The sequence below is a fragment of the Hypanus sabinus genome, unplaced genomic scaffold (assembly GCF_030144855.1).
Source record: "Hypanus sabinus isolate sHypSab1 unplaced genomic scaffold, sHypSab1.hap1 H_1, whole genome shotgun sequence".
Taxonomy (NCBI): Eukaryota; Metazoa; Chordata; class Chondrichthyes; order Myliobatiformes; family Dasyatidae; genus Hypanus; species Hypanus sabinus.
This window is the reverse complement of record NW_026779040.1, coordinates 294,750-366,838: the sequence shown is the minus strand read 5'-3', so window position 1 is coordinate 366,838 and position 72,089 is coordinate 294,750. Positions and strand designations below refer to the sequence as shown.

General features: G+C 43.8%; 1 protein-coding gene across 1 annotated transcript; it reads left to right on the top strand.

The window, feature by feature from the left end:
• Positions 1-25,289: 25,289 nt before the first annotated feature.
• Positions 25,290-53,185, top strand: LOC132386041 (NACHT, LRR and PYD domains-containing protein 12-like). The gene is made up of 10 exons (XM_059958331.1): positions 25,290-25,860; positions 33,110-33,281; positions 33,369-33,434; positions 43,505-45,251; positions 45,870-45,956; positions 46,963-47,133; positions 48,298-48,468; positions 49,442-49,612; positions 52,712-52,879; positions 53,051-53,185. Exons 1-10 carry the CDS (start codon positions 25,699-25,701, stop codon positions 53,136-53,138), a joined length of 3,003 nt encoding a protein of 1,000 aa, XP_059814314.1. The 5' UTR covers positions 25,290-25,698; the 3' UTR covers positions 53,139-53,185.
• Positions 53,186-72,089: the final 18,904 nt, after the last annotated feature.

The window sequence follows — 72,089 nt, the reverse complement described above, 5'->3', positions numbered from 1 at the left end:
AATTCAGATCAGATGCAATGTTCCGTCAGTGCCAGGCGATTCATACACATTGGTGGTAGGAAAGTTCAGGATCAGATCGCAAATATCATCACGCAAATAGAGCGATATATATTAAGTTTTTGTAGCAGTACAAAGCAATACATGACAATAGTGAGAAAAAAAACTGAATTTCAGTAACGGAATATATAAAGAAAATTAAATGTAATGTCAAAATATGAAATTTAATAAAAATTAGTAAGATAGCTTTCATGGGTTCTATTTCCATCCAGACATCGGGTGGTAGAGGGGAAGAGGCTGTTCCTCAACCTTTGAGTGTATGCCTTTAGGCTTCTGTTTCTCCTTCCTGATGCCAGCATGAAAATAGTGTATTACCTGGGTGGTGACAAAATGAGGGATGCCGTCTTTCTGAGCTACTGCTCCTTTGAAGATGGCCTCTGTGCAGATGATTCCAATCACTTGATGGTGAATGTACCACCTTCATTTAAATAGTCCCGGCATCCATTTACTTACTTTCAGCCACAACCGTCAAGGGCAAACAGATCTGTTTGCATCTCCCTATTTCCTCATATGTCAGCACTGGCTTAATACCTCCATCTACGCCTACAAGTCTCAGCACAAAGGCCATCTATAAATTTGCTGATGACACAATGATTGTTGACAGATTCTGAAATTGTGATGAGATGGCACACAGGAGCAAAAAGGTACCAGCTAGTTTAGTGGTGTCACCGCAAAGAAATTGCACACTCTCTTAACAAGTCCAAGGAGCTGATTGCCCTCCTCAGAAAGAGTAAGGTGATGTAACACTCACAGAAGGATCAGAAGAGAAGAGGGTGAACATTGACAAAATCCTGGATGTTTAGTATCTCTAAGGAACTAACCAGGACTCAACATATGGATGCACCAATAATGAAAGAAAGAGAGCAGCTCTATTTCATTAGGAGCCTGAGGAGATTTGTTATGTCACCAAAAACAATCACAAATTGCAGAACGTTTCAACTGCCTGTATCAGCATCTGTTTTCTCATGTGGGTGGGGGGGTTACGGCACAGGGTCAAATTAAATGCTGAGATTTGTAAGTATAGGCACCTCTGTCATGGATACAAGCCTTTGTAGTATCCACCACGTCATCTTCAAGGATCGGTGTCACAGAAAGGTGGTGTCTGTCATTAAGGAACTCCACCACTTAAGCGACGCTGCCTTGTCATTGCTACTATCGGGAAAGTTGTACAGAAGCCTAGGGGCACACACTTAAATTCAGGGACAGCTTCTTCCACTTGCCCATCCGATTTCCAAAATCAATTGGAAATTGAAGCCAGCAACACCACCTCACTATTATTTTGTTATTTCTAATTTGCACTACATACTAAATTTATCTTGTGTGTGTGTGTGTGTGTGTGTGTGTGTGTGTGTGTGTGTGTGTGTGTGTGTGTGTGTGAGAGTGAGTGTGTGTGTGTGCATGTGCGTGTGTATTCTTACTGAAATTCACTATTTTCTTTTTTTTTCTCTCTATTATCAATTGGAAATTGAAGGACATGGGGAAATCCCATGTAATCCACGGGGAGACCTTGTGGAGACTGCTTACAGACTAGAACTGGAATTCAACTTCGAGCTCCAGAACACCCCGAGTGTCGTACTGACCGTTGTGCTGTCATTGCATGGTGAGTCGGTGAAATATTTGAAGATGAGTCTGATAGATTATTGACCAATAAGGGCTTCAACTATGAAGCAGAGAGGTGGGAAAATCATAACTAACTGGCGTGCCCTACTTGCTGGGCCAAATGTATCTACTACATTTGTTCTTTTAGGCCACAATTTCAATGTTTCAAGGTCATTTTTGAATAACTTCATATCTTTGTCATTCGCATAGTTATTTAAATTGCAGTAAATAGCTCACAAGACCTATAGCCTCCCAGATGACCATAAATGCACAAGGTGCAAAGTGCTACTGCTCCTCAGAGAATGTGTTAATGACCTGGAGCTGCAGCTCGATGATATTCGGTCATACAGAAGACTGAGGAAATAATAGGTAGGAGCTACAGGGAGGTAAAGACTGAAGTAGTGATTGGCGATTTCATAGTTCAGAGTACAGGGACAAGATACTGTGACAGTGATAAAGAAATCCAGATGGTACTGTATGTTGCTTCCCAGGTGCCAGGGTTAGGATGCCTCAGATGAGCTCCAATGCATCCCAAGGGGCACCGTGAGCAGCCAGATATCATGGCACATATTGGCGACAATGACGTGGTTGAGCCCACTGGGGGATCAGCTATTCCGCATTGGATGTTGTGCAAAGAGCCAGAGTTGATTAGAGAACTTAAGGGTCAGTCATCAAAATATGATGGAATTCACCCTGTAATTTGAGAAGGGAAAACTAAAGTTGAATGTATCAGTCTTACAGTGGATTAAAGGGAATTACGGAGTCCTGAGAGAGGAAGTGACCAAAGCTGAGGTGCTAGTGAGGCCAGAACTAGGAAGATTAAGGTGTTTAATTCCTAGCTAAGGAATGACTGTAGGAGGAAGGGTATTAGATTTTTGCATTATAATCCAGGGAAGATAGGACAGAACAGAGAACATGCACAGAGAACTAATATCCTAGCGTGATGGTTTGTTCATGATGCACAGGGGCTTAAACTAGAATTGCAGGGGAATGGGAGCCGAAGTCCCAGAACAGTTCGTACAGAGTTTGTGGAAGCAGATGTTAGTAAGACCTCAGGCAAAGACAGGAAACAAAAGGTTGATCGTGGTGCAATTAGTGTCCTGTGTTGTCTATACTTCAATGCAGGAGGTATTGTGCTGATGATGAGACAGATGCCTTAAAAACGGAGTCACTGAGTAGTCAGGAGAGGTTGTTGATGGGCCAAAATGGCAAACAACGGGATGAGTTGCAAAGTAAAAGATGGATAAAATCGAAAAAGTTGAATACAGATCTGAAGGTGTATTTCAATGTATGCAATACATGGTATAAGGTAGATGAACTAGGTGCACAGTTGAAGTTTGGCAGGTATGATAGAAACATAGAAAACCTACTGCACAATACAGGCTTTTCGGCCCACAAACTTATGCCAAACATGTCCCTACTTCAGAAATTACTAGGCTTACACACAGCTCTCTGTTTTTCAAAGCTGCATGTACATATCCAAATGTCTCTTAACAGATCCTATCATATCCGCCTCCACCACCATTGCTGGCATTGCATTCCATGCACTCACCACTCTCTGCATAAATAACTTACCCCTAACTTCACCTGTGTACCTAATCCCAAGCACCATAAACCTGTGTCCTCTGAAATGGCAACCATTTCAGCCCTGGGAAAAAGCCTCTGACTATCCACATGATCAATGTCTTTTGTCATCTTATACACCTCTATCAGGTCACCTCTCATCCTCCACTGCTCCAAGGAGAAAGGCTGAGTTCATTCACCCCATTCTCTTCAGGCATGCCTCCAATCGAGGCAACATCCTTGTAAATCTCCTCTGCACCATTTCTATGGCTTCCGCATCCTTCCTGTAGTGAGGCGACCAGAACTGAGCACAGTACTCCAACTGGAGTCTGAGCTGGGCCCTATATAGCTGCAACATTACCTCTTGGCTCCTAAAATTCAATTCCACGATTAATGAAGGTCAATATACCGTATGCCTTCTTAACCACAGAGCCAACCTGCAGAGCTGCTTTGAGTGTCCTATGAACTTGCACCCCAAGATCCTTCTGATTCTTAACACTGCCAAGATTCTTACCTTTAGTACTATATTCTGCCATCATCTTTGACCTACCAAAATGAAACACCTCACACTTATCTGGGTTGAACTCCATCTGCCACTTCTCAACCCTGTTTTGCATCCTATCAATGTCTCGCTGTAACTTCCACACTATCCACGACACATCCAATTGCTGTAGCATCAGCAAACTTACTAACCATCCCACCACTTCCTCATCCAGGTCATTTATAAAAATCATGAAGAGCAAGTGTCCCAGAACAGAACCCCGAGGTACTCCAGTGGTCACTGAATCATTGCTGAAAGGAGATTACTGCTGTGAACTTAATGTCCAAGGATACACAGTGTGATCTAATCCACACTGAAATTTGAGAAGGAGAAGCTGCAGTCAGATGTTATCAGTATTATATTTCAGTGAAGCGAAGTATGAGACAGGAGTTGGCCAGAATTGATTGGGAAACAAAACACTGGCAGGGATGACGACAGAACAGCAATGGCTGGAATTTCTGGAAGCAATTCAGAAAGCACAGAATATATACATCCCAATGAGGATATAATGATATAATGATATAATATTAAATAGGATACAAAACGCTTCTTCAGATATACTATTTCAAGTGTAAAAGAGAGGCGAGGGTGGACATCTGACTGCTGGAAAAAACAATGCAGAAAAGGTAATAATGGGGGACAACTACATACTGCATGAATTGAATAAATATTTTGCAATGGTCTGCATGGCAGGAGACTCTATCAGTATGGTGGACAAGATAGTGCACACCCAAGAAGTCTGAGAGATGTAAAAGAAAAGATCGTTGAAGCATTAGTAATGATCTTCCAAGAATCACTAATTTCTAGAGTGTTTCTGGAAGAGTTCAGAATTGCAAATGTCACTCCACTCCTCACGAAGGAATGGAGGCATAAGAAAGAAAACCTAGGTTAGTTAGCCTGACCTCAGTGGTTGGGAAGATGCTGGAGTGGAATATTAAGGACGAATTCTCGGATTACTTGGAATCTAGTTTGTTGTCAGCATGGTTTCCTCAAGGGAAAATCTTGCCTGACAAATCTGTTAAAATTCTTTCAATAAACAAGCATGTTAGACAAAGGAGAGTCAGTTGATGTTGTGTAATTGGATTTTCAGAAGGTCTTTGACAAGCTTCCAAAACTGAGGTTGCTTAACAAGTTACGAAAACATGTTATATGACCATATAACCATAAAACAATTACAGCATAGAAACAAGCCATCTCAGCCCTTCTAGTCCGTGCCAAACGCTTACTCTCAGCTAGTCCCACCGACCTGCACTCACCCCATAACCCTGCATTCCTTTCCTGTCCGGATACCTATCTAAGTTTGCTTCAAATGACAATAATGATCCTGCCTCTACCACTTCTACTGGAAGCTCATTCCACACAGTTACCACTCTCTAGGTAAAGAAATTCCCCTTCATGTTACCCCTAAACTTTTGCCCCCTAGCTCTCAACTCATGTCCTCTTGTTTGAATCTCCCCTACTCTCAGTGGAAAAAGCCTATCAATGTCAACTGTATCTATCCCCCTCATAAATTAAAATACCTCTATCAAGTCCCCCCTCAACCTTCTACGCTCCAAAGAATAAAGACCTAACTTGTTCAACCTTTCTCTGTAACTTAGGTGCTGAAACCCAGGGAACATTCTAGTAAATCTCCTCTGTACTCTCTCTATTTGCATGACATCAAACACGAAAGGTTCCAGCATAGATAAAGCAATGGCTGATTTGCAGGTTGCAAAGAGTGGAAGTGAGCCACTTTTGGCTCTTTTCCAATGAGTAGTGGTGTTGCACGTGGGTCTGTGTTGGGACTGATTATATTTACATTGTGTGTCATATATCTAATCTATATGATTTAGATGATGGAATTAATGTTTGTGTTGCAAAGTTTGGAGACGATATGAAGCTAGCTGGAGGGGCAGATAGTTATCAGGAAGTAGAGAGGCTGTGAATGACTTAGACAGATTTGGAGAACGGACAAAGAAATTACATACGAAATACAATGCCAAGATGGTCAAACAATGGTCACGCAACTTGGTTGAAGAAATGACAGGGTTGAATATTTTCTAAATGGAGAGAAAGTACAAACAAAAACTGTGCGCGAAAGGGACTTCAGAGTCCTTGTGCATGATTCTCTAAAGGACTTCAGTAAGGCCTTTGACAAGTCCCACATGGGAGGTTAGTTTGGAAGATTCAGTCGCTAGGTATACATGGAGAAATAATAAATTGGATTAGACATTGGCTCAATGGGAGAAGCCAGAGAGTGGTAGTGGAGGATTGCTACTCTGAGTGGAGAACTGTGACTAGTGGTGTGCCACAGGGATCAGTGCTGGGTCCATTATCATTTGGCATCTATATCAATGATCTGGATGATAATGTGGTAAATTGAATCTGCAAATTTACTGTTGATACAAAGATTGGAATTGTTGTGGACATTGAGGAAGGTTTTCAAAGCTTCCAGAGGGATCTGGACCAGATGGAAAGATGGGCTGAAAAATGACAGATGGAGGTTAATACAGACAAGTGTGAGGTATTGCATTTAGGAAGGACAAATCAAGGTGGAACACTGAGGAGTGCAGTAAAACAGAGGGATCTAGGAATACAGACACACAATTCCCTAAAAGTGGCATCACAGGTAAATAGGGCAGTAAAGAGAGTTCTTGGTACATTGGCCTTTATAAATCAATGTATTGAGTATAAGAGTTGGAATGTAATGGTGAGATTATATAAGGCATTGGTAAGGCCGAATTTGGAGTATTGTTTGCAGTTTTGGTCACCGAGTTACAGGAAGGATATGAATAAGGTTGAAAGAGTGCAGAGAAGGTTTACAAGGATGTTGCCGGGACTTGAAAAACTGAGTTACAGAGAAAGGTTGGATAGGTTAGGACTTTATTCCCTAGAGCGTAGAAGAATGAGGGGAGACTTGATAGAGGTATATAAAATTACGATGGGTACAGATAGAGTGAATGCAAGCAGGCTTTTTTTCACTGAGGCTGGGGGAGAAAAAAAAACAGGACATGGTTTAAGGGTGAAGGGGAAAAGTTTAAAGGGAACATGGGGGGGGGCGGTGGCTTCTTCACACACCAAGTGGTGGGAGTGTGGAATGAGCTGTCAGATAAAGTTGCAAATGCGGACAATCTTTAAGAAAAACTTGGACAGGTACATGGATGAGAGGGGTATGGAGGGATATGGGCCAGGTGCAGGTCAGTGGAACTAGGCAGAACAATAGTTCGGCACAGCCAGGAAGGGCCAAAAGGCCTGTTTCTGTGCTCTTATGTTCTATGGTTCTGTGATAAATTGCACTTCTTTTCTGTGGAGAGGAAATCAAATTTTACAGAGTAAGTTGGCACTCCTTTAAAGAGAAGTCGAATAGAAAAGCAAGAGTATAATGTTGAGAGTTTATAACGCACAGGTGAGGCCTCAATTGGAGTATTGTGAGCTGGTTTGGGCCCCTTACCTTCAAAGGTATGTGCTAAAGCTTGAGAAGGTTCAAGGCATTCGTTAGTCGATTACATTTCAAAGGAGCGAAAATGACCAAACGATTTTGATGGGCATTACTGAGGCAAACTGCGGCTGCATTTTACTGTGTTTATGCGAGTAACCAGTTTGTTAATTTACTTAGAGGCTACCATAAGCCGCAAGATGGAGCAGCGTGATCTATTTCAAATGTCAGTTGCAGATAAGCAATTTATTGCTATAAGTAACCTCCGCCCTAAACAACCGGACAAGGATTTCCTGTTGAGTTAGTTATTGTGTCTCGTTAGCACTTGTCCGAGCAGCGTGAAGAAGAAGGGTAGATTTTCATACTGCATAAGCGGTTGTTTTTTTTTCTAATATAATTTCGTCCGCGAGTTACCTGGCGACGAATGAAAGGTTGTCGGGCTCTAATGCAGAGTCCATTTTGAGTAGAGCTGCTTTCAGTTTGATGTTCTTCTGGCGTTCAAAGTGCGGGCTCATTTGAACAGTACGCTTCATTGAGGGAAGACAAGTAGCAACAAAGGCAAGTTTTTTTTTTCTTGTTTCATGTTTTGCCTGACTTATTAATGGAAATAACATCAGCCGGTGGAGCGATAGGTTCCGCCTGCTGAGGACGGGATATCGGACAGCAATCTGCTTTCGTTCTCTATTCCGCCTTCAGAAGGGGAGCCAAGCTGAAGCGTCTCTCAGACCGCGGGGGTCGTTCGGAGCAGTAGCGTGACTCACGTAATAGCAGGAGGAAGGGAAAGGGCGGCGGACACGGAGTGGCCACTTTATTAGGTGCACCTGTACACCTGGTTAATGCAAATATCGAATCAGCCGATCACGCAGTCGCAGCTCAATGCGCAAAAGCACGCAGAGCTGGCGAATAGAGTTATTCGTTGTCCGGACCAAACAACAGAATGAGGATGAAATGTGACCTCAGTGACCTTGACCACGGACTGATAACTGGTGTCGCGCGAGCTGGTTTGAGTATCTCGGAAGCAGCCGGTCTCCTGGCAATTTTCACGCACAGATGTCTCGAGAGTTTACAGAGAATAAAGCGAAAATTAAAGCAGCACCCGCGGAGCGGTTCTGTGGGTGAAAACGCCTTGTTAACGGGAGAGGTCAGCCGGAGAATGTTCAAAGTGTTTCATCTTGATTTTTTTAAAAAAGGCGACAATAACTAAAAAAAAAACACGCCTTGCAAAAGTAGAGTGCCGAGGAGCATCTCCGAATGGCACGGCGTTTCGAACGTTAAAGTGGTTGAGTTACAACAACAGGACACGACGAACGGGCACACCGTGATCACTTTATTAGTACAGACTACCTAATAAATTGGCCACTGAGTGCACACTGTAGTTGCAAAGAAGCCGGTTCAGCAAAGATCAGATCAGCTGGAACGGTGCCCGGCAGGACAGAGAGTGCGTTGGTGCAGTAGCGTTCCGTGGGTTACTCCCTCTCAAACAAGTGTGCCGTGATGAATAGCTCTGGGCGGGGGTGGGGTGGGTCTGCGGCCTTTCTATAAGGCTAGCCGCTAGCGGAATCAAGATCGTTCAATGTTATCTCAGTAATGTGTGTTTTACAGTCTGTCAGGGCAAAGTCTGCCCGTGCAAGGTTTTTGGAATCACTTCCGTTAGGGGCAGGGACAGGCGTTCCTGTGGCTGTAAGCGGACGCACTGGACGGTCTGTTCCGCCCCTCGTGCCGAAACTGAGAACATCCTGCAGCCAGTGATCGTGTCCCTTCCCCGCAACAGTGAAATAGGAAGGAGGAGGGTTGAATCCTGTGAATCCTATATAATGTATTTAGTAAGTCAAACCAAAAGCAAACTCCCAGAAGTTTAATCTCAGCATTTCAGCTGCAGGGAGAGAAGTAGAATAGACCAGGTAAATAAGATGCGGAAAAGCCACTGAGGCGGGGTTCGGGATGGAATAATTAAGTGACTGGATGATGTGGCTCTCTCGGGGAAGATAGATTATATTTCATGTTGAGAAAGTTTGCACCCGACGTGAAAGGGGACCGATATCCCAGCACTAAGATTTGTTTGTGCTACTCCGGTGAGTTTATACGAATGCTTTCTCTCATAAACTTCCGATCTAAAGTGATGGTAAGACCATAAGATATAGGAGCAGAATTAGGCCATTTGGCCCTTCGAGTCTTCTCTGCCATTTCATCATAGCTAATCCAATTTCTTAGCCCCAGTCTCCTGCCTTCTCCTCGTATGGCTGCAAGCCCTGACCAATGAAGAATCATTCATCCTCTGCCTTAACTATACATAAAGCCTTGGCCTCTACGGCTGTCCAGGGCAAATAATTCCACAGATTCGCTACCCTCTGGCTACAGAAAGTACTCCTCATCTCACACTTTATGCGAAATATTCTCTCCACATCCACTCTATCAAGAACTTTCGCCATTGGATGTGTTCCAATGAGGTCATCCCTCACCAGTAAATGCAGTCTCAGAGCCATCAAACACTCTTGTTTGACAAGCTATTCAATCCTGAGATTATTTTATAGACAATAGACAATAGGTGCAGAAGTAGGCCATTTGGCCCTTCTAGCCAGCACCACCATTCACTGTGATCATGGCTGATCATACACAATCAGTACCCCGTTCCTGCCCTCTCCCCATATACCTTGACCCCACTATCTATAAGAGCTCTATCTAACACTCTCTTGAATGCACCCAGAGACTTGGCCTCCACTGCCTTCTGGGACAGAGCATTCCACATATCCACCACCCTCTGGGTGAAAAAGTTTTTCCGCAGCTCAGTTCTAAATGGCCCACCCCTTATTCTTAAACTGTGGCCTTTAGTTCTGAACTCACCCATCAGCGGGAACATGCTTCCTGCCTCCAGCATGTCCAATCCTTTAATAATCTTATATTTCTCAATCAGAACCCCTCTCATCCTTTTAAATTCCAGTGTATACAAGCCCAGTCGCTCCAATCTTTCAACATATGACTGTCCCACCATTCTGGGAATTAACCTTGTGAACCTACGCTGCACTCCCGCAATAGCAAGAATGTCCTTCCTTAAATTTGGAGACAAAAACTGCACACAATACTCCAGGTGGGGTCTCACCAGGTCCCTGTACAGCTGCAGAAGGACCGCTTTACTCCTGTACTCAATTGCTCTTGTTATAAAGGCCGGCATACCATTAGCTGTCTTCACTGCCTGTTGTACCTGCATGCTTGCTTTCATTGACTGATGTACAAGAACACCTCGATCTCATTGTGCTTCCCCTTTTCCTAACTTGACTCCATTTAGACAGTAATCTGCCTTCCTGTTCTTGCCACCAAAGTGGATAACCTCTCATTTATCCACATTAAACTGCATCTGCCATACATTTGCCCACTCACCCAACCTGTCCAATTCACCCTGCATTCTCATAACATCTTCCTGACATTTCACACTGCCCCCCAGCTTTGTGTCATCAGCAAATTTGCTAATGTTACTTTTAATCCCTTCATCTAAATCATTAATGTATATTGTAAACAGCTGCGGTCCCAGCACTGAACCTTGCGGTACCCCACTTGTCAAAGCCTGCCATTCCGAAAGGGACCCATTAATCGCTATTCTTTGTTTCCTGTTAGCCAGCCAATTTTCAATCCATGTCAGTACTCTGCCCCCAATACCATGTGCCCTAATTTTGCCCACTAATCTCCTATGTGGGACTTTATCAAAAGCTTTCTGGAAGTCCAGGTACACTACATCCACTGGCTGTCCCTTGTCCATTTTTATAGTTACATCCTCAAAAAACTCCAGAAGATTAGTCAAGCATGATTTTCCCTTCATAAATCCATGCTGACTCGAACTGATCCTTCTACTGCTATCCAAATGAGTCGTAATTTCTTCTTTTATAATTGACTCCAGCATCTTTCCCACCACTGACGTCAGGCTAACCGCTCTATAATTTCCTGTTTTCTCTCTCCCTCCTTTCTTGAAAAGTCGGAGAACATTCACCCTCCAGTCAGCAGGAACTGTTCCTGAATCTATGGAACATTGGGAAGTGATTACCAATGCGTCCACGATTTCTAGAGCCAAATCTAGAGATTTCACGATTTTCACGAACTTGCTTTGAAACCTCTGCAGTTTCAGCACACCACAGACTCAACCTGCTAATATAGGGAATTCTGCACAGGGACTATCGATTCTCATTGCTCCCTGATTTCTTCATTTTCTCTCCATTTAGAAAGTATTCAATCAGTCAATTTATTTTACCAAAGAGCAGAACCATTAAGCTTCTGACACTGCATCCTATATCTCGCATTCTCCTAATCTGTCCTGCTGTCGCCTCTCAACTTCCTCAAAGTTAGCTAGTATCTAGATAGACGGTGATTGATTAGTAATAGTCAGTGTGGCTTTTTGCATGGCTGGTCATGTTTAACCAATCTTATAAAGTATTTTAGTGAAGTTAGTGGGAAATTTGATGAAGGCAAGGCAATGGTTCTTGTCTACTTGTAACTCAGATTGAAGATTGGACAAGAAGTCTTGGTTGCTTAACGTTCAAGGTGAGGCTAGATATTGGCTTTGTGGAGAATTGAGTGAGTGGGAGTAGAAAGTTGCCTCTCTGGCTGGAGGCCTGTGACTAGTGAAGTGCCGCAGGACCTGGTGCTGGGTCCGCTGTTGTTATCCATCAATACCAATGATCTGGATGTTAATGCAGCTAAATCGATTGGCAGATGTACGGATGAAACCAAAATTGGGGTCATAGCCAACAACAAGGAAGACTATCGAAGATTGTAGCGGGAATGGACCAGCTGGCAAAAGGGCTGCTAAAATAACAGATAGAATTTAATGCAGGAAAATGTGAGGGGTTGCATTGTTGATGGACCATCCAGGCTAAGGAACTGAGGACTGGGTACAACACAGGATCTGAGAACACAGGTGATTGATTGTAACTGGCATCACAGGCAGATAGCCTCGGATAAAAAAAGCTTAGTCATATTAGCCTTCACATAACAAATGAATGACTACAGCTGTTGTGATGTAATATTGACATTGGGTTAAAAAAATTGGTAAGGGATAATTTGGAGTATTTTGTGCAGCTCTGGTGATATGCCTAAAGGGTAAATGTAAATATGATTGAAAGAATACAGACGACATTTACTAAGATGTTGCTGGAACTGGTGGGGATGAGTTAGAAAGAAAGATTAAATAGGTTTGAACTTTATTCCCACAAATGTAGAAGACTGGGGGAATGTTTGATCGAGGTTTTACAAAGTTATGAGGATTAAAAATAGAATAAATGAAAGAATGTTGTTTTTATTCCACTCTGAGTGTTACTACAGATTCATATCATGGTTAAATGTGAATGATTAAATAATTAAGGGGAACATGAGGGGAAATGTCTTCACTTCGAGGGTGGTGAGCATATGGAAAGAGCTGCCTGTGCAAATATCAATCATATAACCATATAACAATTATAGTACAGAAATAGGCCATCTCGGGCCTTCTAGTCCCTGCCAAACGCTTAACTCCCTAGTCCAACCAACCTGCTCTCAGCCCATAACCCTCCATCCCTTTCCTATGCATATACCTATCCAATTTTTGATGACAATATCAAACCTGCCTCTACCACTTCTACTGGAATCTCATTCCACACAGCTCCCACCCTTTGAGTAAAGAAGTTCCCCCTCATGTTTGAATCTCCCCTACTCTCAATGGAAAAAGCCATTTCACTTCAACTCTGTCTATCCCCCTCATAATAATAAATACCTCTATCAAGATCCCCTCAACCTTTGACGCTCCAAAGAATAAAGACCTAACTTGTTCCAACTTTCTCTGTAACTTAGGTGCTGAAACCAAGGTAACATTCTAGTAAATCTCCTCTGTACTCTCTCTATCTTGTTGACATCTTTCCTATAATTTGGTGACCAGAACTGTACACAATACTCCAAATTTGGCCTCACCAATGCCTTGTACAATTTTAACATTACATCCCAACTCCTATTCTCAATCAACAACACACAGAAAATGCTGGTAGAACAGAGCAGGCTAGGCAGCATCTATAAAGAGAAGCGCTGTAAACGTTTCAGGCCGAGACCCTTCGTCATGACTCTGATTTATAAAGGCCAGAGCAAAAATAGCAAAATAGCAAAAGCTTTCTTTTGGTTGCAATTCTCTGCTATAGTTTTCTATAACTCAGAAATGGAAACATATATTGGCTATCTACCCTTCAATACCTGACGCATTTTTTTTTTACAATTTTATCATTGCAATTGCTCATCTTCATCGCTCCGGGTAAATCAAACCTTGCTTACAACTACAACAAATCTTTCCTTACAATTATGATTAATCCCATTCAAGTAATATCCTTATGAGTATCTTTTGCACTTTCTTTAGGTATTCATGTCTTGCGAATAGCACAGCTGTCAGAAATGCTGCCTTACCAGTGTTTTGTATCCATGTAACATGGCTTCATAATTTCACAATTACCTTAGCTAAGAACATGAGAAATAGGTGCAGCAGTGGGCCATCCGGACCATCGAGCCTGCCATGCCGTTCAATGAGAATATAGCGGACCTGTCCATAAACTTAGCTCAAACTACTTGCCTTTTCCCCATAATTCCTAAGTCCCCTACTATCTAATTGTATCAAATATATTTAGTGAAGAATCCTCAACTGCATCCCTGGGCAGAAAATTCCACAGATTCACCACTCACTGGGAAAAACTTTTTCTCCTCATCTCCATACTAAATCTTCTCCCCTGAATCTTGAGGTAATGTCCGTGTCTAGTCTCACCTACCAATGGAAACAACATTTCTACTTATACCTTATCTGGCTCTTGCAAAATTCTGTATGTTTCTATAAGATCCCCTCTCATTCTTCTGAATTCCAGAGAGTATCGTTCCAGGCAACTCAATCTCTCCTCATAGCTTAACCCCTTCATCTCTGGATCAACCTAGTTAACCTCCTCTGCACTGCCTCCAAACCCAGTACATCCCTCCTCAAGTAAGGAAACCAGGAATGCACACAGTACTCCAGGTACGACCTCATTCATACCCTGTAGAGTTGTCGCATGACCTCCCTGTTCCTGAATTCAATCCCTCTAGCAATGAAGGTCAACATTCCATTTTTCTTCTTAAGAACCTGCAAGCCAACTTTTTGTGATTCATGAACAAGCACTACCAAGTCCATCTGCACAACAGCATGCTGCAATCTTTCACCACTTAAATGATAATCTGCTCTACTATTATTCCTTCAAAAAATGGATGATCTTGCATTTACCAACGTTGTATTTCATCTGCCAGACCTTGGTCCGCTCACTTAACCTATCTATATCCCTCCGCAGACTCTCCACATCCTATGTACAATTTCCTTTTCCACTCAGTTTAGTGTCATCAACAAATTTTGCTATGCTACACTCAGTCCCCTCTTCCAAATCATCAGTGTAAGTGGTAAACAGCTGTGGGTGTAGCACCAACCCCTGCGACACCCCACTCAGCACTGACTGTCAACTGGAGAAACACCCATTTATACCAACCCTCTGCCTTCTCTCGGTTAACAAATCCACTGTCCATGCCTAAATACTTCCTCCAACTCCATGCATCCATATCTTATTTATAAGTTTCTTGTGTAGCACGTTATCGAACGACTTCTGGAAATTCAAGTAAACAACATCCACCTGTTCCCCTCTATCCACTGCACCCATTATGTCCTCAAAGAATTCCGGTAAGTTTGTCAAACAGGACCTGCCCTTTCTGAATCCATGCTTTGTCTGTCTAATGGAACCGCTCGTTTCTAAGTGCTTTGTTATTTCATCCTTAGTGACGGTCTCAGGCATTTTTCCAACCACAGATGTTAAGCTAACTGGCCTATAGTTGCTCATCTTTTGTCTACATCCTTTTTTTAAAATGTGGCGTGGCATTAGCTGTCTTCCAATCCACCGGGACCTGCCCAGAGTCTAGAGAGTTTTGGTAAATGATTACCAACGTATCTACTATAACCTCGGCCAATTCCCTCAGCACCCTGGAATGCTTCCCATCAGGACCAGGGGGCTTATCTATCTATAGGCCCTCTAGTTTGCTCATCGCTATCTCTTAAGTGACAGTGATATTATCGAGGTCCTCACCTCCCATTTTGCCCATAACATAAATCCTTGGCATATTAGACATGTCTTCCACCGTGAAGAGTGACACAATATTGTCGTTCAATGTCTCAGCCATTTCCTTATCACCCAATATCAATTTCCTGTTGTCGTCATGTATGTTAACTTTAGCCACCCTCTTCCTCTTTCTATATTTATAAAAACGTTTGCTATTTTTTTATATATTTTGTGCTAATTTACTTTCATACTCTATCTTCCCTTTCCTTATTTCTTGCTAAGTTGTTCCTTGTTGCTTTTTAAAGTTTTTCCAATCCTCCAGTCTCCACTACTCTTTGCGATGTTGTACACATGAGCTTTTAATTTGATACAATCTTTTATTTCCTTAGTTATCCAAGGCTGGCTCATCCCACACATTCTGTCCTTACTTTTGACTGCAATATACTTTTGTTGAGAACTGTGACAATTTTTTGTAAGGTATTCCATTGTTCCTCAACTGTCCTACCAAATAGTCTGTGCTCCCAATCCACATTAGCCAACTGCTCCCTCATCCCATTGTAGTCTCCCTTGTTCAAGCACAATATACTAGTTTTAGATCTAACTACTTCATCCTCCATCTGTATGCGAATTTCAATCATACTATGACCACTATTTCCAAGAGGATCCCTGACTACAAGATCGTTAGTCTTGCCTGTCTCATTGCACAGGACTAGATCTAAGATAGCATTTTCCCTTGAGAGTTCACTAACATGCTGCTCAAGAAAGCCATCATGGATGCATTCTATTAAGTCCTCCTCAGGACTTCCTTGATCAACCTGATTCACCCAATCAATGCGGAAGTTAAAATCCCCCATTGCATCTGTTGTTCCATTCTTACACTCCTCAGTTATTTCTTGGTTAATCGCCTAGCCACTGCCATATTTTTATTAGGTGGTTTATAGAAAACTCCCATCAGTGATTTTTTTTTCCCTTTACTATTCATAATCTCTACCCAGATTGACATAAAAGTCTGCTCTGATTTTATATTATCCCTCAGAATTGCCCTGATCTCATCCTTTATTAAGAGCGCCACCCCACCTCCTTTTCCTTCCTGCCTATCTTTCCGTATTAACTGATACCCTTGGATATTTACTTCCCAGACATCTCCACCTTGCAACCAGATTTCTTTAATGTCCACTAAATTATATGCCTTGGTACTGATTTGTGCCACAAGTTCACTAACCTTGTTTCTAATACTATGTGCATTTAGATAAAGAGCCCTTATACTCATTGTCCTTTTAGAATCGAGTGACCCATGCGATTTTTGTTTTATTTCTTTTATGCACTCTGCTCTTACTTTTCTCTTCACTCACTCTAGCTTTGGTCTCTGCATCACATCCCACTTCTTCTCTGTGTGGGTTCCAATCCCCCTGCCGAAAACCTCCCCAACAGCACTAGCAAATAATCTCCCTTGGACATTGATCCCGGCCCAGCCCAGATGTACACTTCGGAGGGTACTGGTCCAACCTCCCCAAGAAGCAGTTCCAATGCCCAGATGCTACTCATTTCAGGTGCTGACTAAGCAAGTCACACTCATTAGCCTTCGTACACCACTACGACAATACAAATAGAGATGCTGTTTTCCTTTGATGCACACAGACGAATTGCTATGCACGTTAGTGCTGTGATTTATTGGTTTCCTAGACAGTGGATGACGTTATCAGTTGCATCATAATCGACTGTGTAGGTGACACAAAATTAGCAGCTTATTCAACGGTAAGGATGATTATCAGAGATTACAATGGAATAGTGAACAACTGGCAAAGTTGGACGAGGAATGAGAGATGGAGCTTAAGTGGCAGAAGTGTGAGCTGTTGCATTTTAATAACATGAGCATAGACAGGACTCAGATGTTAATTTCTCAGAACCTAAGCAATACTATAGACCAGTGGGAACTCTGGGTACTGGTGCATGTTGCATTAACAATGGAGACACCAGTTGATTGGATGTTGAAGATGTGGTTTAAAAGTTATCCTACAATGATGATCAATACAAGGGTTTGGAAGTCATATTACAGCTGGACGAGACGTTGGTGAGATGCCATTATGGTCGACAGGCTACACTAGAAAAGGGAGGCTGGATGGCTAGATATCCAACGAGATACTAGATACCAACAGATACTATACCCTTGAGGATACATCAATTTATGGCCTCATTTCATGAAGTGAGAGAGAAGGTGAACGATTTGTTTTTGTTTTTAAACATGGGAATCTTGAATGAGAAGGCAAAGGCTTAAGCAGAATGGTTTGGCTAAACATACAATCTGATGAACATATTTTCACATACAATGGCATTGGATATATCGAAAGAGCTGCTAGAGCATCTGGTAGAGGTCTGTGTAAATACATGCAGAAATGTGTGCAGGAATAGCGGCCAAAACCAGTATAATCGGAGTATTCCAGGAAAACATCTGTGGTCGATCTAGGGGAGCTGGGCCAAAAGGCCGGATGCCCTCTGTGACCTTCAGACTCTTTTGGTTGAATCAGCAGGCTGCGATTGATGCAAAATATCAAATTGATATAATTTATTTTTTTCTTCATCGAGTACCTGAAGGATATGCTTCACAGTGGCATTTTCTGCTAACACCAAAATTCTTCATGATCTCTGACGCCAGTGTGGCCAGCTTTGGGAAGTTTGCCCTTCAAACCATGATGACTTCAGTTTCATCTGCGCCTTACATAGAAACACAAAAAAAAACCTAGAGCACAAGACAGGCCCATCGGCCCACAAAGCTGTGCCAAACATGTCTTTACCTTAGAAATTACCTAGGTTTACCCATAGCCCTTGATGCTTCTAAGCTCTATGTACCTATCCTGGAGTCTCTTTAAAAAGTCCACCAAGGAAAGCTTGGATAAGTAAATGTTGGGGTGTGTGGAGGGCAGGTGATGGTGGTTGGAACTAGGGCAGAATAATGGTTCAGCAAGAACACAATAGCCAAAAGAACCTTTTACTGTTCTGTGGAGCTCTATAACTCTATTACAGGCACAGCCATTTGAAGCTTCTTTTTATTTACCTCTGCGCCGCGGGAGGATCTTACTGGATGTAGAGTTATTCTCTTTACATTTTGGACTGGTTTTGAAGTAGGTGGGTTAGCAGAACTTCTCAAAGTGGCAGGTGGAAGGTATTCTGAATAGTGTGGTTGCAAGGTGAAGAAAGATATGGAAGGTGAAGGGACTTGCTTTTTTATGAAAGACGTAGATTTTTTTTTCTCTATTGTGATTTTTGACAGGGAGAAGTAGATGTGGACATTGTTACGGTAAAACAGTTGAGATAAACCGGGGGGGAAAGTAAGGGCGAAGTACTTTTATCAGTGTAAAGCTTGTGTCTTGTTTTATATTTACTATTAATTTGATGTTAACTTTTCAGTTTAATTTTTAGACACAGAATAGCGTGTCCCTGGACGGCGTTGCAAAGTGACATTTGAGTGCCTTTGAGCGATCCCCATGAAGATGCAAAGATTGTAGGGAAGTGAAAGCTCCATTGAATGTTTTTATAATAACTGCCTTAGTTAATTTGGCACAGCATCGTGGGCAGAATGACCTGTTCCTCCGCTCTGCTTAGAAATTGGATAAAAGCAATCCCATTGGGGCTGATTTTCCAATCAGCTAAATTAACTTGAATATGGTTAATCGTGTTGCCTTCTTCCTTGCTCAATTTAAAGCAGAATATGCATAACTAGATACAATTTTAATGTACATCTCAATGTCTCTCAGTCAGACATGATAGGGTGAAAGTGCTCTTTTTTTAATGTTTTGATCCATGCCAAAGAAAAGAAATCCAATTCCGATAGCACAGTTGCACATCTCGAGAAGTTTGGAATACTAAGGAACCACGTGGAAAATGCTGGAAACTCAGCAGGATAGGCATCATTCATGGAGAAGAGTAGTCAGTCAACGTTTCAGTCTGAGACCCTTCGTCAGGACGCATGGAAAAGAAATAACAGTCGATGTTTCGAGTGGAAATCTGATAAAGGGTCGTGGTCCGAAACGTCAGCCGGTTACTCTTCATGTGTCCTGATGAAGGGTCTCGACGTGAAAGGCCGATGTTCACTCTTTTCCATTTGAGCTGCCTGGCCTGCTGAGTTCGTGTCTGTTGCTTTGGATTTCCAACATCTGCAGATTTTCCCGCAGCTATTCACCAGGTGGCGCCAGAGAGTAGCAGAGCAGAACTGCGGCACGTACATCTGTGTATTATCGGTTCAACTCCAGTTGTGGCTGCGGGGCTTAATCGCCCCTAGCGCTCCCTGACTTGAATCTAAAGTTTGTTGTGTGGCTTGAAGTTGGAAAGGATAAGACATTGATATAATACATCCATCAGTTTAGATTTGTTCCCCAATTGTTTTTGCCTCTGAATACAGCAGGCTTTCTTCTGTTGTCCATCGGAATCCGATGACGATGTCCCCTCCTTTAACGGTGAGATCTTTGATGACTACACAGTCCTATCCTGGACCCACAAGCTCTACTGCAGGTGGGACATGTATATGTGTTAGTGCTGGTGGTAGTGGTGGTAGTGATGGCAACCACGGCTGTATTCCTCTTGGTGTGTGGGTGGTGTATTTGCTCCCAGGGTGTGTGTGTGAAGCATCCAGTGCAGTAGTGTAGCAGTGTTGTAGTTAGTGCATGCTGCATGCTGCGTGCTGCATCGTGCTCTCTGCTTGCTACTCTCTGCTTACAGCTATTGCCGCTGGCTAGCCTTCTCAACAGAGGGTGAAAAGAGGAGCCGAGTGTGTAAGCCTCCTCCTGCCAGTACAGAGCCTCTCCACCACCAAGACTCCTGCAGCGCCCCCTCGCGGCCACGCATGGAAACTGTGTACCTTACGGTCCCTGGCTAAACTACAGGGGATCTCAAAGCAGCAGTGGGCCCCAGAGACGTGGCGTGCAGGCCCACCACTGTGTGGATACGCCTTGGCATCCGTCAGCCACTGTCCCAGCTATGGGTAAATAGCCCCACTGCCTTGCGGTAAGTCTGTTGAGAGAAGACTAAGGGACAGAAAAGCAATGCGCTGGCGGCGCACAATAGGCAGGCCTTAACAAACCATGGGCCCTGCAGCCTCCTGCAGCCAAGATGCGGGACCGGTCTCCACCTCTGAACACCAATCTTTCTTTACCTACTCACCTACCTTCCCACACACTCGCCCCTAATGCGTGGAACAGGACTTTCCGAACCAACATGCCATGCCATACTTAGTTCAATTAATTCAGTTACCGTTTTGGACTGTGGGAGGAATTACACACGCTTATCGGAAGAACGGTAGAGACATTCTGACAGAGAACGCTGGAACGGAACTTCATCTTACGACGCCCTGGGCTGTAACAGCGGTGCGCTCATCGCTCTGCTGCAAAGGCCAAACGTGTCTTTGGAAGCTGAACAACATTGGCATTTTGTGATATACTGGCTTTTGATCTCAACTGTTAACTCCAGTTCTAAATATAATGGGCGACTGAAACTGGGAGTGTCTGAACAGCAAGGAGAAAGCTCTTCTCATTTCTATTTGAAATACGGAAGAAAATATTGCACTTTTTGCATTCTCTGCAGATGAGAATAGTGGGATCCACGTTATTGTAATATTCAAAATTAGAGAAAAATAAGTATGTGCAATTTGGAGGAATTGTGATTTCTGGTTAACTGAAATACAGGAAGAGTTGAAGCCAGCACAGATCTCCCATGAGTAGATTCAACGGAGGGGCATTTTTCCAGGTACTATTGATCAATTTCATTTCCAAGGTTCTTATACCCACTTGCCAGCTATCCACATTAAGTGTTTGGTTTATTATATTAATGGTTACTACTTAGTCTTTATTTAGTGCAATTAGTTACTGTGCATCTTATTTGCGTATTAATTTTATTGCAAAACCTCAAATTCTGTTTCTTTTTTTTCTTTCATCCTGCAGGAGATACGCCGAACATTCAACTTGATTTCCTGCTCCAGAATCCCAGGAATTCTGAGTCAGAGTGACTCTGCTGTAAGTCAGAATGGATGCTTTCTATGCCGGAGGCGAAGTTACGGAGATGAGGAGACACTTGAAGCGATTTTGGCCCTTTGGCTCTTCAGCAGATGGGACTGCGTCACCAAAGCGAAGCTGGCATTCCGGATTAGGCTCGGTTGTAGAAGGAGCGGAGAACCATCAGAATCAGGGAAGCGTTCCAGGGAAATTAAATGAGGTTCAGGGAAAAATGCCAAATCAATGTTCGCCATCTATCGGAGACTCATTCCAACTGGCAACCTCAGGAGATGACCAAGAACCAGGTGAGTGAAGAGGATTAGTATACGTGGGATGAGGAAGCAAAAAAGGAAGGAATGTTAGTCGGTGTGGGAGTTTCGGGATGTCACTTAAATAAATGGCAAAAGTGAACTAAACTGGTGGGCGAGTGTCATAGCATAGCAGGGATGAAATTGTTCCGTAGGAACATGTGTTAGTAGGATGATGTGAGAATAATCAAATACATAAGATTTTTGCACAATGCTGTCGTGATTGCACTGTTAAAACTTCTGAAGCAATTTTATTTATCACACTGTACTGCTACCACAAATTTCATGACATAAGAGAGTGATGATAAACTAAGTTCTGATATGTTTCTCTGTTGCGGTATGGGCCTCTACAGTGGGAAGTGGGCGGGGTGCGGGGAATCATAGCTGGAGAAATGGGAAGGGAGTGGGAAGAACGGAGGGACGTTCTGTACTGATCAATAATTGAATCATGTTACCTTGTCCGGTGTTTCAGCGCACGCGCAAGAAACCCCGCCCTGGCGCACCTTCACTGTCACTGTGCCAAACCACAGGAGGGGAGGAAAGAGAGAATGAGCAGGTTGTTAGTGTATTTGACTATGCTCTTTGCATGATGGGGGCAGCGACATGTGCAGAGTGCAATAATTGGAGTGGATTATTGTTCTCATTATGGGGAATTGTGTGGCTATGATGTGTACTGGATGGGTGGGATTAGCAATTGCAATTTTCAGCTTGGGGTGACGGAGATAGTGAATTGATGATATGAAGATTGGTGGAGGGGCAGGTAGAGTTGGGGTAACAGGTAGGATGCAGAAGGACTTGGACGGGTTTGGGGAATGGTCAAGAGAGTGGCAAATGAAATCCGATGTTGGACAATGCGTCGCCATGCACTTTGGTAGTAGAAATAAATGTGCGGCCCATTTTTTGAACAGGAAGAAAATCTAACAATCTGAGGTGCAAAGGGACTTGGGAGTCCTTGTGCAGAACACCCGAAAGGGTAACTTGCAGATTGACGTGGTGGCGAGGAAGGCAAATGCTATGTTGGTATTCATTTCAAGAAGTCTAGAATACAAGAGTGGGGATGTGATGCTGAGGCTTTATAAGGCACTACTGAGGCCTCACCTTGAAGGTTGTGAACAGTTTCGGGGCTCTCATTTTAGAAAAGATGTGCTGGCATTGGAGCGGGCCCAGAGGAGGTTCACAAGGATGATCCGAGGAATGGAAGTGTTATCACACGAGGAATGTTTGATGGCTCTGGGTCTGTATTCTCTGGAATTCAGAAGGATGGTGGGGGCGGGGGGGGAGCTCATTGAAATCTTTTGAATGTTGAAAGGCCTGGACAGAGTAGATGTGGAGAGGGTACTTCCTATGGTGGGGCAGTCTAGGACAAGAGGGCACTGCATCTTTCAAAGCAGAGTATTTTGAACAGGCAAAGGGTGGTGAATTTTTGGAACTAGTTGCTAGATGCAGCTGTGCAGGCCAAGTCGTTGGGTGTCTTTAAAACAGAGAGTGATGTTTTTGATTGGACACAGCAACAAAGGTTACAGGGAGAAGGCCAGGAACCAGGTTTGATTAGGAGAAAAGAAACGGGATCAGCCATGATTGAATGGTGGAGTAGAATCAATGTTCAAGATGGCCTAATCCAGCTCCTATGTTTTATGATCTTATGGTGCTATGAATGGCCTAGAGGACACGGTTTAAAGTGACAGTGCAGTGGGTGGTATTGAATGTAGTACCAGCGCTGCTAAAGGTGGCAAGCCGAGGCGACTGTGTAGCTTGGACAATGTAGCACCTACCCAACCTGAAAATCTGAAAGTGCAGATACACGGAGTGTCTTGCCTACGCCTTCTCTCATGGGTCAATGGAGAGTGGCTTTTGGTTCAACACAGCAAATGAAATTGAGAATCATTTTATCGCCCCAAGGTTAGATAATAGAGCAGGAGAATATGATCGACTAATATCAATTCCTATATCTATAACAATGACTGGGACGATAAAGTGGTAAATTGGATCCTCAAATTTACTGATGATGCTAAGGTTGGATGTGTAGTGGACAATGAGGAAGGTTTTCAAAACTTGCTGGAAAAATGGGCTGAAAAATGGCAGGTGGAGTTCAGTACAAACAAGTGTGAGGTATTGCACTTTAGAAAGACAAACCAAGGTAGAACTTACAAGGTAAATGGTAGGGCACCGAGGAGTGCAGTAGAACAGAGGGATCTGGGAATACAGATACAAAATTCCCTAAAAGTGGCATCACAGGTCGATAGGTTCATAAAGAGAGTGTCTGACACATTGGCCTTTATAAATTAAAGTACTGAGTATATGAGTTGGAATATTATGATGAGATTGTATGAGGCATTGGTGAGGCCGAATTTTGAGTATTGCGTGCAGTTTTTGTCACAAAATTACAGGAAGGATATTAATAAGTTTGAAAGAGTGCAGAGAAGATTTACAAGGATAATGCTGGGACTTGAGAAACCGAGTTACAGATAAAGGTTGAATAAGTTAGGACTTTATTCCCTGGAGTGTAGAGGAGTGAGGGGAGATTTGATAGTGTATAAAATTATGATGGGTATAGATACAGTGAATGCAAGCCGGCTTTTTCCACTGAGGCTAGGGGAGAAAAAAAAGAGGACATGGGTTAAGGGTGAAGGGGAAAAGTTTAAAGGGAACATTGGTGGGGGGGGCTTCTTCACACAGAGAGTGGTGGGATTGTGGAATTAGCTGCCATATGAAGTGGTAAATGCAGGTTCACTTCTAACAATTAAGAAAAACTTGGACAGGTACACGGATGAGATGTGTATGGAGGAATATGGTGCAGGTCAGTGGGACGAGGGAAAAAATTGTTTCAGTACAGCCAAGAAGGGCCAAAGGGCCTGTTTCTATGCTGTAGGGCCCTAATCCACACCACTAGGATGGAAACAGAGAAACCTTGTACCCACACAATGTAAGGACCTAACAGCTGATAGTAGTGGTTAACATGCAGTCATATCCTTTCTTTCCAATTAATTCCGGTGTTGCATGACAGCCTAGCCGTGGTGGGGGGGGGGGGGGGGAGGGGAGAGGAGAGAGAGCGAGAGGGGCTGTGTGTTTAGGCAAACTTTAAAGGGAGTTTAAAAACAGGCACTTTGATCACTTCTGTTACAATGTCTGGTTCTTGGGACTATAGGCCAGCAGCAGTTTTTTCACTAACTGTTCACCTCTCAGGTTCACTTCATCCAACCTTCATCTTTCGCTCTATAGTTTTAGAAACCGCAGCCATGTAACCAAGCATTTGCTGTCTACCCATGTATGCCTATGGAAATGTTATATAACTTCATCAGTCACTTACCAATCTCCAGCGCTCCGACTGGAGCAGGTCTAGCTATTCCAATGTTTCCTTACATGCAGGTACTCCCAACCCAGGTGATATATTTGTGAATTTTTCATTTGCGCTTTCTTTTGCTAATTCACGTCCTTCCATTCCAGTGGCAGCTAAGTATGCATGCAAAACTTTGTACCTTTGCAACATGGCTACACCATTTCACAGTTCCCGCAGTTAAATTCTAGACACCATTATTGGCAGCTGCCGACCAAAGCGTCTCACACTTATCAGCTGTCTTCGCCCATAGCTGCGACGCCATGGAATACAAACGCCACCTCTTCCTGCCCTCTGACTAACTTCACCTTCATCCACAACAATCTCTGTCTCCGGTCACGTTACACGACACTCTCCGCATACTCATGCTGCAGTGCGAGCTTTAGCTTTACACTCTCACAAGCTCAGACCCCTCACATTGAACGTCCCCCTTCACAGCGGTGCATCGGAGGATCTGTAATATTCCTCGTCCACTCGTCACACTCTGGGTAAACTGCCCCGGGAAGTGTGCAGATGTGGCAGGTCGACTGCATTCCCACAATGTGCTGGTCGTCGCCCGTGAGAATCACGATGCGATAACGTCTGTTCATCGGGAGCAGTGGAGTCCCGTGCATGTAGAGGGGTGTAAACATTGTGCTTGGAACGGGATTGAGAACTTCCCAGGAGCGGAACTGACTGTCGATTTGGAGCGATCTTGCAAGTTATATTGAGATTCCCTAGCGAGCGTTGTGTTTGGTGCGGGACAGTCTGTCTCATTTACTCTATGGCCGACGATCTTTTCGTCAGGGTAGTGTTATGCAATGGTAGTCATCACCTCTATTTTTGCCTATAGATCCAATGCCTTCAATTTCGGAGTTCCTGTCAAACCTGGACGACGAACTTATGATCCAGTTAACGCATTTCTTTCTGGACCGGCTGGAACCAGCCGCTGAAAAAGGATTAGAAGCACTCAGCCTGATGCTGAAACAGGAGAGGCGGATCAGTGCAGATGAACACTGGGTGAGTGGGAGGCGAGGCTTTATTTCTGCCTCTTCTAAGATCACTAGACCGATGGTCTCGGTTATCTCACGTGCCTAGTAAAGAGGCAACTGCGTGGATGCCCATAGACTTCCACACGTTTGGTCCATTCGCTTCAAGATTTGACACATTCTGCATTCAAAGAGGCTAGTCCATACACCACTGAGATAACATATGCCCACTTCAGCTGCTATCGCCTTCCTGACTGCCTGAACCAGTCTGGTTATTCTCCTATCAGTTTGTCTTCTTTTTTTTGTCCACAAAATTGCTGCTCACTGGATTTTCTACTTGTTTGTTGTTGTTTTTAGCACAATTCCTGTTAACTCTGGAGACAATTATGCATGAAAATCGCGGGAGATCAGCAGTTTCTGCGATACTCAAGCCACCTCGTCGAGCACCAACAATGATTCCATGGTCAAAGTCACTTAGATCACATTTCGTCTCTGTTCTGATCTTTGACCATAAAAACACCTGAGCCTCTTGACTATGTCTGGATGCATATTGCACTCAGTTGCTGACACGTGATTGGCGGAGTAGATCTTCCAGTAGCAAGAAGGTGCACGGGTATACCTAATATACACTGGGTGTACATTTCACCCTGTCTTTGCTGGTTCACCAGTCCGCGGAGGACATTGCGCAGCGGTAATACCGGTGTAGTGACAGCAACAGTGCCTGGGTGCTGGAGCGCAATGCTGCAGTTGTAATAGCTTTTTGATGAGGCTGCACCAGTAGTATTCTGTATAGTTTTGCTCTCCCTGTTATAAGAAAGAAAAAATTCAATTGGAAAATGTGTAGAGAACAATAGCGAAAATGTTGCCTGTTCAGCAGGAGCATCATATCCTATTTATGCTCTGCAAGGCGTTCAAAACAAGTGTTATCAAAGTAAGAGAACATGGGTTAAGCATGAAACTTTAAACGAATCAAGCATATCTTCATTTCTGAGTGATTGATATCTAAAACCGACTGTCAGACAATAGGATCAAATCAGATACAATTAGTACACCCAATAGACATGGCTCGTGTGCAAAATGGGAATAGTGCCGGCGGTGTGCCAAAACTGTTTTGCGTGGGCCAACCAGTCAGGAGAGTTCACTTGTCTGTGTTTTGACATCTGTCCGAGGATAAACCATCATCACCAGCTGCAGTTATATTCTACATTCTGCTACACATGCACATTTTTGTGCAGGATTTAAGGCAGTCAAATACCGTTCTCAGCTATTCATTAAAAAAAAGAAGCTGCTGACATATCATGCTGCAGGTGTAGATAATGTAGATTATCAAGCATAAGAGCACCATTGTAACAGAAGCAATTCTGTGCCTTGTTGCCCTGCCCAAATTACTTTCTTGTTGAAGCAGCAGAACAGTCCATCCTTTCTGAACCAGAGTTTTGAAGTGTGTTGTCATGCGCTCTAGTTACTTCTTCCCAGAAACAGTGAGGTTACTTCTCGCAATACTAGACTATGTGGTTAATACAAACAAATAATAAAACAAGACAATAAAAAGATGAATGATTTCAAGATATAAATGCCAGAAAAAAATCCAGAAACAATCGCAAACACTTCATAATCCAGAACAGTTACTTAATAGATACAGCCTTTGCATGTGCACAGAACATACAAAATAACAGTGAAAAACACTAGAAATATGCTGCACTAAAAGACATCCAAAGACTATGGAACATGAATAGGGTACACATTAGCCTAATAGTAATCTCCGAGAGATATCATCCCAAAATTACTACACAATATCATTACACAGTTACGCCTACGCAGCAATACTTATGTAAACTTCCAGAAAGCCACAATATTGCAGGGTACCAGTACAGTCCGAAAGCTCCTATGAGTTGTTTAGCTATGGGTGTACCTCAGCTTTTACCAGAAATTGAGAGAAATCATAAAAAGTAAGCAATAACTAATATTGAGAATAAAATTGTAGTGATTTTCAGAATAACCCATATGCAAGAACACACCAGATGACTAAGGATGCTGTAGGTTGAGGAAATGGAACAGAGCTTATAAGGTCTAATACAATACAAGTAGGTCAAATCATAGCAACATGGGAGATTACGTGACGACGTGTCCCTCACAGGTACAGCCTGTGACAGTGGATCATTTGGGAAGGGAACCCCATATTGATGGGAAGATTTCCATGGAGGGTCATGTTCTTCCAGGGGTAACGTTTTTTCTTCTCTCGTGATAATTCCTTCATTTGTCTGCCTGGTGTTTCCATTTAAGTTTAGTGGTGTGAATTTCTATTCAAAATTGCGTACATTTCTATAGTGCCCCCAATCCTGTTTCAGCTGATGAAAATCTATCCTAAGAAATTTTTCATGAATATTGTGAAATTGATTTACGCCTGTAATTTCTCTTCCTCCTTCTGTCCTCGATAGTGTTGTTATTGTTGTGGTCAAGTTTACGTAGCGTTTTCTAAAATGTGTCATTTCATTTTTTTCTCTTGTGTTATAAATTCTCCAGGCTGGTTTTGGCAGAGTTACTTAAACCTTGAAGTAAATTCTGTTGAAAGTTTATCGTTTGTCATATTATGATCCATTTTCTTTGCTTTTGGTACTGATATGTTTCATATTCATCCATCAGTTGTACTGTACCCTGCTGATCTGTGTCATATTCCACTGTCTCCGTTAGGCTTTCCTTTGTGTTTAATATCTAGATATCATTCATTTGCAGAAGATCTGTCCATACACAATTCATTTGGTTGTCTATGATTTGATAACATATTTTTATCCTATTTAGTAAACCAGAGAGTAGGTTCAAAGCTGGACATAACCATAATAGATTTAGAGAGCCATCCTGGAAAAATGCTTTTGTTGCTCTTTTTTTGATAGATAAAGGGATTATCGCACACCACTACATTATCAGGGGGAATTTTGCACATATATGTTGTGTTTTATATATATATATATAAAAAACTTGTATTACCTATGATTGTGGGACAGAATCAAACGCTTCTTGGTAGTTAATATAAAAACATTAATATTTTCTTTTTCTTTTTTATTGTCCGCGATTTAGAATTGCAGAATTTATTATCAGCTGTTCTTTGCTTCTAAACCCTTACGGCATCCTTTCTGCTCTTCTGTTTCTAAATGGGTGGTGATTAGCTGTGAGATCATAAATAGCTTGTTCTACAAGTGATAGGACAAGGCTTTGATAGGCCATTTTTGATTTATCTAAGAGTAATAGACATGGTCTGCCTTCTGTCAAAAATTCGGGCACATAGTTGATATGTATTAATAGGTAAGGATGACGGTATTTAAATTTTATAATAATAATTATGAATATTATCATTGCCTGTACTTTTCCAGCAGTGTGTATTTTTGTATATAATTGCTCTTATGATATCCATTGTGACTTCAGGTATTTGCCTGTCTTTACTAGTATGAATTTGTTCTTTTTTAGCCCAGGTACAGTTTACTTTTTGACTGTGTGTCACCTTATTTCATCAAATACTAGACCAATAGTTCATTATCTCTCGATTTGATAAGAAGTCTGTGCTAGGGTTAGTGATGTTTTGCTACATTGAATTTAGGTTTATTATCCAATATAAACCATTCTCTTTGTTTCTAAACCTATAATTGTGCTTCTTTTATCTGATGCATTTCATTTATGCACATGGTCTGGCTTTGTATTCATAAATTATGCAATGTTTGTGTTAAATTGATCACATCTTCCATGGACCTTATATATTATGAATATTTTCTTAGCAATCTTCTTAGCTTTCTTCCACGGGTATTCTGTTCTCCCATTTCAGTCCTCTCACTTCATTCCTCAGTTTTGGGTTTCTGTTGAGAGCCTCTGTTTTGGAGCTACACTGCTGTTCATGCTATGCACTGTGATATTGTGTGTACTTCTTCACGTGTTGCAAGTTTTCCTTAATGTTGTGATAACATAATGTTATTGAGAATCTAAAAAACTTATGCTAATTGAACTGATAGTATAATTGAACTGATAATTGATCTTTTGGTACTAAGGTCTGACTGTCGGATCAGATCCCACATATTCTGTTAGAATAGCTTCAATGTTTGGATGATTTAGCCTACAATCTTATCTTCATCATCAGCAATCTGTGGAGGCACTTTAACTGTGGTGTTGCTGTTTCCATAAAGTTGTGGAGCAGTTGTGAAGTAATTCTATTTTCCTTCAGTGGGTGGCTTCTTCATTACTTTCTTGGACGGCATTGTTGTGGGGCTTCAAGATTGTTCCTTTTTAGCTCCTCTGCCACTAAATGTTTTATTTGGTTTGCATGTTGAAAGGGATTAAGCTATTTTTGTTTTGAGCACTCTACATTCGTCTGCTATTCATTGTGTGTTTACTTCCATAAAGCAATGCTGTGCTATAAACGATAGTTGAAATTGGTCCCTATCTAAGACCAGAATTCATAGAAGCAGAATTAGGCAATTCAGCCCATCGAGACTGCTCCGCCATTTCATCATTGCTCATCCCAGATCCCTCTGTACATGCCTTCTCGCCATATCTTTCGATGCCCTGACTGGAGAGGAGACGATCAACTTGCCTTAGACCACGGACATGGCAGAGTGTTCCACAGATTTACTACTCTCTAGCTAAAAAAACAATTATTCCTTACTTTTGTTCTGAAGGGTTGCTCCTCAGTTTTGAGGCTGTGTCCTCCAGTTTTGGAAACTCTCCTCTACAGGAAAGATCCTCTTCATATCCACCCGATCTAGTTCTTTCAATGAGATCCTCACGCGTGATTCCATGTTCCAGTCAGTACAGGCCCAAAGCTGCCAAACGCTCCGCATCTGTTAACTCCTTCATTCCCGGGATCGTCTTCCTGATCCTCCTTTGTGCTCTCTCCAATGACGGCACATGCTTACTGAGATATGGAGCCCCAGCCTGTTGACAATACTCTAAGTGTGGACTAGTTACTTACAAAGTCTCAGCATTTCCTTAATGTTTTTAAATTCTATAAATCAAACCATGACATTTCAATCGGTTTCAATAGGGGTATTTAATGTCAAAGAAATGTATACAATATACGAGGGGTGATTGATAAGTTCGTGGCCTATGGTAGAAGGAGGCAATTTTAGAAAACCCGGCCCACTTATTTCTCCCACATTTACACACTTAGTCTAGCTGTCATGGAACATCCGGATCCCTTCTTTGCAGAAGTCAAATCTGCAAATAAGATTTGAAGATCCCTTCTACAAATAAGGGATCTGTATGCTACACGACCGCTGTACTAAGTATGCACATGTAGGAGAGCAATATGTTGAAAAAAATAAATGTGCTAGGTATTCTAAAAGTGACCCCTTCTACGTTGGAGCATGAGCATATCAGTCACCTGATTGTATCATCCTGAAATTGTATCGCTTCGCAAACACTCACAAAAACAGAGTTCCCAAAATAATGAAAGACAACAAAAGCCCGCGCCCCCCACCAGCAACCCCTCCCACGCGCAACCAGCAAGGCAACAACCACCCTGCTCCTCCATCAGCACAAAAGCATCGGCGTCCCCCACCAGCCACTCAAGCCTGCAGTAAAACATCATTAAAGACTTGCAGGATTTTGAGCAGATGAGCTTGATGAGTACAGTTTGAGCGGTGGATTTTGAGGTCAGGGGACTATTTGTTCACCCAGTATTCGACCTAACATAGGCTCCCTCCCCTCCACCTCCCCCCTCCCTTCGGCCTCTCCCGCTCCCTCCTCCCTCTCCCTCTCTCTCTCCCCCCACCGCTCTTATTAAGGGAAAAAAAGAGATGTCTCCATTTACAGCAAGAGGGGAGACCTAACAAAACAATTCGCTGATTTATGTTGTTATAAGTCTCTTATGTCGCTGCATCCGACATCCCTTGTTCTCCCAAAGCGCGTCAGTGAGACGCAGCCAGCCTTGAATCAGCCCGTCTCCAGATCCACAGAAATCCAGAAACTTGAAGTTGCACTAGTTTTGTAGGCCGTATCCTTGGCATATCGAAAAGCGGCCATTCGTGAGGCCCTGAGAAAGGCCCACTAACGCAAAGAACCAAAATCAGAGTGTAACTCCAGGTCAGTTTCTTCAACAACTAAGAGGAAAAAAAACGATATTTCCAAAGGAAAACAGATGCCAGTTAGCATCTTCATCACTCAGCTCTGCCTCTTCTTTACTACACTCACCCTGTAAATTAACCTTCTGTGAGTCTTGCATGAGAACTCCGAACTCCCTCAGCATCTCTGAAGATTTTACCTTCGCTCCATATAAAAAATAGTCCGCACTGTTGTTCCTTTTATCAAAATGCATTATTATACATTCCCCAACAGTGCATTTCACCTGCCAATTTTTGCCCATTCTTCCAATTTGTCTAAGTCCTGCTGCAATCGCATTGCTTCCTCAGCACTGCCTACTCTTCCACCTATCACCGAATCATCCGTAAGCTTTGCAACAAATCATCAAATCCACTATCTCAACCATTGACAAACAATGTAAAATGCAGTGGCCCAAATACTGACTCCTGAAGGACACCAGTCGTCACCGCCAGCCAATCACAGAAAGCCACATTTGCCTCCCTGCCTCTTGCCTGTCTGCCATTCCACTATCCACACCAGTAACACCATAGAACTGTATATTGTTATGCATAGGAGGAGCGGAAGTAGGCCATTCGGCCCATTGAGTCTGCTCCGCCATTCAGTCATGGGTTGATCCACTTCATTCAGTCATTCCAACTCTCCTGCTTTCACCCCATACCCTTTGATGCCCTGGCTAATCAAGAGCCTATCTATCTCTGTCTTAAATGCACCCAATGCTTTGGCCTGCACAGCCACTCATGGCAACATTTATTATTGCAGGTGCCGGCAGAGCAGTTAGCACTCATAAATGAATCACGTAAAGCATGAAAATATGATCAAGTTCTTCAGTTATTGTTCAGAGTCAAACATCATCATGGGGAGAAAAATGTGATCTAAGTGATTTTGACAGTGGAATAATTGTCGGTGTCATTGAATCATCTCAGAAACTACTAATCTCCTGGGACGTTCATGAATTATGGTCTCTAGATTTTGTAGAGAATGGTGCAGGGAAGAAAAAGAGCAGCTATTAGTAGACAGTAAAAAGAATGAAAAGGTTTTGATCGTGAGAGGGGACAGAATCACCGGACTGATTCCAGCTGACAGGAAGTCGACATTAACTTTGAAGACATAGAGAATGAACAAAAATAAGTAAATAGGTAAATAATATGTCATAGGTTGAGTCCACCTCGCAACAAACGTATTGCTGTCTTTTGCAGAGAGTCACTGAGCATGCAAAGAACGGTAACCGAACAGGCGGTTCCAAACTCTTGCTCAGTCTAGTGATGGACAAAGGCTCCAGTGCCCAGAGGGTGATGTGGGAAGCATTTCTGAAAATACGAAATGAGTCGCCAAAGCTGGACAAAATCCTAAATGAGCTCCAGAAAATCGGTAAACAAAACATCAAATTCTAACTCGATTGCAGATTTAACAATATTAGTCACATCTGAATTTACGAAAGTTTGTTCCTTTAAACAGGTTCCGATGTATTTGAGTTCATGAGCAACAGCCAAGATTTACAAGAATTTCCCTGTCATCTGCAAGGTAAGAGATAAGTTATTGAATAAATGAATTGTTTTCATTAGAATGTATTCTTTCTGAAAGAGGAAACGGCTGGGAAAATATATTTGCTATCATCGGATATTGACATTAATCACACATTACCCCTGATATGGTTCAAGTTTCTGCATTACCTCCAACATTTGGAAATGATGCAATCATTTATCTAGCATATTGCGAACCACTAGCCATCTGCAGTAAAGTCGAAATGATCAGTGAAAGCCCACATGTTCTTGTTGGGTTCACTGTAAAAGCCTATGCATCCCTGCCAGAAGGATAGCGGGACCTTTGTTGTTCCCACATTTGTTCTCAGCAGTAGAGGTGGGAAAAAAAGAACACAATGAAATATATAAGTAGAGTTTCTGTTGTGGAACAGACAATTCTCTGGATATCAAACATATTAAGCATCCAGATACTTCAGTAATCATGTTCACCACATGGATGTGAATTCCAAGTCTCCTGCTTTAGTTCGAGCGCAAACCATTCTTGGGTCCATTAATATGGTCAGACTCCGTATTAAAGGAGGCAAGATACGAGATGGCAGGGTCCTAGGCCAGTATCTTCAGCCTCTCTAGCCACAGTCGGGTGGGTTCCCAGAGGACGTCTATTTAATAAGAGGACAATAGGCAATCCTGGGAACTATAGAACAGGGAACCACATGTCGGTTGCAGGGAAATTGTTGAAGAAATGTCTCCAAAGATAGAATATATGAGCATTTAAAAATCTATTTATGGAGATACAGCATGGTTTTGTGCAGGGCAGGTCATGTCTTACCAACTTCATTCAGTTTTTTCATAGTTTCACAAGAGAAATTGATAAAGGAAGGGCTGTGTATGTTGTCTAAATGGATTTTCGAAGGCTTTTTGACAAAATCCCATGTGATTCTTATCACTGTTGCGAAGCAGAGGTCTTGGTGTCCACTTCCATAGTTGATGGTTGACAATGTGGTTAAGAAGGCTTCTGGAGTGGGAGCTTTTATTAGACAAGGCATTCAGTTCAAAACTCAATGGGTTATGCTGCAACCTTATGAAACTCTGGTTTATCCATATTTGCATCTTTGCACGGATTCTGGTCACCCATTTAAAGGAAGGAGATGATGAAGGTGAGACTTACCACAATGCTGTCTGGTTTGGAGGGTATGCACTGGAGGAAATCGGATTGTTTTCTCTGAACCACCGGAGGTTGAGTCAAGAGTTTACAAGATAGAGATAGAGTTTACAAGATTATGAGTGACACAGATAAACAACGAGAATCTGATTCCCAGGTTTTAGGTGAGATGGGGTAGGTTCAAGAGGATGTGACATGTATGATTATTTTACTCGCAGAGATTTAGTTGCTTGCAATGCATTGTCGGGTATGGTGCTAGAGGCAAATTCAGATTCAGTTTATTGTTATTTATAAACCACAAATACAATGCAGTTAAAAAATGAGACAATGTTCTCTGGAATGATATCATGAAAAAGCACAAAACAGACAACACGAGAAAAACCACAAAGCATTTGGTAATCCCCAATCCAGAGTCCGGAGAGGCTGCTGCGTATCGATATTGTGCTACCATCTTAGCACAATCCCCGGAAAGGAACTACAAACCCATCAGACAAAACTAAAGTTACAAGACCTACACAAAACCATATAGTGACATATAGTTACAGTTAACATATAGTTTCAACAGTGCAGACAATAGCATAATTGATAAAAGACTACCTGACAAAGACCAAATAATTATAGCACATAGTTTCAACAGTGCAAAGCAATACCATAGTCTGATAAAGAGCAATCCATGGAACGGTTTAAAAGAAAGTCTCAAAGTCCCGACAGCCCATCATCTCACGCAGACGGTAGAAGGAAGAAAAACTCTTCCTGCCATGAATCTCCAGTGCCACAGCTTGCCGATACAGCACTTTGGGAGCCCCGGCCATAGTAAACTCCAAGTCCGTCTGAAAACTTCAAGCCTCCAACAAGCCCTCCGACACCAAGCACCGAGCACCATCTCTGCCGAGTGCTTCAACTCAGGCACCGGCACCTGCTGCCAGGCAACAGGCAAAGCTGAGGATTTGGCTTTGAAATACCTTTCATGTTTTAAGAAATGTGTTTATTGGCAAATTAATGTAAGGAAGATGGAGGGATATGGACATGCTGTAGGCACACCTCTCTCTCCAATGATACTCAAACAACTACATCGACCTGAACTGAACTGAACTCTGCATCATATCATAAGACTGTATCCATTTACCCTTGGCTCCGTAAGAGCCTAGTTTTGGTTCCTATTCCCACACTTCAGTATATAACATTGCTAACCTGTTTCATATATTTTCATTTTAAAATTACTGTATTGCTTAGTTTACTAATAAACACTATTAGTTTATGATAATAACAGACTCCAAAGTTTTTTTCCAGTTCTGCTGGTTCTTAACCTGGTCACGGGGTAGGAAACAAAATTGGGGGCTCGCCCGTGATCCTAACTAACTATGTGTGGGGGCTGTTTTTAATTGATTGGGGTGAATTCCCTTAAGTCATTTGGTTTTGTGGAAAAACAGCAGAAATGGACGTTGATACATATTTGGCGGAGCCAACCTCGGAGGCATTAGAGGATGCCAGGAATTTGGAGCCACTGAGTATTACGAGAAGGTTAAAATTTTTGAAGGTGATGCCGACAGCGAGGAAGTCAGAAATGCAGAGAGCCATAGCCGAGTATTATGTATCCAAGGAGGTGTTTCTTGTAGAGGAGTTGGAGTTGTTTCCTGAAAGTAAACCTATCGGGGTTGAGACCCAGATTCAGAATGAAAGATTTAGGCTGAAGGCTGAGGAGAAGAAAAGTGCACAAGTTTGAGTTACAAGTAAAAAAAAACTGGAGGTAGAAATACAGAGGGAAGAAGCGGAATAACAGAGTGAAGAAAGAGAAACAGAGAGGTGGTTTGAGCTGACAATGATAAAGGCATTGCAGGAAGGGGGCAAGTGATAGACCCGGTCAGGGGGTTCAAGGTCAGTCAGATTCAGATTCAGTTTATTGGCATTTAAAAACCACAAATGCAATGCAGTTAAATAATGAGACAATGCTCCTCCAGAATGATATCACAAAAGCACATGACAAAACAGACTACACCAGAAAATCCACATAACTTTTGGTAATCCCCAATCCAGAGTCCAGAGAGGCTGTTGCATACTAATATTGTGCTACCATCTTAGCGCATTCTCCAGAAAGGAGCTCCAAATCCACCAGACAAAAGAAGACCAAAAACAAAGTCAGAAGATTAAGTTTGTACCCCCATTTGAGGAAACGGATGTCGATAGGTATTTTCTGTGTTTTGAGAAAGTCGCTATGAATCAGAACTGGCCGAAGGAGAAGTGGGCTGTTTTGTTACAAGGTGTACTTAAGGGGAAGGCTTAGCAAGCTTATTCAGTGTCGTCCATGGAAGACGCAAACGATTATGCTGAAGTAAAAAGGGCTATACTTAAGATTTACGAGTTGGTTCTGGAGGCATACAGACAAAGGTTCCAGAATTTGAGGAAGCCATGGGACCACACATATCTAGAGTTTTCCCGTGGAGATGCAAATGTACTTTGATCACTGGTGCTCCTCAAAAGAAGCCCGAGAGGTTATTAACAAACTGAAATGGTTAATGCTAATTGAGCAGTTTAAAAGTTGTGTCCCTGAGGGTATGAGGACATATTTAGATGAGAAAGTGGCAGAAACCCTGTCCAGATCTGCCAAGTTAGCAGACAAGTATGCCTTAACCCATCAGGTAAAATTTCAGTCAAGCCAGAGCTACCAGTAGAGATAAGAGAGAGCCTGCCGGCTAAGTCAGAGAGTAAGCCGGGGACTAGCAGGAAAGGTAAGGAGGATGAGAAGCAGTCTGGAGGGAAGTTCCCCAGTTTAACGTGTCTTAACTGTGGGAAAGCCGGTCATATAGCATCTAGGAGTTTGCTCCCAAAAGGGATAAAGGAAAAGGAAAGGCAACAACCCCAACTGCCTTTATGGAACTGGTTAACAGACCGCCAATGAAGGAGGGGTAAGACCAAGTTCAGGAAGGACACGAGAGGTTTATTTCGAACAGGTTGGTATCTGTAAAGGAGGGATCAACCCCAGTTCCATTGAGAATCTGGAGAGACACTGGGGCTTGTCAATCATTAATCTCAAGGAAGGTGTTGGAATTCAGTGCTGAGACAGAGACTGGTGAAGTAAATGTGATAAAAGTCATTAGAAAAGGGATTGAGGCCATACCTTTGCACAATATATTTCCGAAATGTGACTTAGTATCCAGACCAGTTACAATAGGGATGTGGTCTTGAATTACCAATGGACGATGTGGAGGTTTTACTCGCTAGTGACTTTGCAGGTGAGGATGGGTATCAGCAGTTCAGCTAGCGAGCAAGCCTGCAGCTGCTGAAGAACTGCCCATAGATTCTGAAGTTTATCCCGCTTGAGCAGTAACCAGAAGCATGTCGAAAAAGTGCTGAGACAAATATTGATTTACCTGAGACATTTTTACCGTCCATGTACCAACAGGATTTAGAAGATAGTAAGGATGAGGAGAGTAAGGGGGGACAAGGCAGATATATAATTGTCAAGGAAAGAATTTGTGAAGGAACAGAGCAAAGATGCAGAAATTGTGGCTTTAAAAGAGACAGCTCACTCTGAGGAGGAAATTAAGAATGAGCCAATGGGATACTACATGAAGGATGGAATGTTAATGAGAAAGTGGAGACTGGCTACAGTACCCACAGATGAGGATTGAGTGATTGTACACCAAGTGGTGGTTCCAAAAGTTTATAGGGATGAAATTCTGAACCTGGCCCACACGATACACCTAGGTGAACTTTTTGGAATAAAGAAAACGGTATATAGGGTTATGAGGGAATTCTACTGGCCTAATATGAGGAGAGATATTGTTGATTATCGTAGAAGGTGTGACACGTGCAAGGTGGTTGGAAAGCCGAATCAGGCCATCCCCAGGGCACCCCTTCGACCGATACCCACTTTCGGGGAATCATTTTCCCCGAGTCATTGTGGACCGTGTGGGACATTTGCCAAAGAAGGCGGCTGGTCGTCAGTATGTGCTGGCCATTATGTGTGCTTCCTCTAGATTCCCAGAGGCCATGACTCATGGGAGTATAAAAGCCCACATTGTGGGAAGGCACTTGTCAAGTTTTTCACCATGGTAGCGTTGCCTAAAGAGATTCCATCAGATCAGGGGAGTACCTTCACATCCCACACATTCCAACAGATGGTTTCTGAGCTGGGAGTTAAACAAATTGAGTCCTCCGCACAACACCCTGTGTCTCAAGGGGCTTTGGAGTGGTTCCACTCGACTTTAAAAACCATGGTTAAATCCTACTGGCAGGAGAATATTAGAGACTGGGATGATGGATTACCTCTCTTGCTTTTTGCTGTGAGGGACACGATTCAGGATTCCTTGGGGTTTGGCCCATTTGAGCTCATTTCCAGTCACAGGCCCAAGGGACCTCTGACCCTACTTAGGGAGCAATGGTCTAACCCGGAGGTGCATGTCAATGTGATTGACTATGTTTTGAAATTTCACAAGAGGCTTGGTGAGATATGCAACCTTGCAAAGAAAAATCTGCAAGACTCCCAAGTCAAAGTGAAGCATTGGTATGATAAAAGAGCACAAGAACAAGTGTTTAAGGTAGGTGATAAGGTCCTGGTTTTGCTTCCCTTAATTCCCAACCCCCTCCAGGCAAGGTTCCAGTGTCCATACGAGGTAATTAAGAAGATTGACTCTTTAAATTATTTTATTATAACTCCTGATAGATGCAAGCCTAATCAATTAGTTCACGTGAACGTGCACAAACCTTATCATGACTCTAAGACAGTACCAGTCAGTGCTGTCATAAAAACAAATGAAGTTGTGGGATCTGATAATGAGGGGCAAGAGCATTTTGATAAGATAAACATAGTGCCCATCAGACTGGAGAACTCTGTTATTTTGACCAACTTCACCGATAAGATCCATCATTTGGTGTCTGCACATAGAATGTAGCTGATAAAATTGATTAACCGGCATACAGATTTATCTCCAGATGTCCCAAGGAGATGCACGATCACAGAACATGATGTCATCGTAACATCAACCCAGCCCATTAAGCAATACCCCTATAGAATTAATATAGAAAAGCGCGAACTGGTGGAAAGGGAAATTGAACATGTGCTAGCTGCAGGTATTATTAGGCAATCTACTTCAGACTGGGTGTCTCCATGTGTGATTGTTCTGAAATCTGATGGTAATGTAAAATTCTGTACTGATTACAGGAAAGTAAATGCCATCACAAAAACCGATGCTTATTCTATCCCGAGAGTAGATGGTTGCATCGATAGAGTGGGAAAGGCTAGGTATATCACGAAGATTGACTTACTGAAAGGATATTGGTGTGTTCCTTTGGCGACAGAGCTAGAGAAATCTCAGCATTTGTGACACGATCAGGGATGTATGACTATAATTTTTTTTGCCTTTTGGAATGAAAAATGCTCCAGGGACATTCCAAAGGATGATTGACTCAGTAGTTAGAGGTTTGGAAAACACAGGGGCTTGTATCAATGACTGTGGTCTGGAGTGACACATGGGAGGAGCACATTGTGGCTGTGGAAAAGCTGCTTAAATGACTGTCTGAAGCCAATCTAATAGTGAACCTCGCCAAAAGTGAGTTTGGCCACGCTACTGTCATGTATCTGGGGTATGTGGTAGGTCAGTGGCAGCTGGCTCCGGTACAAACTAAGGTGCAGGCTATTTCTGAAGTCCCCATTCTGACTGACAAGAAAGCTCTGAGAAGCTTTCTAGGAATGGTAGGGTATTACTGGAAGTTTTGTAAAAACTTTGCAGATATCGCTCTTCCTCTTACCAAGGTCCTGAGAAAGAGTGAGAAATTTGTATGGAGTGACCCTTGCCAGGAAGCCTTTGAGGGGCTGAAAACTATATTGTGTTACCATCCTGGGCTAAAAGCACCACACTTTTCAAAACCCTTCTCTCTCGCAACGGGTGTTAGTGACGAGACTGCCGGGGCAGTGTTGCTACAGAAAGATGGGGACAAAATTGAACACCCAGTGGCTTATTTCTCCAGGAAATTTAATGTACAACAGAAGAACTATTCCACTGTGGAGAAAGAATTACTCTCACTGATTCCGGCTTTACAGCATTTTGATTTTTGTACTGCACAGAAGCCACTGATAGTCTGCACTGACCATAACCCACTGGTGTTTCTGACAAATCTAAAAGATAAGAATAGAAGTTTGCTGAATTGGAGTCTGATATTACAAGGATATGACCTCAAAATAAAACGTATAAAAGGTACTGACTATGTAATTGCTGATTTATCTAGACATTAGATTTGAAATTATATCTGTTTTACTTTGTTAGTTGATGACTAACTATGTATTGTATTAGACTCTAATGTACATTTACATTTAAATTTTTACTCCAGTAAAAATTTCCTGAAAGTGGTGGGGGTGTGATGGGCAAAAAGAGTTTGAGATGGGGTCCATACTTGACCCTATTGAGAGAGAGAGAGAGAGAGAGAGAGGATTTGATGTATGGTTCTTCGACTGATTATTTACCTTTGCTCCAAGGACACTTTAGCCTGTTTGTTAACATTCCTGCAAAGACAGTAGGGAGGAGCCAGTTGATGGACAGCCAGTGTCCTGCATGTAGAGATGAAAAGTATGGCTGCTCAGACACACAGACACTTCACGGGACACTGAAAGAGCTTTGTGCACCCACGTGAAGGTAGGGGTTTGGAGGTCCGATTCAGGGAAATCGATTGGTGGCTCACAGTGTGTAAAAGTGCGACCGGTGGGGAACTGTTTGTGCGTCCACCCTCACCTGGGTGGGAGGTCCACCACTGAAGAATGGTCATACGTAGTATCGTCATAGATGGTAACCACAACAGGAAGACAACAGGAAGATCGACGGCATTGGCATCACCTCTCATCATCATCATCATCTCTCTCTCTCTCTCTCTCTCTCTCTCTCCCCCTCTCTCCCTCTCTCCCTCTCTCCCTCTCTCTCCCTCTCTCTCCCTCTCTCTCCCTCTCTCTCCCTCTCTCTCCCTCTCTCTCCCCCTCTCTCCCCCTCTCTCCCCCTCTCTCCCCCTCTCTCCCCCTCCCCCTCTCTCCCCCTCTCTCCCCCTCTCTCCCCCTCTCTCCCCCTCTCTCCCCCTCTCTCCCCCTCTCTCCCCCTCTCTCCCCCTCTCTCCCCCTCTCCCCCTCTCCCCCTCTCCCCCTCTCCCTCTCTCCCTCTCTCCCTCTCTCCCTCTCTCCCTCTCTCCCTCTCTCCCTCTCTCCCTCTCTCCCTCTCTCCCTCTCTCCCTCCGCCTCTCTCCCTACGGCATCATATCGTAAGACTGTATCTATTTACCCCCAGCTCTGAAAGAGTCTAGTTTTGCTTCCTGTTTCACCACTTCAGTATATATCATTGCTAACCTGATTCATATATTTTCATTTAATAGTGCTGTATTGTTAGTTTACGACAATACCAGACTCCAAGGAGTTTTCCATTTCTGCTGGTTCTTAACCCGGTCATGGGGTATGTGACAATATATATATATATATATATATACATACACACACACACACACACACACACACACACACACACACACACATATATATATATATATGAGATACCTTAACCAGTAAATTATTAACTAATTTCATTTTATTTCATTATTAATTTCATGTGTATACTTGAATTTAATTGCTGAGTGACAGTGCATTATCAGAACACAGATAAATCTAATCAGAGTACACAAAGCAACAAATAGATCAGAAGGAAACCTAGTTAATTCAGCTCCTCATTGAATATTAGCACATGAAGAGAAACTGATGTGCTTCCTCTGAGGCCATTCCCACTGCCCAGTTTTGCGTGTGCACCATAGCTCGCAGTCCATGTTGCCCACATTCAAGATCCGTACTGCCTGTAAGGAGTTTGTATGTTCTCCCTGTGACCACATGGTTCCCTTTGGTTGTTCCGGTTCACTCCAATGATATACCATTTGGTAGGTTAATTGTTCACTTTACTTTGTCCCGTTATTGAGCTCACACTAAATTGGGGGAATTGCTGGGCAGAGAGGGTTGGTGTTCTGGGCAGGACTATTCCGCCTTGCATCCTCAATAAATGAGCTACAAATAAAAAGTTGCAGATTTTTTTTCATGCTCCCAACTCCATTATCAGAGCCCATGCACAACCTTCTTTCACGATCAGATTCCAATAATGGCGGCAGCTAAGTTCCTGGGTGGTGAGGACCATTGATGATCTGCGGTGCGTAATAACATTCATCATTGAGGATCCACACCACGCAGCGCATGTTGTCTTCTCATCATTACCATCAGGAAAGAGGTGTAGAAGCCTGAAGGCACATAATCAGGATTAGATTCTTGCCCTCTGCCAGCTGTCTACTCCTCTTGCACTACTTTTTTTCAACTTAACTATTTAATCGACATATCAACAGTAACTCCAATTCAGTCCTTTTTTCTCCAGGTTTACTTATAATGAATTTCATTCTACTGCTGCAGGAAATTTAACAAATTGCACTACATTTGCCCAAGATGGTCAACCTGATTGTTATTCACTCTTTGCCTCCAGCTCTCACCTCCGAGCCTCCACACTTCCCTCCTCTATCTAACTATCACCACCTCCCCCATCTGAATCTACCTCCGCTTGCAAGTTATTGCTCCACGCTCCCCCATGTGTCCTTTATACCGAGTACCTCCCATCTGTTTTGTTTGAAATTTACATTGTTGGTCTGAACACACTCGCCCCTTGTCAATTTCCCTTCGCAAACTCAACGTGATTGCACGAGTTCCTGCATCTTATTGAAGTTTGTTCCCGATTTCCGCCTCTACGATTCCTCCATCTTGTGCTGGCGACCCAATCAATAAAATTCAACATAAGGGCGAGATGTTCCCCTTGGTCTATTGCCGCAATCGAGTTGCGCACTGTCCCTGTACCCAACAAACGTCCCGCAACTGTGCATGACATTGAAGTGAAACTCTGGGATTAATCACGGAAATAAATAAACATTCCGTCTGTTCTTTCTGTTTTCAGAAGTTCACCAGAAACACAAGGAAATATTGCGGGAGGAAAATGAAAGAATGAAAATGGAAACGATCCCGGAGGGGGAGGGGGAGAGTGAATACTTCCAGTTGTCTGATCGATACTGTGAGCTCACGATTGTTTCCACTGACCGAGGCTGCCGGATGACGGAACATGAACTGAGGGAAGGGGATCGGGACGATGAGGAGTGGAGAGAGAAACTGGAGAAGGACTATAACAAAGGGGAAAAACTGCGAACGGAGCAGTTGTTCTGGAGCAGCTATTCATTGAGTCGAATCACATCTGGTAGTTCAGTAGCTTTGCTCGGAATCCCAGGGAGCGGGAAAACCACGCTGGTGCAAAAGGTTATTTATGACTGGGCCACGGGGAAAATATTTCAGCAGTTTCAGTTTGTGTTCAGTTTCAAATGCAAGGATTTAAACAAAATTAAAGACAAAATAAACCTGAGGGAGCTGATTTTGAATCAATATCAGCACCTTGGGAATGACATAGGAGAGGTCTGGAAGAACCCGAAGGCACTGCTGTTTATATTTGATGATTTAAATGAATTCAAGCACAGAATCGATTTCACAGACAGTCCTAGAAACGGACGACTTCAGCCCATGCGCCCGGATCCCGAGTGGCGATGCGAAGTGTCTGACATTGTGTACAGTTTAATCCAGCATAAGCTGCTCCCAGGGTGTTCAGTGCTGGTCACCTCCCGCCGCACTGCAATACATTTATTGGAAAAGGCAGACATCACCCTCTGGGCTGAAATCCTGGGATTTTCTGGTGAGGAACAAAGTGAATACTTCAATAGGTTTGTTGAAGACCAGGCAGTGGCGACATCTGCATTCAAACTCCTGCAGGAGAACAAGATCCTTTACAGCATGAGCTATAATCCATTATACTGCTCAGCGATCCGCCAGTCACTGGGGGGCACGGACGTAAAGAGAGACAGCGGGCATTGGGGTTTGCCCATAACCATAACGCAAACCTTTTCCAAGCACATTTACAACATCCTGAAGCACCACGGACGTGACACGGAGAAACCAAAAGAAGTGCTCATGATGGTTGGTAATATGGCTTTCAAGGGACTGTCCGAGAAGAAGACTACGTTTACAGCTGAAGACCTGATTGAACACGATTTGAAACCTACTGGATTCCTGTCCAGTTTCATGATAGAACTGCTGAAGGGAGATGGTTCCACGGGGACCGTGGTTTACGCGTTTACCCACCTCGTTGTACAAGAGTTTGTTGCCGCACTCACACAGTTCCTACGAACTGATCCTGAGGACAGCCGGGATCTTTTCACTGAAATCCAGCGTGCAGAAGATGACCGATTTGAGACATTTCTTTGCTTTGTCGTCGGCCTCTCCTACAGCGGATCAGACTGGGCTCTGAAGGAATTTCTGGGTCCGTTCCCCGAACAGACCGCTCACCTTGTTAAAGAATGGCTAGAGAAGGAGATTGACCGTCAGATCGCAAACACAGGGACAGATTCCATTAAAAGGGAACTGCTGAATACACTGCAATATGTGATTGAATCTCAGGATCGTAAACTAGCTTACTCTGCTCTGGGATCTGCGGAAGTTGTTTCATTCAGTGGATTGCAACTGACTCCAATTGACTGTGCCAACCTGTCTTATGCCATTGAGCTGTGTGACACAATGAAACACCTCAATCTGGAGAGCTGCTATATTGAGCTTGAAGGACTCCAGCGACTGGGACCAGTGCTTCAGAGATGCCAGGAACTGGGGTAACTATCCATTTGTCCCTAACGCTAATATGTAAACCCTCAACGTTACGTTAAAAAATACTGCAAGAAAAGTAGTCCACTTTGAAATCGGCTGGCATCGGGGAAGAATCTGGTCCGCAATCTGTGATTATGCGCCTTTAGGCTTCTGTAACTCCTTCCCGACGATGAGAAGTGAGCATGTGCAGGGTGGTGAGGATACTTAATGAAGCTTCCTAAAGCATCACTGATCATTAACATTAACATTCAGCTTTTTTTTCCCAAGTTATCAAAAAGTATAACTGGGTGATTTGGCCCACCAAGTCTGCTCTCCATCATTGCTCTTCGGATTTTCCTCTCAGTCCTAATCTCTTGCCTTCTCCCCATATCCCTACATGCCATGACCAATCTAAAATCTATGAGCCTCTGCCTTAAATATATATAAAGACTTGATCTCCACAGCTGCCTGTGGCAAAGATCTCCAGATATTCCTTCACTCTCTGGTTAAAGAAAATCCTCTTCATCTTCATTTGAAAGGACGGATGGGCATCTCAGAGGGCTCTTTTTACTGAGGTTGTTTCGTTCGGTCTTAGATTTGCGGTCTTTGATTGTGTTCTATTTCTGCGTTCCCCTTCTCCTCAGACTGAACCGCAATCAGTTGCGGGATTCTGGAGTGAAACTGCTGTCTGAATATGCGATGGAACCAGACTGCCAAATAGAGAAGCTTCGGTAGGTACCCGAATGTGAAGGGTTGTCCTCATTCCACGAGGCGTAAAACACTGGGACAGAATACATAGTACTTTCTGAAATCTGGAACAGCAAAAATCTGCTGGAGGAGATCATCCTGTGGGCAGTTTATTTGGGAGCAGAAGGGATAAACTACTCTTCTGGCCAAATCCTACAGCTACTTTTACTACGAGCTAGGACTTCTGGTGGCCACTTTATGAAGTACACTTGTTCCCACGTTCTGTTTCTTAATGTAAATATCCAGTCAGCCAAGCCTGTGGCTCTAATTTACGACATAGAACATGCAAATATGGTAAACCAGTTTAGTTGTTCTAGTTTTTACTTATTTATGACCAATCATCAGAATGGGGAAGAAATGTGATCTAAGTGACATTTACCATATTGATGTTCAGTTTCTTAATTTAACTATCTAGTCAGCCAATCCTGTGGCTCTAATTTACTACATAGAACGTGCAAACATGGTCAACCGATTTAGCCATTTTAGTTTTAAAAAAAATATATTTCTGACTAATCATCAGAATGGGGAAGAAATGTGATCTAAGTGACATTTACCGTAGAATGACTGCTAGTGCCAGATATGGTGGTTTGAGTATCTCAGAAACTGCAGATCATCTATGTTTTTTTTTTTCACTGACAGAAGTATTTAGTGATTACTGAGAATGGTGCAATTTAAAAAAAAAACAAATCCCATCAGCAGCGATTCTGCAGGCGAAAATGTTTTGTTAATGAGAGAAGTTGGGGTAAATGCAACAGTAGATTTAAACTGACAGGAAGGCGACAGTACTCAAGTAGCGGGGCATTCCACCGGTGTTGTGTGGAAGAGCAACTATGAGCCCACAAACAAGTTGAACCTGCAACAGCGGCAGAGAGCCACAGTGGGATCCTCCCCTGTACCTGATGAAATAGCCATTGATTTCACGTTCTCGATCAATAATACAGGACCTCTTCTCTCATATCACTCTTTTATCATCCCTGTTCTTGTCATCAGGCTGGATATGAACGGCCTCACGCACTGTTGCGCTGGGGATCTGGCCTCCATTCTCCATAGAAGCTGCTCACTGCAGGAACTGGACCTGAATTACAATAACCTGGGCGACTCAGGCGTGAAAGAGCTATCTAAGGCTTTAGAGAACCCGGACTGCAAACTAATGAAGCTACGGTGAGTGTCTGTCTGTGGGGATTTTGGATGTGTCTTTTGGATGTATTATTGACTGGCTCTTTTGCGTTATTATTCCCATCACCTATTGGGAAACATGATGTGCTCTTCACACGACTCTTCAACACAGACCAAATCTTAAATGCGTCATGTTTGAATGCACGTGTGTTTGTATGTAAGTGTCTTTCTCTAAAATGCATCAGATCTCAACCCGTAATGGGCGTTCACACATCTTCTCTTCCTCATCTCCCTTTCTACCCAGCCTCTCGATCTACCTATCACCTATGCATTCACCCGATGCTTCCCATCTGGCTGCTTCCCCTCACTGCTTACTTCCCATTATACTGTGACCCGTTGCCCTATCCGATCAGTTCCCGTCGTCATCAGTTTCAATTCACCCATCACACCCAGATCCTAATGTCATCCCACTCTCCCCGACCCTTACCTGCATTGCAATCCAAGAAATAAATCCACGTATCTCCACACAGCTATTGCCCCACCTTTCACCCTCTCTTTTGCCTTGGCCTCCCACTACCTTTTGCCAGGTGTGTAAAGAAGGCCTGTAAGGTAATCGGGGACACTCGTCACCCCAGCCATCAACTGTTTCAGCTGCTTCCGTCCAGCAAATGCTACCACAGTATTAAACCCTCAACCAACAGGCTATGGGACAGCTTCTTTTTTATGGGACTTGAAAATTCAGATGTCCGTACTTTGTGGCAGAGTCATAACAAACAGATTTTTACTCCCCCGCATGGGGGGATGGGTGTAGCAATTAAATGAATGAAATTCTGCTAATTTCAGTTCAAATTCAATACAATGCTTTCTTCCTTTCTCCACCAAAAAGTTCAACTGCTCGCTTCTCTCCATATTTGCTGCCCAAACTGCGGAATTCTCCCAAATCTTCAGACATGCGCAGTCTGAACTATGTGTCTCCAGAGTTGGGGACCTCCTTCCATCCCCATGTTCCCTAGACATACTCTTCAGCTGCCTTCTGCAACTCCATGTAGACCGCTTGATCTAAACTAAGCTATTAATATTTTACTGATTGACTTTGTAATTCAGTTTCCCTTTCCAACTTTCATCTCCCCCCCCTTACTAATTCTAACCTTATCCTCGCCTCCTAGCCTACCGCGAGCTTGTAACATTTCCCGTGCGTCTCATCGTCAGGTTGTGCGCAAACGGACTCACGGCGGCTTGTGCCAAAGACCTCGCCCGCGCTCTCGGCAAGAACCGACGGCTGACCGAACTCGAGCTGGGCAACAATGATCTGGGGGATGCCGGAGTGGAGCTTCTGTCCGCGGCGCTGAGGAACCCAAACTGCAAGCTGCAGACCTTGGAGTAAGATTCGTTTCGCTCTACGACATCGTGCACGCCTGAAGCAATTCGTTACCGGATAGAATTACGCTGTACCGATCTATAAATATCCTGTCATTACTATCCCGAACACTGTTACTAAAACTCTGCTTTATTTTGATTTATGTGCTGGATGTGATATATGCACCAGTGCCGGAGGAACGATGTTTAGTTTGCTTGCATTTACGTACAGTCAGCTGTCAATACATTTGAATGTGAACTTGAAATGGAACCGTTAGGGGCACCGGGGCAGCGTAGCGGTAAGCGTGAGTCTGTTTCAGGCTGAGCCCCGGAGTATGGATTCTAATGCCGACGCCTCCTTTGAGAAGTCCGTACGTTCCTCTTGGTGGCGGCTTGGGATTCCTCTGGGGCCTCCGGTTTCCAGCTGCATTCCAAAGTTGTGATATTTCATAGGCTCAATGGACGCTCAAAATTGCTTTGTGATTAGGTTAGAGTTAAATAGATGGGTCGCTGGGCAATGCAGCACGTTGGACCGGAATGCTCATTCCGCGAAGCATAATAATTTTTATTGCTGTATTGTACATTATAGTGTTGGCGCATGGCCAAGTGGTTAAGGCGTTCGTCTAGTTATCTGTAAGGTCACTAGTTCGAGCCTTGGCTGAGGCTGCGTGTTGTGTCCTTAAGCAAAGCACATTCCTCTGTGCCAACGCTGGTGCCAAGCTGTATGGGTCCTAATGCCCTTCCCAACATCGGTGGCGTGGAGAGGGGAGACGTGCTGCTTGGGCAACTGTCGGTCTTCCATTTAAAAAAAACCTTGCCCAGCCTTGCGCCCTGGAAACCAGCCAATGTACAATTCCATTGTCTATCCAGAATAACAGAGGCCTACACGACACTCATTATATTATCATACAATCATTATCAATAAATTAACCAGACATTTCATTACATTTAACACTATATATTTATTTTCATTTCTCCATAAATTCTATCATGGTAGTCTGTGGTGCAACGGCCTCAGAGCTTCTTCCACCGAGTGCATCGCCTCGACTGTTGATACAAACCGTGCACTGACGGAGCTGATCCTGGGTGATAATGAACTTGGAGTTTCAGCAGTGAAACTGGTGAAGGAGGTCCAGTACAAGTCGGAATGTAAAATTAAGTTACTCCGGTAAGATCTAGCTGGAAGCTTCACCCCAAATTCTTCCAGGAGCTTCGAGTACACCCGTGTATATGACCCGTGTTCCGGTATTGAACACCAACGCTGGTACTAGCGGGAGGTAGCGTCTCTGATCGCTGTGTTGTCAGTGGTCTGTGTGTTAATATAGTGGATTAGCAATGGATTTGAACAGAGAAGAGCATACCCTCTTGGATTCCAGTGAGAGCATGTGCAGAAAGACGTTTGGCGAATTAAACACGATACAAGACCGGTGTCCATAGGACACTCAAAGCTGCTGCACAGGTTGACTCTGTGGTTAATACGGTGCATTGGCCTGCATCAATCGTTGGACTGAGTTTAGGAGTCGAGAGGTAATGTTGCAGCTATACAGGACCCGAGTCAGACCCCACTTGGAGTACCATGCTCAGTTCAGGTCACCTCACTATATAGGAAGGCTGTGGAAACCATAGAACGGATGCAGAGGAGATTTGCAAGTACATTCAAACAACACACACAAAATGCTGGTGGAACACAGCAGGTCAGGCAGCATCTATAGGGAGAAGCAGTGTCGGCGTTTCGTCAGGACTAACTGAAAGTAAAGATAGTAAGAGATTTGAAAGTAGGAGGGGGAGGGGGAAATGCAAAATAATAGGAGAAGTAGGAGGCGGTGGGGTGGAGCTGAGAGCTCTCAGGGAGAAAGACTCTCACCGCTACCTGGACTATTCGTATTCCCACCCTGTCTCTTGAAAAAATGCTCTCCATTTCTCGCAATTCCTCCAACTCCGCTGCAGCTGCTCTCAGGATGAGGCTTTCCATTCCAGGACGAAGGAGATGTCTTCCTTTTTCAAACAAAGGGGCTTTCCTTCGTTCACCATCAACTCCGCTCTCAAACGCATCTCTCCCATTTCCCACACATCTGCCCTTACCCTATTCGCCCACCAAGCCACTCGGGATGGGGTTCCCCTTGTCCTTACCTACCACTCCACCAGCCTCCAGGTCCAACATATAATTCTCCATAACTTCGGCCACCTCCAACGGGATCCCACTACCAAACCCATTTTTCCTTCCCCCCCCCCTTTCTGCTTTTCGCAGGGATCGCTCCCCATGCGACTCTCTTGTCCACTCGTTCCCCCCGTCATTTCCCACCGATCTTCCTCCCGGCACTTATCCTTGTAAACGGAACAAGTGCTACACCTGCCCTTACACTTCCTCCCTTGCCACCATTCAGGGCCCCAGACAGTCCTTCCAGGTGAGGCGGCACTTCACCTGTGAGTCGGTGGTGTGGTATACTGCGTCCGGTGCTCCCGGTGTGGCCTTTTATATGTTGGTGAGACCCGACGCAGACTGGGAGACCATTTCGCTGAGCACCTACGCTCGGTCCGCCAGAGAAAGCAGGATCTCCCAGTGGCCACACATTTTAATTCCACGTACCGTTCCCATTCTGATATGTCTATCCATGGTCTCTTCTACTGTCAAGATGAAGCCACACTCACGTTGGAGGAACAACACCTTATATACCGGCTGGGTAGCCTCCATCCTGAGGGCCTGAACTTTGACTTCTCTAACTTCTGTTAATGCCCCTCCTCCCCTTCTAACCCCATCCCTGATATATTTAGATTTTTGTTCTCCCTCTCTGCCCATCGCTGTTCGCCTGCTCTGCATTTCCCTCTGGTGCTCCCCACCCCTTTCTTTCTCCTTGGGTCTCCCGTCCCATTATCCTTTCCCTTCTCCAGCTCTGTATCCCTTTTGCCAGTCACCTTTCTGGCTCTTAGCTTCACACCATCCCCTCCGGTCTTCTCTTATCATTTCGCATTTCCCCCTACACCCACTACTTTTAAGTCTCTTAGTATCTCTCCTTTCAGTTACTCCTGACGAAGAGTCTCGGCCCGAAATGTTGACTGTGCTTCTCCCTATAGATGCTGCCTGGTCTGCTGTGTTCCATCAGCATTTTGTGTGTGTTGTTTGAATTTCCAGCATCTGCAGATTTCCTGGTGTTTGCATTTACAAGGACATTGCCCGGATACGGGTACGTGCCTTATGAGAATAGGTCGACTGAAGTCGGCCTTTTTTGCCTTGAAGTAATGGAGGATTAGAGGTGACCTGATAGAGGTCTGTAAGATGATGAGAGGCATTCATCGTGTGGATAGTCAGAGGCTTTTTCCCGGGGCTGAAAATGCTTTCACAATTGAGCGTGGTTTTAAGCTGCTTGGAAGCAGATGCAGAGGAGATGTCAGGTGTAAGTTTTTAATGCAGAGAGTGGTGAGTGTGTGGAATGGGCTGCTGGCGACGGTGGTGGAGGCGGATATGATAGGGTCCTTTAAGAGGCTGCTGGACAGGAACATGGCTCAGAATACTAGAGGGCTATAGGCAGGGACTGGGTATTGATAGTGAATGATCAGCCATGATCTCAGAATAGCGGTGCAGACTCGAGGGGCCGAATGGTCTACTTCTGCACCTATTGTCTATTGTCTATTGTAACCCTAGGTAATATCTAAGGTAAGGACATTTTCAGCACAGCTTTGTGGGCCAAAGGACCTGGATTGTGTTGTGGGTTTTCTATGCTCCTATGTTTTTAAGCAGTGTCAGGGTCGTTACGTGATAATGGCGAAGGGTTGATGAGGCAGGGATCCGATAGAAGGTGGTGAACGTTGTAGTAAAGGGAAAATGTGGAGAGTTGCTCAGTTCAACATCTTCCTCTTTTACCAAATACATGTGCATATACAAACCAGGTAACAACTTACTAACATTTCCAGAGAAATGTCGCATGCAATACTGTCAGACATTTGCAATAAATCAGTATCGCTGATTGTTTTGACAGTAGTGAGAATGAAACAGTTTTCTTCTGTTATTATTATTGTTGTTGATATTGTTGTTGTTGTTTTTAGCCATGCAGTCGCTACCAAACTGTTGCAAGAAGAGAGTTAGTGGTAAACTGCTTCCCCAGCTGAGCTTGAAGGAATAAAGTGGCCTGCGATTCTGTCAACCCCTTACCACGCCCCCCCCCCCACCCGCCACCGTCGGGCGTTTTAAAATTTCTTTAATGTCACCCTGCGTGTGGCGAGAAATCTCTGCCGATCGTCCGATTCACGTTGCTTCCTTCTCTCATCATAGCCTGAACAAGACTGGTCTCGTGGATTCTTGCGTCGAGGGACTCATTTCCATTCTTCTCGAAATGCATGCTTTGACTCACGTGAACCTGAACTACAACTACTTCACAGACCGATCGATCCCCTCTTTCAACACTCTGATCACGCATCACAGAGGCTTGGAGTATATCGGGTGAGTGTCCGCATTGACTTTGGGTGCATTGACTATTTGTACAGTACGACCAACGACTGTCCTGCTGATGTTTGCCTCGGTATGTTTTAAACATAGGGAACCCTGTCTCCCCGTTATTCTCAACGTCATTTCAATCTATTTATTTCCTCTTCATTCTTCAACCTGTTTCAGGCTGGAGTGGAATCGCTTCAGTTCCCGCGGACAGAATCAGCTCAAGACGCTGCAGAAGTTCCGAAAAGGACTGACAGTGGACCTCTAAACAATGCAATGCATCGACGATTTCACCCTCGGGAACGGTCTATATATATATATATATATATATATATGACCCAGTTCAGAAACAAACTGACGCGGAGGCTGCTCCCTTTAGTATTGTGATGACAGACACCAGACTGGCCCAAAGTACAACTCTGAGATGATATATTCCTGGTTCGCCACCGTACAACGTCTCCCGGATCTTTTGGAGAAGGGCCAAGAGTGGGGCCAGCACTGTCTTTGCTGCAGTAAGCCACCAGGGGAATCTGTCCGCAACCCAGAGCCATAATAGAAATATGGAATGGACCCATAGAACACTACTGCACGGAAAACAGGCCATTCTGCCCTTCTAGTCTGTTCCAAAACTTTATTCTGATACTCCCATGAACCTGCACCCAGTCCATAACCCTCCAGACCCATCTATGGGTCTGTCCAATTTATGCTTAATAATTAAGAGTGAGTCCACATTTACCACGTCAGATGGCAGCTCATTCCACACTCCCACCACACTCTGAATACAGACGTTCCCCCAATGATCCCCCTAAACTTTTCCCCTTTCACTCTAAAGACTTGCCCTCTTGTATGTATCTCTCCTCACCTAAGTGGAAAGAACTTATTTGCATTTATTCTGTTGATAGCCCTCATAGCTGTGGCATCTGTAGTCCCTTTAGGAATGCAGTTAATGCCATTCTTTTTCCACTGTGTTGGTGCTGTTTAAGGGGAATGTATATAGAGACTATAATTTTAAGCTGAATGAATGTAAACACTGACCTTGTAATTCAGTATCAGGATTATTTAAATACAGAACAATTTGATCAGAATTGAATGAAAATATGTGCATGTAAATTTATTTTTTTAAAATAAATCATATTTTCTGCTACTGGTGGATTTACAGTGTATCTTATTTTAATGAGCCATGTTTCCAATGTCCAAAGCACCAGTGTGAAACAAAATCAAAAGTCCCTGTTCATCCGATCCAACAATGATGCCATGAATTAGGAGTGAATTGGATCGATAAAACTGATCAGAGTAGGGGATGTTGTCAGAAAAAGAAATTAACAAATCCTTTTTTTTTTGCCACACATTTAAAATGAATATAAAAGACGGCGCAGTGGCGCGGCTTCACACACATGCGAGTCGGATTTGATCCGGACCTCCATTGCGACCATGTGGGGTCCTCCAACATTTCAATAACATGCGTTTTAGTCAGCATATTATGCGCTTTTTTTTGGCCCTAGTGTAAATGATTGGTGGAATCTCGTGTAGAACCAGATGAACAATAGGGTCAGAGTAGATTGGAGTATATTATCATAAATGTGCAGGTATTGGTCAGCACAAATTTGACATGCAGTTGTATGATTTAAGGGAAAAATATTACGGTCAATCCTATAACTTTAATATAAATTTCCATCATGCCTAAGCCTGTTGATTGAGAAAACCTACTGGAAATTAAATGAGACGGGATACAATGGGTCTCTCTGGCCTTTCGAGTGAGACTAAACAGGCTGGGTCAGTTTTGTTTCCTCAAAGGTGGAAGACCCGATAAACTGGGGCTTTTCTTTCCAAAAGCACAGCAGACTGAGCGGTAAAATATTGACTTACTTGGAGCTGTGAGATCTGAGAATAAGTTGAACGGTCACAGGTCCTTCCCTGGACCGAGATGTCAAATACGAGACAACACTGGTTGAAGATGAAAAGGGGGCTACTGGAAGGGGACCTGAGGGATTTCTATTTTATGCACATTGGGTGATAGTTATGTAAAACATCAGCCAGAAGAAATGGTACAAGCGCTTGTAATTAGAAACTTTAAAATTAATTTTGACGTGCACTTGATAAATTGCAAAATTGCTCTATGATGAGAAGTGCACTCAGGAAGAGAAATGATATCTGTCTGATATTACTTTATAGTCATTGTCATTATATGAACTTTTATACAGAATTTTATTGGTAAGTCGTTTGAGTGTGGAGTTGAAATCCGTTGCCGCCTGGGAGGAGTCATAGAGTCATATAAATCTATAGATAGATAGATAGATACTTTATTCATCCCCAAGGGGAAATTCAACATTTTTCCAGTGTCCCATACACTTATTGTAGCAAAACTAATTACATACAGTATTTAACTCAGTATAAATATGATATGCACCTAAAATTAACCTCCCGAAAAGCATTAATAAATAGCTTTTAAAAAGTTCTTAAATAGTTTACTAAAGTGCATTGAGTGGTAACTTAAGCTCAGTCTTAACCCCGGCACTTTAACATGTGTTGCCCCTGATGGTTGAATTGTAGAGCCGAATGGCGTTGGGGAGTAATGATCTCTTCATCCTGTCTGAGGAGCATTGCATTGACAGCAACATTGACAGAAACAACCCTGATCCAAGTTTCTCGGAGGCATTCCACCCTTTGAGTGAAGAAGGTTCCCCTCATATTCCCCTGAAACAATTCACCTTTCACACTTGACCTCTAGTCATTCTCTCGCTCAGCTTCAGAACTTTAGCATTTTACGTTTCTTATTTTTTTTTACTAATCGAGACCGAGTGGCGAGCTCCACGCAGAATCATGCAAGGGTAGGGCTGGATTCGAACCCGGGACTGCTCGCCTCAAAGTCCGGTGCGGATGCCACTACACAACCAGCCGCCTACATTCGCACTTACCCTTTCAATACACCTCATAATTGTGTATTCCTGTATCAAATTTCCTTCAATCTTCTACGTTCAAGGGAATAACGTTCTGACTTATTCAATCTTTCTTTATTACTCAGGTCACCCTGTCCGGACAACATCCTTGCGAATTTTCACTTTACTCTTTCAATTGTACTTACAGATTTCCTGGTGGTAGGTGAGCAACACTGCAGAAAAAAACTGCAAAATTAGCCTTCATCATTGTATTCTCCAACTTCAACATAACATCCCAAATATTCAATAATTTCAGCTCTGAATGCCAATATACCGTAAACTTCCTCTACGACCCATGTAGCTGTGACGCCATGGGGCATTGTGGAACTACATTTCCAGATCTCTTTCCTCTACAGCACAAAGTTTCACCCATCCCATGAACAGCGAGGGTTTTCTCCTGGCGCCGCTGTTTCCTCACATAAGCAATGACATAATGTAATTGGTCATTGTGAATTATCTGGTATATGGCTGGTGGTAAATAGGTTGTTTGGTGGTTGGTGCATTTCCTTGGGGCGGACAGGGCTGTTACGCACTGAAAATCGAAACAAATAAGTAAACCCTATTAAGTTTTTACCTCTTCAGTAAACCCTGTTAAGTTTTTACCTCTTCAGGGGAAGTTTTCACTGCAACTAAGAAGTCTGTGCCACTATTAAAATGTACCATAATAATTTGTGCCATTAGGTTCTTTTTACCATACCATAATCCTTGCTGATTCTGCACTCCGCATTCTCTAAATTACAATAACCAACATGTTTACTTCATAACTGGGCTTGTCACTAACATGAATGTGGTCCACAAAAGTTGCCTCTGATTTGGTCTCGACGGATGTTGCCGGCCTTCCTGTCTATCTCGTTAATCTTCCACTTTAATTGTGACGTGTGATGTTCGAATATGTTGGCAGCTCAGTCTGGTCCATACACGGGAATTCGCTTCCTTAACCTGAATTCAGTGGCAATAATTATGTCTTAAATACCTCTTCAAGTGTTTAACTGTCTTCTTGAGAGAGTGACTGAGGCCGTCACTGAAATCACAATTTAGCAAATAAACATTTGTCCTGAATGGTATAGTCGTTGGTAGGCGTTCAAGCGTCAATTCAAATGATTTCACTTCATGAATATTAACAAATTAATATTCGCGGACTATTCAACGCAATTTCCGCATTGTCCACGTGAGGGCGCTAAAGCCAAAGACGAGAAGTAGCACTCTCAAAATTCCGGAGGAGCTCAGCAGGTCAGCCAACATCCACGGAAATATGACGTTTTGGGTCCAAACGCTTCATCGGGACTCGGGAGAAAAGTAGCAATTACTATCGACGACTATTTGTGTGTATTTTAATTCTCCCTCCAGGAGGCCCTCTAAAGAAAGATAATTCACAAATCCCAGCTATGCTTTTATCGTGAAGTAAGAAGAATTCACAATATACTCCAATCAAATGAGGTAATAATAGGTCTGCAAATAAAGTAACAGCTTTCAATAAGGGACATTTCCTCCCCTGTTTTTGCAATATTTGTGTACCCGGTATGTGTCTTTGGCGGTTAAGTTAGCGGATATGAGCAGCTGAATATCATTGTTACATGCCGCGATATGCCATAATTATTTGAACAGACGCTCACTGTGAACAATTTTCTAACCAGTTCAACATCGCCTGGGCCTTCTTTTTTTCTACTGCACGAGAAAGGACAATACTGATCCAAGTCGTTTGAGGCAGCGGAAAGAGATTCACTCCGGAGTATTCGTCTATTTATATATTGTATACACTTCCAATACAACAACTCACGACGGAAGCTTCCCTCAAGAAGCACAGAGGCACCAGAGCAGGTGGTTTAGTGAAATGACTCTGTTCCTTTGGCTCTGAAGGAGAACAGTTATTACACTGTTCTCAAAATTCCAGGCGACAAAGTAAGTAGCGAGTGTTAAAAGGTTTGCGCACACAGTGTGCCGAGAAACTCAAAGTTAAGTTTGTTATCAAAGTGCGTAGACATCATGTCACAGTATAGTACCCTGAAGTGCGTTTCATCAGACATTCACAGCAGACCCAAGAAATACAGCAGAGTCAATGACAAACAACGTGCAAAAGAGGACAAGCCCTTCAGATACAAAACGGAAGGAAAATGAGACCTGAAACAACAGAATTTAGAAAACACGATGATTACTCGGGTCTCGCATAGATTAGCAGTACCGAGGGCAGAAGGACAAAGAGGAATGAAAGCCATATAACATATACACCACAGTTCGATGAAAGTTCCAAGGGTGTACATCTATTAACAGAAGCAGGATCCAGCACACCACGCGAGCATATTGAACACGATAGGAAATGACGCCACAGAAAGAACGAACGGGAAACACGAGGGAATTAGCGCATGGCACGAAACGATGAACTAAACGGAAGAGCGTGGAAGACTTCGGCGCGATCTGAGAGGAAGCCCGGATCAGAGTTAGAGATCTCTTCCCACGGTTCCCCGTGGCGACGAATTATCAAAAAAAAAAAAATTTGGAACAAATCACCAACAGATTCAATAGCAGAAAATGCTAAGGGAGACCAGAAACGTTTGAGCACGATATAGGATCCTGTAGCAGCTTACCCCTGTATGATCACAAGGTTGAAGATGATCAGGGGGCTACTTGAAGGGGACCTGAGGGATTTCTATTTTACGCACTTTGGGTGATAGTTATGTAAAACATCGGCCAGAAGAAATGGTACAGGCGCTTGTAATTAGAAACTTTAAAATTAATTTTGACGTGCACTTGATAAATTGCTAGATTGCTCTATGATGAGAAGTGCACTGAGGAAAAGAAATGATATCTGTCTGATATTACTTTATAGTCATTGTCATTATATGAACTTTTATACAGTATTTTATTGGTAAGTCGTTTGACTTGCCAATTGAGGGTAGCGCGGCGCTCTGACATCTCAGGCCATTTCGGAGTGTGGAGTTGAAATCCGTTGCCGCCTTTAAGGAGTCATAGAGTCATATAAATCTACAGGACAGAAACAACCCTGATCCAAGTTTCTCTGAGGCGTTCCACCCTTTGAGTGAAGAAGGTTCCCCTCATATTCCCCTGAAACAATTCACCTTTCACACTTGACCTCTAGTCATTCTCTCCCTCAGCTTCGGTGCTTTAGCATTTTCAGTTTCTTATTTTTTTTACTAATCGAGACCGAGTGGCTAGCTCCACGCAGAATCATGCAAGGGTACGGCTGGATTCGAACCCGGGACTGCTCGCCTCAAAGTCCGGTGCGGATGCCACTACACAACCAGCCGCCTACATTCGCACTTACCCTTTCGATACACCTCATAAGTGTGTATACCTGTATCAAATTTCCCTTAATCTTTTACGTCCAAGAGAATAACGTTCTAACTTATTCAATCTTTCTTTATTACTCAGGTCACCCTGTCCGGACAACATCCTTGCAAATTTTCACTTTACTCTTTCAATTGTACTTACAGATTTCCTGCAGGTAGGTGAGCAACACTGCAGAAAAAAACTGCAAAATTAGCCTTCATCAATGTTTCATCCAACTTCAGCATAACATCCCAACTATTCAATAATATCAGCTCTGAATGCCAATATGCCGTAAACTTCCTCTACGACCCATGTAGCTGTGATGCCATGGGGCATTGTGGAACTACATTTCCAGATCTCTTTCCTCTACAGCACATTAACCCCTGTATGATCACTTACACAGGGAACTTCAAAGTGCAGGCATCCCTCCCTAAAATCGTTCTTTAAAATGCAAACGCATAAAAGATTCCGCACTTTGTTAGAAATATTATGCTGGTCCGGTCGCATAATCAGTGTCGTATACATTATATTAGGAATTGAATTAACTTTTTTTCTTACATCCTTCATATACACGGGGAGTAAAAATCTTTATATTATGCCTCCGTTCAAATATGCGATGTGTAATTTGTAGTAATTTATAATAATTAGTATGTTCAACAGGACAGTCAAAATAACATAGAAATACAGTTGTATCAGTGTGAATTAAGCAGTCTGATGGCCTGGTGGAAGAAGCTGTCCCGGAGTCTGTCGGTCCTGGCTTTTATGCTGCGGTACCGTTTCCCGGATGGTAGCAGCTGGAACAGTTTTTGTTCGGGGTGCCTCGGGTTCCCGATGATCCTTCGGGCCCTTTTCCCACACCTGTCGCTGTAAATGTCCTGAGTAGCGTGAATTGCACATCCACTGATGCACTGGGCTGTCCGCACCTCTCCCTGCAGAGCCCTGCGATTGAGGGAAATGCAGTTCCCAAACCAGGCCGTGATGCAGCCAGTCAGGATGCTTTCTGTAGAAGGTTCTTAGGATTAGCGGGCTCATACCAAACGATTTGAACCGTCTGTGGTGACAGAGGCGCTGTTGTGCTTTTCTCACCACACAGCCGGTATGTACAGACCACGTGAGATCCTCGGTGACGTTTATGCCGAGGAACTTAAAACTCTTCACCCTCTCAACTCTAGATCCATTGATAGCAGTAGGGCCTCGCCTGTCTCCATTCCTCCTGTCGTCCTCAGCCAGCTACTTAGTTTTTGCGACATTGACGGAGATGTTGTTTTGCGACATTGAGGGAGAGAATCCATTATTACAGATGCGGGCTCACTTCTAGCATTTAGGAAAAACTGGGACAGGTAGATGGATGAAAGGTGTATGGAGGGATATGGTCCGGGTGCAGGTCAGTGGGACTAGGCAGAAAAATGGTTCGGCACAGCCAACAAGTTCCAAAAGGCCTGTTTCGATGCTGTAATGTTCGTAGGGTTTTCTATGGTTCCAGAGCTCACAGCACAATACCGCGTCATTCAGCGTAGAACCAGGAAAATACATTAGAGTCAACGACAAACTACACTCATTCTACGTGCAAAAGAGGACACACTCGGCGTTCAAAATGTGCGCAACAGTCAGATGAAAGTTCTAAGGATCCAAATTTATCGACTGAAACAGGATTCGGCGCGTGAGCATCATCACAGCAGCTCAACTTTGAGCGACAGAAGAAAATAACTAATTCCCTATAAGACATGTTGAACCAAATAGAAAATAAACGTGCATCATCCCCACTCCTTCTCCCCCCCCCCCCACCCCCCAGGTTCCTCCGCCCCGCCACGCATCCCACGCTCCTCGCCCTAGAGGGCGATGACGTGGTTATTGGGCACCAGGGAATACCATCTCTGATTACCCTAAAAGTTAACTTAAGACTGCACGGGAATGGGAATATGCTTGCACCTCGATGTAGACACAATCATGCTACAATATAAATAGAAGTAACTACACTTAACTCAGTATATTAACGATACATAGACATTTGCTCATCTTCATTTCTGAGGAACTAGAATATTCCAAGGTTTATGGCAGGGTAAGCGCCTTAAAGCCAGACCCTTTAGGTACCGTTGTTATAATATGTCGGGGAAGACACTGAAGTACGTACACTTAGAGCAACGACAGCAAGAATGAAGTTGCGACACCACCACCACCCCCCCCCGCTTCCCCACACACACCTCTCCCGAGAAACTCTGGAGAAAGTAGAATGACTTCAACAACTGTCCCACCCGTGAACACTAATAGCGACGAGGCAGATGATGAGCCTCCGCAGAAGGCTGTTGACGAATCTGAGCTTTCGGACAAAACTAACCTAACGCTCGAAGAACCTCACACCATGCTACGCAGCAATAACTGCAGTGCGCTGTGATGTCTGAAAAATAGCAGCACCTATTAAGAGAAGAGTACAAAATTGAGCCAAGGTATGAGAACGCCGACATGGTCGACGAAATGGAGGAGCTTAGAAGACGATGGAGCCTCATGCCGACTCCCTTGCTTGCACGTTCCAAAACAGCTCTAGTTTTATCCTTAACAACTCTACTTTTCCCTTTCAGCTATCTTTTGAAGAACCTGACCTGCGGTTACCCGCTAAACCTCGCTTCTCTGCGGGAACGGGACCCGTTCCCTGGGGTCTCACGACTGGTGTTCGATACACCAGGGACGCAGCTTGGCAGGTTAGCTCGCCCTCGAAGTGTCGGGATTTCCTGGCTCTGGAGGCGGGCGGGCTCCAGGTCGGCGCCTCCGCAGGAAATCGGTGCGTCTCGGGAGTCGCAAAATCTCCGGCTCTGCGCCCAGAGACCCGGGTTCTGTGGACACAGAGCCAGGAAAAAAAAGTGACGCAACTGACTTTTAACATCGTAAATCAGCGAGTTGTCCGGTATGTCTCCCTTCCCGCTTGTTCCCTTATTGGTGAGAGGGAGAGAGAGAGAGACTGTGGTACGTCGGATACCGGGTGAATGAGCAGTCTGGGGGTAGTGCACGTCTGTGTCTTTATTGATGTTTTGCTGCGCACTTGAGTGCTCGGTGCGGGGTGACGAGGCTTTATTTTTTTGCTAGTTGCTGCAAGAATCGTTGCTTTGTTGCTGCTCGCGCATCGGAGAGAGGAGTTGCAGTGAGTTGAGCATGGGGCATTGGGGTGGGCATTGCAGTTCTAACACTTAACCGCCATTCATTCCTTGGGGCACTCCTCTGTTCTTGTGGGTGGTTGCGTGGAAGAAGAATCTCGGGATGTTTATCGTCCGGATTTCTCTGACATCAGATGTACCTTTGAATCCTTTGAGATTAAGAAACAGAGTGAAACCTTAAGAAACGAAATAGCTCCCCCTGGTGGATTATAAAGTGGATGACCGGAGCAAGAAAGTTAAGATGGTTAAGGAGATATAAGGTCCATAAAGTCTAGATTAAGGTCTAGATCAACGAAACAAAAGTTTTGCAGAATATGTAGATACACGAAAATAAAGGCTTCCTGCATACATAGCTATTAGATGCATGAAATGCGCCAGAGGAAGAAAATATAATGATCAGTTGAAAAGCTATGAGGAAGGGGCATTTTATCTAAATTCGGGGCGGCAGAATGTCACCGCCCCGAGCGCAGATTTGCGACGAAACACAGAGGTAATGAACTTTGGTCGAGTATTCGATTAAGCAGAGTAGCCACAATCACGTAGCACACTGCAATAGGGGCGGACAGGAATGCACGAACACAAATGTAAAAAGGCAAGCACCTGAAGTTACAATGCATTGCCTAAAACACGTATAAAACCCGCAACTGGAAAAGTACCGGAGATGGAAATGGACGCCCCCCCCCCATCCGAAGACTGTGGCCTGTTGTCCTGGATTCCCCCCCACTATGGGAAATATCCTTTCCGCATCACATCCTTTCTGACTAGTCATTTCAACAGTCGAAGGGTTTCAAGCAGACCCCCCCCCGTTATTCTTCTAATTTACTGCGAGTACAGAGCCAGGACTATCAAACATCAAGCGTATGATAACCCTTTCACTCCCGGAATCAATCCCGCTCCAATGGTAACTCACCCTTTCTTAGATGAGGAGCTCAGAACTGTTCACAATACTCACGGTGAGACACCCACCAGTGTCTTATAAAGCCTCAGCATCACATCCCTGCTCTTGTGTTCTGGACATCGGAAATTAAGTGCTATCATTCCATTCACTTTCCTCACCACCGACTCTACCTGCAAGTTTATCTTTCGGCTGTTCTGCTCAAGGACTCCAAAGTCCCTTTGCATCTCAGATTTATTTTTTTTTTGGATTTTCCTGATTTTCTTTATCTTTACGTCCTGCCAGGATCGTCTCCACGTATCGCTGATCCTGAAATAGTCAAATTGGTTCTGATCCCGACCATTTGGGTGAGCGGCATGTCAGTTTGTGAATTTTGTCGTGCGGAAAGAGTGACTTTCCGAAGACCAGAATGCGAGTGGTACAGAATTCCACCAGTCTTTCACCATCGTTATTCACCGCTCCACACCCATGCCTGTCCATATTCCTAGTGAAGCGTCTCCAAACTTATCGTTGTTGGTGACGGTGATTACGTCACAGCATGGTGTTCACTCTACCTCAAATTGCGGCTGCGCGTGGAAGACGACCTGTTGTTCAATGTCTCTCTCGCTGGTCGGAGCATAGCTCTGAATTGCCGTCGTGTTCATTTGCTTCCCTTTCAGTCTACTGTTGATCAGCTTCCGCTCCAGCAAGCACTTCCCGATGCCTCTTTTCAAAATGGCAGCTATACATTCATGCTGCTCAACATGGTTCCTTCCTGATAACAAGGGTATTTCACCATTCACTGCACTTACTCCGCCAGACCCTGTAAATCTGTTTTCACTGACGCCCAGTGTACATAATTCGCCACCACACTTCTCTGCAGTCGATTGTGCCAACCTCCCAGTTAGATATGGGCCCGTACTTTCTAAACAAAAAAGGGTGAGAGTGAAAAAGAAATTGGGTTTTCCGGTGTTCAGGGCTTCCTCCATCGTACCAGAAGCTTAAACTCTGTTTTCACTGCAGTCAGCCACGGTGAAGACTCAGGATTGTTGTCACGGGCAGATGCAGAAGAATTTTTCATGGCGGTTTCTGTAGCAAATTCTTGACAAGCCATGTTTGTTAGCCCACAGCTGAAACGTCGAACCCGGAGAGCCGACGAGCCATTCCTGGTCTGGCCTCGACTCTTTGACCTGCTTAGCACGGGCGAGTCAAACAAGAGTCAAAACACAAGGCCCTGAATCTGGCCAATAAAACTCTCCGGTCACTGAGGCACATGAGCTCCCAAACCCGACTGGAAGGCCGTGATCCTCTTGGAGGTGCACAAGCACAAGCACTTACCTAACCACCGAACACAATCCAAGGAGGTCAATAAAAAGAATGTGATGAAATGGTCCGCGCATGTTCACCTTACACTCAGTAGCCACTTTATTAGATACACTAATGCAGATATTAATTCAGTCAGTCATGTGGCTGCAGACGAATGCATGAAAACGTGGAGACATGTTCAAGAGGATCGGTTGTCCTTCAGACATCAGAATGGGGACCGAATGTGATCTGCATCAGTGAGTTTGAGTGTGGAGTGACTGTTGGTGCCAAACGGGGTTTTGAGCATCTCAGGAACTCCTGATTTCCTGAGATTTTCAAAAAAAACGACAGTGTCTAGAGTTTGCAGATAATAGTGGGGAAGAATAAAAAAACAGAAAAACAATCAAAGAGAACAAAAATAAAAATCCCCTGAACGTCAGGTCAGTGCGGGGAACAGCTTGTTAATGAAAGAGATCAGAGGAGAATAGCCGGACTGGTTCAAACTAACTGGAAAGCGGAAGAGGATCTTTGAATCTTTGAACCTTTTTTTTCCCGCTCATTATTTCAAACGTGCTGCTCCCTCCTCGGTGGGAAAAGGACGCAGTTTCGCTCGGCTGCATTCGTGTATGGTTGAAAGATGTCGCCTTCTCCATATCGGAGAGCATTTTAATCCTGTGGCTTCCGTTTCTTCTGATTTTACTGTCCAATGGTCTGACAGTAAAACGCATCTACGTAGATGTAGATTCCGTCGGCGGCTGCGGAATCGGGACAAACCGAATCAAAGGGATCCGGAGATGGCGAATCGAAGAAAATCCGTCATTTTACCCTTTACCATCTCGATCAGTTTTTTCTGCCTGTGGCTAACAACGACCGTGAGTTTCTTTATTACGAAGCTGAGACCAATAGCAGATTGCGGGTATGATTATACAGCACCTGGGTACATTGCGACCCAGACAGGTTACCTGCTCATGTATCTCAGCTGCTGCACAAACACGTGCATTTACACCGCCACCCAAACTAAATTCAGGAAAGAACTCGTTAGGGTCTTGAAATCGCCTTGGACGTGTATAACTTCATTCATTAAGAAAAGATAAGGGCTGATAGAATGTTCGTTCTTCTGTTGAAATTGGAAATGAGGGGCAGTACGTATTCGTTGGTCGGAAGCTTCTGCTCTTCGATTGTGTTCTGTTACTCGGTTATCTGCGTGAAAGCAACGATTACAAGTCTTTAAACAAATAGACGTTCCAGCTGAAATTTTAAATAAAATTGCAACGTCTGCTGAAGGTGTTGCATTTGTTTTTTGAGGAAATACCGTCATGGTGGACTTGAGTAAAATCATTAAAATTGTCTAGTCCAGTGGCATGTAAACAACATTTCATCCAAGTAAATCTATAAAATGTGGAAGTATTGATGACAAATTTCGAAGTTGCCTTCTTCAAAAGAGTGGTCGAGAGACATACCCCTTCCATATTCTTATCTCAGTGTGATTTGTGCATCACAGTCGGAGGCGGGAGCCGTCACCGTGGTTTAAGTCAAAGTTCACACTTTATTGTCATTCAACCGGATATGAATAGCCCTGAATTCAGCCGAACGAAACAGAGTTACTCCAGGATCAAATTGCAAAGCACAGTCATACACGGAACAAGGCGCCTACGCCACATTGAATTGAATTGACTTTATTTCTTACATCCTTCACATACACGAGGAGTAAAAATCTTTACGTTATGTCTCCGTCTAAATGTGCAATGTACAATCATAGTAATATATAATAATTTTTTATTTAACAGAACAGTCATTGCAACATAGAAATGCAATCAAATCAGCTTGAATAGATCAGTCTGTTGACCTGGTTGACGAATCTGTCCGGACGCCTGTTAGTCCTGGCTTTTATGCTGCGGTACCGTTTCCCGGATGGTAGCAGCTGGAACAGTTTGTGGTTGGGGTGACTCGGGTCCTCGATGATCCCTCGGGCCCTTTTTACACACCGTCTCTGTAAATGTCCTGAATCATGGGAAGCTCACAACTACAGATGCGCTGGGCTGTCCACACCACTCTCTGCAGAGTACTGAGATTGAAGGAAGTACAGTTCGCATACCAAGCAATGATGCATCTAGTCGGGATAATCGCAGTTGTGCTCCTGTAGAAAGTTCTGAGGGTTTGGGGGCCCAAAGCAATCTTTCTCCACCGTCTGAGGTGAAAGAGGCGCAGCTTTACCTTTTTTCACCACACAGCAGGTGTGTACAGACCACGTGAGTTCCTCGGTAATGTGACCGAGGACGCCGGGGAACTTAAAGATGTTCACCCCCTCAACCCCAGATCCATTCATGTCAATAGGAGTTACCTCCTTTACACACAAGACAGCAAGAAATCAAACAAAATTTTTTACAACAGTAACAAAATATTACCAAACGCAGAGCAGAATTGTTAATTTTAGCTCATCTATTGTCATACGTTTAAACATACGGATGTGCAGATGTCTTTGATGAACTTTTGAAGAGAAAACGGACCATGGGATATGCAGTTGTTTAGCCGTCATATTTTCAGCGCCGAGCTCAGGAACGTATTGTATTACACTAACATACAAAGTTGTTTTACTTATTCTTGTATTTAGTTTAATTCCAGTCTGGGAAGTATTTTCTTAGTTCCACGAATCCCAAATGCCCAAAGTCTTCAAAATCCTATACGCGTCACGAACACGTCAACATATTTTTTTTTCTGGGTAGTTTACAGTCACTCCGGTATTCAGCCGGCCAAACCTCACGAATCGCAGACACGTTCAGATTTGAAAGGCGTCTGTCACTCACTGTGTCATGGAGACATAGAGAACCACAGCACAGAAACAAACCCGTCGGCCTAACAAGCCCAGGCCTGAAAGTTATTCTACCTGTTCCGCAAATGGACCCACATCTGGACCACAGCCTGCCATAACAAGAGACCTCCACGACCCACGTATCTCTCTGTATTTCTCTTAAATGCTCAAATCGAGCCCCACCACTTCCACGAGCAGCTCGTTCCACCTTCGTTCCAACCTCCGTGTGCAGTCGTTCTCCTCGGTTTTACCTTTCACACTGAGCCGAACCTCGCCCAAAATTATTGACAAAGGTTCTTCCATTTATCCTATGTTTTCCTGTAATAATCGTGTAAACCTCTGTTAAATATTGTTTTTCCATTCGAAGTTCTGCGGAGCAATGTCCTGGCCTGTTAAGCCTTACTCTATTATTCAGGTCCTCTAGTTCTGCCAAAAACCGTGTAAATGTTCCCTGCACTACTCCAATCTTGCTGATATCTCCACTGTAAGTAGATGACCAGACCTGCTCAAAAAAATCCAAATTGTGATTCACCAATATCTTATATACATGAACAATTCATGTGAAATTCTGACCTCAATTTCAGTTGCTGACATAAGGTAAGCCTGCAGTACGTAAACACTGCCATACATGACCATTGTGATTTATAGGATTTGTTTTAGCCATAGAGTGATAGCGTCATAAAGACATCGAAGACGATAGATCAGAAAACATGCACCCGCTATTTCTGTGTATGTTTGCTTTATTGCCCTACGAATAAATGGATTTATTCAGAATCAGAATCAGATTTACTATCACTGGCATATATCGTGAGATTTGTTCATTTTACGGAAGCATTGAAATTCATTACACGATACCAGTGAGAAAAGAGACTGTGCAGTAAGCAATTCAACAAGTAATGCTTATATATATGCAATGCTCTGTAAGATTTCACTGCTAATGTAATGACCTCTGTAACGTTTCATTGCTAATGTAATGGCCTCTCTGTAATGTCTCATTGCTAATGCAATGGCCTCTCTGTAATGTTTCACTTGCTAATGTAATAGCTTTTCTACCGCAGCAATGTCGGAGTTTTGACTGGAGATTTCGGGCGCTTTGGAATGTGTGCCATCCAATCAGAGGCGTGTCGTTTCTCTCAGGTGGGTCTGAGAGAAGGGCTTCGCGGTCTTTAGTCGGCGAAGGATGCAGAGAGAAGACCCCAGTGGCGAGAGATCGTACACCGCCGGACGGAGAGGACTGAGAGCGAGGGTCCGAGGGTCGGCGACGCTCGGAGGAGGTTGGCAGAGAACAAATGGCAGAAAGGTGAGCTTCAACGTGCACGTTGGACCGTTTCGTTAAAATGTGACCTTCTGTGTTTTTTTTTTATTAACCATATATCAAATTCAGACCTGTAAAGTTATTTTAAAAGATGCAATCTTTTAATTGCTTACGGTGCACTCTCGGATACTTTGCGGCACAGATTTGTAGTGGGTAATACAAACGAGATTTCTCATTTAGGCGGGGCCAGAGGCTGTCGTCCTCTAGATAAACATGCTGTCCGAACCTGAAGGTTGTATAAGTGTGCATATTGACATTACTCTGGGAAATACTGAAGATAAGCAGTCTTTCAGCTTCTTTGGAATGCTGAAAAGCGTGGCATAGGACCGGGATCCGCGGCGACACAGTTATCCATGCGACATGAATCTAATCCTATCAGCTGGCACAAGAGACCAATCTCTCCATTTCCTTCATCTTAACGATGGAGATAGCGGCTGCTTGTTCCACCCACCATGACAGAACGTCACACTTACGCTGGGCGCGAAAAACGTGTCGCCTTCGTGCACCTCCTGTCACCTCAGTAGCCCGTGTCATCTTACTCCAAATCCCTTAAGTAACTGATATTTCTAACCCAGAACAACGTCGCCGCCTTTTCTTTGCCTCTCTGTTCCTCATATGTTCATCCATTTCCATCAGATCTCTCAGCTTCGTTCGAATTTACAGGGAAAACAATCCAATTCTGAGTACAAGTCTAAATCATGACGAACAATTTAAACGCATGTTACCTCTATTGAATCTCCTCTACTGAACTGAAGGCATTGTCAAATGGAATAGTTGCTCCATGGCCTCTTTTAAATATTACTCAAAAACAAGACACAATGAAAACTGAAACATACGGCAGGTAGCCAGGAAGCCTAGTAACTTGGCGGACAGATTTTAAAAAGAGCCAATGGCTCTGGCCGTCTATTAATGGAAGGGACGCAAACGCCGGTGAGCAGCAAATCGAAAGAAAACGTCGTGATGAAGGAAATGCGATCAGAACGATTAAACTTACCGTTGCGCAGGTACAGCATGTTTATAGCGGCTGGGCGGAGGAGCAGATGTGAAATTGTCGTTTCTCAGATCTAGAAGGGGACGGAGCAAAGATGTACTTGAACCTGAGCGGGAGCAGAAAAGATTTGCCTTCATGCTACCTGGACTGGCGGGCTGGACTATTACGAAGGCATTTGATTGGCTGAGATTGGCCCTTGTGAGTGGATGATCGGTTGCAGAAGACGTTGACGAAATGTACAGCAACTTCGAGATGGAGAATCTGAGCCCTGCAAACCACCTGGTCCATGGCAAATCCATTTCAACCGCATACTCCCAGCGATACTCACTGGGATATAGTTCCCCGCCCACCCCCGCCCCCCACAGGTCCCTACCATCCACGTACCAATCCAAAATTCTCTTAAAAGTTGATATCGAGCTCGCACGGACCATTTGTGCCGGCATTTCCTTCCACATTTCCATAAATCTCTGAGTGAAGACGTTTACTCTCACGCGCCCTTGTAACGCCTGACCTTTCACCCTTAAGCCATGAACTCTCGTTGTAGTCCCACCCAACTTCAGTGGAAAAATACTTGCTATTACCGTGTCTGTACCCCTCAGAACTAACTGTGCCTCGATAGAGGAAATGCAATCGAAAGGAATGCAATCATAGCCAATTCCGTCTTTCCTTCTAACTCAGTTCCTGCAGACCCGGCAACACCCCCCCCCCCCGTAAATTCGTCTTCTGCGCACTTTCAAACTTGCAGGTGGGTGACCAAAGCCCCACACGTGACTCCCAAGTTAGCTCGAGCTGAACAGGAATTGGCAGGCTATGTTGAAGTCATTGGCGAGTCCGAATCTGGAGACTGCGTCCCGTTTTAGTCACCTACCAACAGGGAAGATGTGAGGTTGAACACTTACAAGGATGTTGCCGCGTCTGGAGTCACGGACGCTAAGAAAATATCAAATGGCCTGGGAGTTTATTCCCTGGAACGTAAAAGATTGAGAAGAAATTCGATAGAATTAAGCATGTCAATGGGGGTTATGGATTGGATAAAGACAAGCATGCTTCTTCGACTCAGGCTGGGCGGTTCTCGAACTAGAGGTCATGTTAAAGGTGAAAGGTGAACATTTTAACAGGACATGAGAGGAAAAATCAGACTGTCCTGAGCGTGCGGGACGAGCCGCCAGCACAGGCTTTGCATACGAGCTCGATTTCAACGTTTAAAACAAGTTTGGATGGGTGCACAGATGGTAGTGGCATGGACGGTTATGGTCGTAATGGTTTCTCTCCAATATAATGGCTTGTTTGTAATGTTCACTGCTGAGGGAACGGTTTCTCTGCGGCAGCAACGTTTGGGTTATTGCTGGAGATGACAAGGATCTTAGCCAATCGGGGATCGTTGTTTTGTCTTGCCATTCTGGAAGGAGTTGATTTCGCGGGCTTGTGGCCAGAGGGCGAGAGGGAGATGAGGAGAGAAGACGCGGATACGGTTTGAATGATCAGCCACGACACAAATATCAAACAATATACCAAGTGCGGGTAAAGAATTATACATCATAGCAGGTTTTGCTGATGGGTTAGCAGCAACACTAAAAGAAAAGGCGCCAGATAAATAACTTAACAGTCTTGTGCAGATAATATTTTAATACATTAGAGCTCACGCCTCCGATTCCATCCACAACGTCCTTCCGAGACTCTGGCCACCATCCGAACCCCGTGGACCGGTATCAGCCGCCCTGGAACCGCTGTCCGTTCCCCGCAAGTCCGTCCTCTCTGCTCACCTCCCGAAAAGGCCCGCGATCCTCAACTCAGCACACACACAGACACGCAAGATAGCATAACATGACTTCCATTGGCTAGTAAATGAATACAATTTCCATTATCACTAAGTATAACCCAAACATGCTGTTGCTCAGCAGCGAACAGTACAAGAAGACATTTAATTATAACCCTACAGAGAAGCCATTTTGGTAATAAGCAATTAGCAGTTAGAAGTCCATCTAATATTACTCAGAACCCTACACGTAAGTTTGGCCGGGTACGGGGTTCATCACTCCCTAGGCGAAGCGAGTGTTACAACTGTGGGGGCTCCGTTCGGGATTGATTCCGTTGGATGCTGTGTGATCATCCCGAGCAATGAACCAGTGGGGCAGTTATTTGTACTCCGGATGAATTGTTAATTGCACTGTTAAGTACTGTTGAAGTTGCGATTGTGTGCGGAGGTTTGTTAAAACCCGCGGGCGCAGCTCTCGTTTTAGTGCAGACAAGCGCTGAGGGAGGGGAGATTCCAAGGACAGGTTTCTATTATTTCTAAAGAGTGAGGGGAAAGAGCAGTCGGGTTTTGAATGTCTAATTAGTCCACGTCGCCGGTGAAGACTGAAAATTCAGAGGTAGTATCCGACCTTACGTCTCCGGAGAATAAATGGAAAAATCAGGGTCAAAGACCCAGCTATGGCTGGATACGCCGATTCTCTGGAATAATGTCCACCCCTAAAGGGACCCCTAAAGAGTATAAAACGTGGGCGGAATGGACCCCTCAGTTGTTAGATGGGTGGCAGTGCTCGGATGATGAGAAG

Excerpts from the sequence above, each read along its gene's own strand:
- LOC132386041 (XM_059958331.1), top strand. The coding sequence starts at position 25,699 with ATGCCTTCAATTTCGGAGTTCCTGTCAAACCTGGACGACGAACTTATG. Across the intron at positions 25,861-33,109 it reads TCAGTGCAGATGAACACTGG|AGAGTCACTGAGCATGCAAA; the intron begins GTGAGTGGGAGG and ends TGTCTTTTGCAG. Across the intron at positions 49,613-52,711 it reads TGTAAAATTAAGTTACTCCG|CCTGAACAAGACTGGTCTCG; the intron begins GTAAGATCTAGC and ends CTCTCATCATAG.